The following is a 60948-nucleotide window of genomic DNA, read 5'->3' as shown; positions in this document are numbered from 1 at the left end:
AAAACCTCACCCTCAGCAGCTCAGCACGGGGTGCTGGCAGCCACGGGCAGCAGGAGCACGGTGAGACTGCACCGGCAGCCAGGGGCATCACCTGGGCAGCCCAAAGCACACAGGTCACACAGGAACTGCTACAGCACATAACCCACACAGAAAGGAACAGGAAGAACACTAAGGCCACGAACAAGATACTGCACAGAAGAATAAAACAATGCTTCACTCCCCAAAAGTACAAATTATGAGCATACTAGAGGAAAAGATGAAATTTCCAGCAGAGAATCCATTTATTTTAATGTACAGTAAATAGGAACATGTGTATTAAATTTTGCTTTTAAAAACATTTTTAAATAACTTATGAGAAATGGATTGCAAACATAAAGTGCTAAACTTGAAAAACAGAAGTGTTCCTCTTTCCTGCTGTTTGTTAGATGGCAGTTTTAGTCTCTGACTGCTTTGAAAAGATGTAGTATATATCCAGGCAGAAATGACTTCTGGATTTACTACCTTGTGCAAAAACACAAACTGCAAAGAACATAATCCACGTCCCAAAACACAGCTCTAGATCACTATCAACTCTACTAAATTGCTACTAAACTTATGATTCAATAAATACAAATGAAATCACAGTTCACTCCCTTTCTTGGTGTAAGCTAATAGTTTGCAAATATGGTCCACTCAGTGTAAACTGTATTGACTTGAGGAAACAGTGAATTCTACCATTTATATGTCTCAAATATTTACACACAGTAGCTTGGCACTGTTGCTGTTGCAGGACATTGAGCTACCAACACACAGGAGAGGGGCAGGGCTGGGCACCAGAGCCCAGGGGGACTGGGCTGCCCAGTCACCACCTGGGGCCAAGAGGAATTCTTGCTTCTTGTACTTAAACTAATGAAAGCAAATTGGATGGGATATTGGGAAGAAATTCTGCCTGGGAGGGAGGTGAGATCCTGGCACAAGCTCCCAGAGCAGCTGTGGCTGCCCCTGGATCCCTGGCAGTGCCCAAGGCCAGGCTGGACAGGGCTGGGAGCACCCTGGGACAGTGGGAGGTGTCCCTGCCATGGCAGGGGTGGCACTGGATGGGCTTTAAGGTCCCTTCCAACCCAAACCATTCCATGATTCTGTGAAATGCTGTCTGGGGACTCCAGAGCAGCGGCATGGCCAACACTATCCTCTCATGATGAAGACAGCCTTAAGGACCTTTCTGGCAAAACGGCATTAATTAATTAAGTCACAGGAGTTTGTGAGCCCAACTGCCAGAAGGGAGCCCTGGCTCTGCTCTGGGACAGGAGCTCAGGCCTGGGCTCTCTCCCCCTGGGCAGCCAAGGAACAAGGGTCCCAAGCAGTGCCAGCTCCGCCCGTGGTTTCTCTGATGTGGGAAGAAGACAGCAAGCAGCTAATTTAGCACAGACCGAGGAGCCTCAGACAAGGATGGCTGCCTCTAAAAGCCCATCCGTGCTTGATGCACCAACCCAGCTCTAAAAGGTCCCTGTAAGTCTCTGTCCTACTGAGAAGCCCAAGTACGTGTGGCTCTCCTCATGAAATTATAATGTGGACTAAATAATTATAATAATGACAGAACTCACTGAGTTTAATTTTTGAGAACGATAAACACATAAATTTGCTCTGCACTCAGCCTAATGCCTTTGTATGAACCCACTCTTGTGATTCAGGTTTGGTTTTTAGAGCCAAGCAAGTGCAAGGCTCCAAAAACTTCCTCTCTGCAGGGAGCATGTCATTAAAACATCCACCTAGGAGTGCCTCTGCTTACTTGCAGCTCATCCTCAAAGATTCACACTAACAGGAAACAGATTTCATGGAGCTGTGAGGAGTAGCAGCTCTGTGACCTCTCCTTTCAGTCTCCAAGGATTCAAGACACGTCTGCCACATTGTCTGCAGAACAGTACGAGACTCTTCTCACGTTGTCGACACATTTCAAGGATGATCAACTGCAAAGTTGTGTTCCAAAGAGGATTTGCCTTAGTTTAGATAATTTTCTCCTACACAAATAAATACAGAGTGAAACTATTATGTCACTGCTCCTTTTAACAGGAAGCACGAAAGCTAAACAAAACTGAATTTTCTCATTTTGAGCTACCACTTTTCTGTCTTTATCAATGGCTGGATACCTCCAAAATCACTGGGGTGACCACATTTCAACGGAAGGAAAATCTCAGACACGCTCAGATTCTCCAGTGTGTGTAGATCCGACAGGCTGGAGCCCCATTATGGAAACAACATGCCATAAATCAGGAATCAGCTGTCAGCAGTGTAGTGCATCACCTACATTAAGGGATTTCCAAGATGTAAAAAGAATGTAACTACTTGAATCAAAAAAGACGAATAACATAAACTTAACAAAAGGTAACACAATGCAAGGACAGCGTGGACACTTAAAAAATTCACTTCAAATTGTCAAATGTAAATCCCAAGGTCAGGTAGCAGCTTCCACAGACTTTGAACCATGCAAGAGAAACCCATTGCCATCGCAGTTCCATGCATTTGACCCCAGTTAAGTAGAACAAAAGTGCCAAGAACCGGATGAACTCAGAGCCTCCACCCTCCAAACAGTCCCTTGTGGTGTTGGGGTCCCGTCCAGGGCAGTCTGGAAGTGCCTCACCACAGCAGCAGGTACCAGAGATCACCACGGGGCCCTGAGGGACAGGACTGTTCATTGGGGAGCAGCTGGGGTGTCTCGGGGCCCTGGGCAATGCCTGTCTCTGTGTGCCAGCAGCAGCGGCCCTAGGACGTGAGCTTCGAGTAGCTGGGGGGAGAAAACCTCCGTCTCAGGTACTTGAGGACGTAGAGGGGCAGGCAGCTCACCAGGGTGATGACAGTGACCTTCCACAGGAACGACAAGGTGGCAATGAAGTAAACATCTGTGTGGAGAAAGGAGCACAGAGTCAAAACCACAGGGAGATCCTTCTGGGAAGGGGTGCGGAAAGGCAGCTCAATACCCCGCTGCTTCCTTCTGCCTGTGGGACGGGGTTGGACCCAGATCATCTTTAAGCTCCCTTCCAACCCAGGCCATTCTAAGAATTTCACAATTCTTAAAGCTGCCCCACCTCCAAGATCAAAGCTCATATGATACCTGGCTCCTCACTCCTCTGCCCTGCTCTTCCCCAGAAGATGCAGAGATGTGCTGAGCAGTGGGGTGTAAGGAATGTGGCTCTCACAGGTAACTGCCCTCCCAAACCCCACCTGGAGCAGGGACATCCTCCTGGCACTGCCAAGCACTGTGTCCTCCTGCTCTGGGAGCTGCCCCTGCTGCCTGGCTGAGCCCAGCAAACACAGCTCCTGACCCAAAACATCTCAGAGCCTTTACAAAAAGAGCTAAAGCATCGTTCAAAATGGAACTGGAATAACCACATGCAAGAGACAGATCCAGCCAGGGGTAGTTATCCCTGTTGTCTCAGTTAGGAAAGATCTTTATGGAAGAAGCAGTGACATCTTGTGGCTCCTGAATGAACACTGAACAAGCCCATGGGTCTGATATTGGCAACTCGACAGTTACTGGGGGAATCTGGAACTCCCCACCCTTCTTCCTCTAGCCAGGGAACAGAATTAGCTCTGCTTCAGGCAACTAAAACACCAACAACCAAACCCGTAAGAGAATGGTCCCAGTGAACAGATACAGTAAGGTAAGTTTTAGGAGGCAGCTCCTTCTCCCATTTTAAAAGACCAAATCTTTGAATCCAACAACAGAGACTTCAACCTTTCATGTCAAATTCCCACATGGAAATAAAGGTCACTGCTACATGAGAGAGCTGACATGTGCTGGAGCTCAAAGAATGGATGAGATTCATTGGGTATCAGCACACCCTCCTGACCACCTTTACCTTCTCTAGCATTTTGCTGTGGGAAGAAACCATAAAATATCTTCCAAATGCCTTCAAATCCCACAGAGCTTACTGTGGCACCACTGTCACTGTGCCTGCTGTTGGCTCCACCAAGAGCCTTCTGCTCAGCTCAGTCCTGTTACCATCCAGGCCATGAACTGAGTGGAGGAGAGCGTGAAACCTCACCAATGAACTCGTGCAAGAAGACCAGGGAAGCGATGTAGCAGGAGAGGCTGAGCAGCTCAGCCACGATCATCAGCCAGTGCCACGTCTGGATGGTCAGTGCCACCATCAGCAGCTCGGTGAGGATCAGGGACGTGAAGGAAATGGCAACAATGTGCACAAATTCGGATTCAAAGAGGAGGAGAGCTCCATACATGATGATGCTACCTGCAAGGGAATGGAACTATTTCAGTCAAACACCAGGCTCAGCTCTCAAACCCACAGTTAGGTCCTGGAAAGGCTGAAACAATCCTATCTTGAGGCTGTTTTTCATGAAACCTGATGAATGTAATGACAACCAATCAGTTACTATTTAGGAGACAGAACTGATGAGAAGGCAGGGAAAAGTTACAGCAGAGGTACCCAAAGTTTTCTAACAGTCTATCATGTTCATAGACACATGGAGATAGGAAATTAATACATGCTGTTTTGGCAACTGGAGATCTCTAACATCATGAAACCTATCCTCCCACAAAAGCACTTGGTCACTACTCATAAGCTAAAAGATATCAAATTCTTCTATATCCTACCACACTGCTTCATGCCAAGAGGCAGCCAAGTGTTGAAAAGCTCAGTGGATACAAGTGAGGCTCAATTTGCACTGCCTGAGCTGAGATCTCTCCCCTTTACACCTCCCCTAAGAGGATCCCATTAAAGCCCTGCTAACGAGGCATTGTTTGTGCTCCGATGCTGCCTGGCCAGGGCTGTGCAGGCCACCTGCACAAATAACTCATGTGAGCAGCATGAGTAATCCACACCAACATCCATCACTCGGCTGCCTCCGGAAGGGAAAACCTGCGAGGGAACCCAGCTCCAGCCACAGAGTTCAAACCCAGCTGTGAACTTTCCAAACTTTTGGGCTGCTCAAGTTTTGGTCGGGCTCATCTCTGCTAGCAACTGGCCCCGTTGTTTGGCCGCTGTTTGCTGGTTCTTGAGCACAGCACTGGTGAAGTCACTTTAACCAAAGCCTGTAACCAGAGAGGGCTCTCAGCTCAAGGAGCAATCTTTCCCCCCATGCATCACCCCCTGGCTGCAGCCTTCCACCACTTGGGAGTGTTCTCTCCATGCCTTGACTTTGCCATTGTGTCACTCAGCATCCCAGGCCCTTGATCCCTGTTGTAGGATGCCTGTGATAGATTTCAGAAAATAAAGCTAATGGAGATTTTACACTCCTAGATTCACTCCCTGCTGAGGATGGCAACATTAATTACATCTGTAAGAATTACCTGCTTATTTTGACCCCTTATTCTCACTCTTGTTGATAAAGAGAAAACAGGGAATTTTGCCACTTCAGCTTTTAGCTCCACATTATTGACCTATTTTCTACAACTCCCTGATTAATACCTACAGAGACCATTTGAATTTGAGAGTCCTTGATTTTAGAAAAAGACAAAATGAAAGAAAATATCTTCTTAGATACATAACCAAATTACTACATCCACTGTTGAAATGCATTTTAATTAAGGCATTTACTTAATTGCTTTAGCAGCCTAATTAGAGTGTATGAGATATGATCAGGAACGTGAGTTTGGCTGTGACCCTGAATCACAGATACCTGTGAAGCAACCAGAACTCTTGGCACTTCCATTTTTGGATAAAATACAGAAGGCTACAGAGGCTGCATTTTCCGTGTTGACAAAAAACTACAAAATCCATAGACTGGAGAACTTCTCCCAAAAGAAGGGGAGGGAGAGTAATGAGCTCTGCTTTACAGAGGGGTAACTACAGCACTGCAAGGAGCTTGCACAGAGTGACAGTGGATGGCTCGGATGGGAAGAGGCACAATGGTTTGAATTCTACATCACAGCGTTGACCAATTACTGCCAATATTTGGGTTTAGATAATTTTTTCCTTTGGTAACACTACCGATATTTTCCAAGACGAAAAAATATATATTCATCTCTGCAAGGATGCTTTGGGAAATTCATTTCATGGCTTACTTGACTTCTGCAATACCAAAACTCAGATAGCCACACACACTACAACATCTAAAGGCACAAGCAGAAGTTGATTTCTTACCTTGATAAATGCTTATCAAGACCCAGATTAAAAATGTTTTGTATGACAACGGTCGTCCCTGGGTGGGGGAAAAAAAGACAAAGCTCCATTGGGGTTTTCTTTTATGAAAATTCACTTATTGATCAACTTAGAAATCAATAAAAGAACTGGTAGGTGCTTTGGAAAAAATAAAAGAAAATAAAACAAATCAAGCAACGCTGAGGTAGTGTCCCTTTATTCTCATTTTTCTGGATGCATGGAGGGGCTGTGGTAGCTCAGGGCTCCCCAGCACAACCTGGCCCTCAGTGCACCCACAATTAATCCAGTGCAAAGATGCCTCAGGAGTTGAATCACCATGAAATAGAAGATGTGTGTACGCACATCAATGTGAATACATTAATACTGTATTTCTAGACACACACAAATCACCCTCATATTGAAGGCAGATAGATTTTAAAAACCCATCTCCAGCCAACACAGCTATACCAGCACAAAACCCCCTATGTTTAGACCAGGCCTAAGGATGGTTGAAGAATTAGTGGTTTATGACATAAGAGACAACATCCAAGTGAAACCAGATGGAGACTTATTGAGGCTCTGGAAAAACAGGCAGTGCTTCTCAGAGTATCTGTTTAACAGCAATCCTTGAGGGAAAGGAGCTGGGGAAGACTCAGTCCACCCTCTCCTCCAACTAAGAAAGATGTTCCCAGGCTGCATACCCCAGTTATTCAAAATATTTTCCAGGGAGGAAGAAAAAATAATTAAAAAGGAACCTAAGACAAGATCTACCTTCCTCATATTTCTATGGTAAACATAAAATAAAGTTTTCTTTGTTTAAGGAGAGGGGCCTGACATAGATGCTAAAGCTACAAAAATGGCACAGCAAGCAAACCTTTAGATCATGCTGCAGTCAAATTTCTACTGCAGAAACTCTGGGATAAGCCCCTGCCTCCATCAAATGAGCATATCCCTTCCCCTCTTCCCTTTTCTGGCCTCAGGACAGTGCCAAATCCCCAACAATTTCTCTTTTCCCTTTATTATGGAACAAATTGGTAATATTAAATCCCCAGAATTTCCCACAGAATGGAACTTCTACTTGCCCAGCCGTTTTTAATAAATTGCATTTCATGCAGCATTCAATAAACAACTGCCAGAAATTCTGGTTCTATCTGTGGATTCAAATTTGACTTTAACACAATTTTGCCTGAAAAAGTTCTGGATCTCCTGGCAATATATTTGACTTTACACATTTACAGTTTCAAATCAAGATGAGGATCTTGCCTTAAAGCAAAACACACAAACAAGAATCTCACACACCTTAAGAAGATCTTTGTAGAGCTCTGGGTACAACATTGCAACTTCAGATTTCACATCCTTGTCCAGGACAAGAGAAAACACAGGAAACATGGTGTAAATTGTGGAGTACCTGGGAAGAAGGCAGGAAATCAGTAAATTATCTCAGGTAGACATGAGCAAACAAATGCTAGGCTCCAGAAAGGAAATACCATATTCTTTAAGTACCCAATAATGTACACATTATAAAAACTAGCAAATGGAGCACACCAGAGTTTTGCAGGTAAGGAAAAGCCATCAGGATTGGCTTTTTGAGTGAGTTTTGATCAGGAACACTCAGACAAAAGTGACTGGTTCAAATATTGCCGTGGGTTCTTATGGAGCCAAGGATTGACCTGTGCCCATCCAAAGTCTGCTCTAGAGCTCAGGTGTGATTCTGTTTGCATCAGAAGGCAATGGAGATGAATTTGCTGGTTTTTAAATTATGTACTTGAAAATATAAGAAGCCATGCTGGGATTACAGTTGCAATGCTCTGTTTTAGAGAGTTTTTGGGCAGGAACTAAGGTTGGGTTGTCTCTCTTCCTGGCACTGCCTCTCACTGCTGTGCAGACACCAGCCCAGAACAGCTGTCCCTCTGCTTTTACTGGGACCAAGGGAACATTCCTGGAGGATGGGCTGCTTCACAAACATGACAAACCATCCTGCTGGAAAGGTTTCTGCAAGTGTCTGCACTGAAGGGGGCAAGGCTCACACCCAGCTCCTGAAGCAGAGTGGAGATGTGCATGGCTTGCATGTTCATCAGGCCAAAAGTGTTCACTGTGCAGAGGTTCTCCACATTACCAGTAAAAATGAGCTCTTACCCAATGATGAGGAAGCCTTGGTAGAGAGGAACTGAAGCAAAGTAAAACACTGATGAGAAAACAGCCTGGAAAAGAAATGAGTTTTTTAGGCACTGAGATACTGCAGTAAAAGTAACAGCCTAAAAATACACTGTTCAAACTGGAACATCCTTGCAGTAGGTTCTCCCAACTCCTGAAATAATGACAGACTAATGGAACATCAACCCCTTCTATTCCTTTGGAGCAGTTGCTGGTATTTGTCCAACACCAGGAATTTTCTCATGTGCTTTCATATCAAAGTAGCAATTTCAAGTCCTAACCCATGAAAATTTTCAGGAGAAGAAATAGCAGCATTGCAAATGAGACACAGGACCTTTCCTTCATGATTTGGCTTCTTCACCTCTTTTGGAAAGCCCCTTCTGGCAGCCCCTTTACCTGCATGGTGCTGATGCAGAGGCTCCTGTGGATCACAAACTGGCTGAGGGCTGCAGACCTCTTGTAGCTGTTCCTTCCATGGACCATGAGCAAACGGCCCAGGTGCTTGAACTGAGTGATGGAGAAATCAGCTGCCAGTGATGCCTGCTTCCCTTCCTGGGAACAAGGGCAAGGAAAGGCACAGTGAGATCACTCAGCACTGGAAACAAGGAATATTGTGTTATTATTATTGAGTTATCACTGACAGAATTTCCAGGAATATTTGCACTATGCTAGGTGAGGGAGAGCATTGCCTCAGTACTTCTCCTTCCACTGTGGGTTTTAAGCAAGGAGCAAAAATATGAGGAGAATTCCCATTTGAACCTTGGCCTCCAATTCTAAGCAGCTCTGGATTCTGATTCACAACACACATGTTAACGTGACACTCCTATCAAGTCAGTGCTGAACAAATTCTCAGTCTCAAAAGTTCACACAATTTTGGCTCGCTGCAAGGAGAGTCTGTCTGCTGCTGCCAATCCAGTCCTGCAGCTCCACACAGCCCCAGGTGCAGGAATCAGAGCTCCAACCCAGAGTTTGTTTTGCAAACAATGTGAGCAGTTTTTAATTGTGCATGTGGGGTATATCTTATCAGTGTAATTATAACTCCAGCACCTGGAGCATCAAAAACCCCCAAAACTAACCATGAGAGAACAAATTCAGGGATTCTGTCAAGAACCAAATAATGAACTTAAACTCCCTTTACCAGTAGTCTCCTTTACAGACAAATTATTTCTCATTATAGGGCTACTGTCTGATGATGATTCTTGTGGGAGCTTGTTCCCTTTCTTGCACAAATATCTGAGGATTCATTTAAGAGTTGCCTGAAAACTGGCCACAGAAATTCTCATTAAAGATGAGGTAATCTCACCTTTCCTTCAACTCCAACACCACAGTCAGCCTCCTGAATCATGCTAACATCATTCCCTCCATCACCTGCAGGGCAGAGCACAAACAAAACTGGGAGTTAAGCAACAGGGGCAACCTGCAACCCCACCAAAGTCATCTGCACCACACTGGAATATTATAACACTTAACCCAGTCAACAAAAGCAAGATTTTAAACAGAAGTCATGAATTCAAGCTCTTAAGTTTTGTTTTAATGGACTCCCAGATGAGTGATTGATGTATCTCAGTCCCAGATGGTACCATTACATCTCCAATGCTGAAAGCGGGTGGCACCATTACATCTACAATGCTGAAACACAGCTCAGATTAACAGTGGCACTTCACCTGATCAGGTTCAAGCTCTGCTTTGCAAAGATGCCACCTGAAAGGCTGATGAGGAGTTTGGTATTGAATTTCCACATGCAAAATTTCGATCATTTTCTCTATGACCCCACAGAACCACCACTCGCTAAATCAACCATCTCCAGGGGTGTGAGATGAGTGAGAGTTCACTCAGAGAGGAGATTCCCGTGTGCCCGGCCCTGCTGCGACTCACCCACGGCACAGGTGAGCTTGCCCGTCCTCTCCTGCAGCAGCCGCACGATCTGCGCCTTCTGCGTGGGGGCGCAGCGGCAGCACACCACGGCGGGGCACTGGCACGCCAGCTCCATGAACTCGCACTCGTAGTACTTCAGGCACACCTGGGTACGCACAGCACACACTGGCTTGCACCTGCTCTGTGGGCACCGGCCTTTCCCCGGCCCACCCTACTGATGCCTTGAGAGGCTACCTAGAACAGAGCCTAGGCAGCAGGGATTTAATAAACTAAACTATAAATAAACTAAATAAACTATTTCAATAAATACTTTAATAATGTAGGGATTTATTAAAAGGCCTTCAAAGGACACACCTTGGGTAGCACAAGAGCCTGGCCATGGCTCTGCCCAAGATGGACCCTGAGTCACAACTTTTCACACTTTGATAAGTTTTGATCCATTTCCATATTGTGATTAATTGTCTAATTCCAGCTCCAGGTTCTGCAGTCCCATCCTCCCAGATCACTCTCCTCAATTCCCTGCTGTTTACACTTTTTGGGCCTGAAGCTGCATTGGCTCTGGGGCTGGAAAAGGATTGTTTTGTGTGACTGAGCTGTGAGGCTAGCCTATAAACTGCACATAGACGGGCTAGCACTTTATATGCAGTTCAGAGTTACACACTATGCAGTGCAGAATCTGGAAAATATGAAAGCTGACACTTGGGGCATCAGTACCTCCAGCGAGTCCCCCGAGATGACCAGGGCACAGTCGTGCTTGCGGCGGAAGGCGTTCAGCTCCAGGTGGGCTTCTCCTCGGTTTGTCACCTGGGGGAGGATGGAACTGAGCAAGGTGTGCTCCACTGGGGTGAGAAAACAGCAAAGAGCCCCATAGGGAACAAAAGTGACAAAGCCAGGACAGGCAGCACACTGAGTCAGGGCAGCAGTCACAGAAATGAAAAGTCAGGGTAGAAAGTTGGGGCAAAAGAATAAAAATACCCTGCTGGAAAACAGTTGGGATCTCACAGCCCTGCCGTCCCAGAGCCTGGGCCCCTTGAGGCATTGCCTGTGGGTGTTACTCACTAGTCTGAATATATGGATGTCCTGTGTCCGTGTCACCAGATGAGCGTTCTTGGCCGTACACGTGGCTGTCTCCAGCTTATCCCCTGTCAGCATCCACACCTAAAATCCAAACATTTCATGTGTTAAGTGAAGCTCAACAACCACGTCTGCAGGACCTCTGCAAGTACCACCTGCCCCTTCAGGCTTATAAAAGGACTGTTAAAACACACGTACAAATTATTCTTCTAAAAACCCTTATTTTAAAACACGCAAGAAAATTCTCACACGTGAAAGAAAGCAAAGCTCTTACAGAGGCTGACACACAGAGGAAGTTACAAACTCTGGGTAACATTTTTCCCACCTGCAATATTTCAAGATTCTGCTGATAAACCCATGAAATGCAAGTAAAAAAATGTATTTGTGTGTTAATGTGTCCCTCCCTGGCCATTTCTCAACCGGGCCCTGCTGCAGAAAGATCCCTCCTGGCCCAGCCTGAAATGTGGATGATGCAACTGGGGTTAGCTCAGTGCTGATGTGTACGTCTGGAACACACTAACTTGCTTGAGGTTTTTTTTTAGATTTTTTTTTTTAAATCTACACTGCTCCTTTTATTTTGTGCTGGTGAGGGGAGGGAGTTAGAAAGCAATGTCAGCAGCAATGGCTGGGAATTCCTTCTCCAGTGTAAATATATCACAGTGAGTTTGGTTTTTTCCACTGGTGTTTTTATTCTTTCAAGACACTGCCCAAGAATATTTAATGAAAAATACAAAAACCTTAAGAAAATCCCAAAACATCAACAAAAAAACCTACACAAAGACTCATTCATTTGTTAAATAATCTGAGGTTGGAAAGAGATTTGATCCTAACAAGACAGTCATGAACTGCAAGACCCCCTCCACTCTGGGTTTACTCCTCACATGCAATGCCCTGAAGAACACTGCAGTGCAAGGGGTGCTCAGCACATCCCACACCTCCAGCTCCAGCCAAGGTGAGGAGAAGGGGAAGCAGGAAAACTCTCTGGAGTGCTGGGCCAGGACTCCAACATCACTGAGGAGCTCTGATTCCCCAGGTCTCACCTCTCTGCTGAAGTGTCTGTTGTTTACAGGGGTGGCCCCAAACAAAAAGCACTTTTGGAAGTTCATCCCAAGTATTGAATTCCCTGTCCTACCTCAGCCCCCAACACACAGCCCTGCTTTGCATTCACAGCACAGCTTTGGATTTTTGCTCACTTTGCAATTTAAAGCAGAGAAACCACAACCAGGACCTTTCACCTACTTTGCTTACCCAAATCTGAATACTTAATCCACTTTTTTCCCCCTTTTGCAAGCCTGACAAATTTTTCAGAGAACCTACACAGGCACCACAGCAGCTCCCTCACAGCTGGGCTGTAGGTGTGGAGTCACAGATGCCCAGAAAGCTGGAAAAAAAAATTCCAGTCCCTGATTCTCTTGGCTCAGACTCCCCTCTAGTGGCTACTGAAATGTGGATATCCACAGCTCCAAACCCAGCACAGGGGTTCATGCAGCACAAAGCAAACACAGCCCAAACCTGCCTTGTTTCATGCAACTCCCTGAAAGAAGAACTGCCCCTAAATCTCCTGTTGGACCCTCCTTGTGCCCACCCAATTCCTTTCTGTGCAGGAAGAGATGAAAAGCACCAGAGGTGCCACACTCATGTGTTAAGATTTACCACCTGCAGCACGTTCTGTTCCCACAGCGATGTTCAAAACCCTCACAGGGCCCCCCAACATGTAATGCACTGCCCGTGGGACAGTGCCATGCACTCCAGAGGGTCTCAGTGCCCCTGCTGGAGCAGCCCTGGGCCAGGCAGACCTTAATGCCAGCGTTCCTCAGCGTCTCCAGCGTGGGCCTGACGTCCGTCTGCAGCTGGTCCTCCACCCCAGTGAGACACAGCAGCTCCATCTCCATCTCCAGGCTCTCGATGACCGTGGCCACCTTCAGGGAGCGGTCGTGGACGCTCAGCTTGGCCTGGACGTAGCGTGCCTGGGGACACAGTTGCCTGGGTTATATTCTGGTTATTCAGGATTCAGGAACTGCTTGGGAGGGTCTTCCCGGGATAAACACTTCATACCTATCACTTGAAAAGCAACTTTGATAAAAAGAATACCAAGATATTTCAGAACAGCAATTCTAGCAGAGAGTTGGGAGGTGAGAGGCAGCATTATCACAAGAGTTTTGTGAGAATCACTCCAGTGACTGTTTAAAATAAAAACTTACTTCAAAGTCTTGGTACTGCTCTTCTGTCAGAGACTTCTTGGCCACGACAAGAACCCTGAGGCCTTCCCGAGCCATGTTACCACACTGCAAAGAAGGATCACATTGTAAACCATAAACTGCACTGAAATGATTTATGCACAGCAGAGTGGAGATGGCAGTGTAAGATAGCAGGTTAAGAAAATAACCATCCCATTTGAGCAACCCCAGTGAGTCTGCAATATCTGATAAAGTGCATGATAAACTCGAGAGGAAAGAAGGGAGCTACAGTGGTTTGTGACCTAGCCCAGTGGTCAGGAAGAAAAATGTCCTCACTACTACACCAAGGGGGCAAAATCAACCCCACTGATTAGATTTTCTCTATGTCTAAGTAAAAAGGGACAAGTCTGTGATTTGTAGACTTCACATCTTTGGCAACCAACTCTTTAAAATAAGCCCAAGTTATTATTATTTCTCTGAACGCTGGAGAATCAGTAAGTGAAGCTACCTTTTGAGGATGCTCCTGGATCCCTGGAAGTGTCCCAGCCAGGCTGGACAGGGCTTGCAGCAGCCTGGGATAGTGGAAGGTGTCCCTGCCCATGGCAAGGGGTGCAATGGGATGAGATTCAAGGTCTCTCCCAACCCAACCCAACCCATTCTGGGATTCCATGAACTCTGTGCCACCATTACTGCTAACCTGACAAACACACCCCAGCACAAAGCTGCCAAATGTAGTTTTGAAATCAGATCCTTCAGGTTAAAACAGATCCAAACACAGAATCAAGCCCAGGACAAATCTGGTGGGTGTCAGTCAGTTTTGAGCCAAACCCATTTTATTCCCAGGACTTATTCCACATTAACTACGCTGAACTCGCCACTGACACCCTTGTTCCTGTGGGTGTATCTGGCTGAGGACTCATCCCAGGAACTGCCAGGATCAGAACCTTCTGTCTTGCAGCCATTTCAGCAGGGAGTTGGACATTTGAGCCCTGCTGCAGTGGCCTGGAGCAGAGCAGAGCAGCCCCCCGTACCTCCTCCTCCAGCCAGTCGTTGTACTGCACGATGCCAGCCATCACCACGTCTGCCCCCTTCATGTAGAACGTGATCTCTCCTGTGGATTCATCCTGCAGACACAACACAGCACTCACACAGCTGGGGGGCAAAGTGAGCCAGGAATTCTCAGCACAGCAGGCACAGAGCTGTCTGCTCGGGGCAGTGAAGGGCCACCAGCTCAGATCCTGCTCTGGGGCCAGGAGATGCCCACCCAGCTCCTCCCAGCAGGAATTCCTGCTTTAGACAAGGGGGATCAGCTTTTAACCAGCATCTCCACAAAGACAGACCCTCCCCAAACAGCCCTGAGTGCCTGTGCCTCCAGAATAACCTCAAGCCCTCACCTTGAAACCTGACTCCCTGCTTACCTGAACAACAGGACAGATGCACAAAGCTTAGCAGAGTGAAAATCACTCTGATTTACCTGCTCTGTTACACCACATGGAATATGCATAATTAAAGCTCGTGCTTGCCACAGAAAGCTTAGACTGCTGCCTGCCTTATCTGATACAAGGAGTTTATAGGCTGCAAGCAAAGCATATTTACATTACTACAAATTAAAAGGTCCCTTCTAAGCAGGCAGATACGTAAGGAGGCCACAGCTCTGAGTATTACAAGCTAATGGAAACACTGGCAATTTCCTCAAAGGAGACAAAATTATGAGCAAGGAACAAACTGCTCTGTAAACCTTGACAGCCACCAGGGATAGGAGGAAAACAAACTTAAAATGCAAAACCAAAAAGCCCAGGAAGGTCTGAAATAAATAGCTGTGAATGAAGGGACCAAAGAACTTCAGGAATAAGAAAAACAAAGTGGACACTTCATTCTCTCACCTAATATTTGGGTCAGTCTGTTCCACCGTTACAGAAATTAATTTGGTGGAGGTTCTCACACATGGATAGGTTAAAAGCCCCAGGTTCTGTGGCCCTGGCAAAACAGAGTTTAAATCCATAGCAAAAAAAGAAAAATTGGCAAAACGTAGCACCTGATGTGGACACTAAAACTGCAAAGAAATAAAGTGTCTTTGCTGAGGAAATGAAGAAGCAGCCAAGGATAATGAAGCTCCTTTGCTGAATATCTTTGCCAAGCTCACAGAGATATTCACAAGGAAGATGCTCATAACTGAGTCCAAGTGTGGTTTTCAATGTCCTGGAACATCCAGCCCTCACAGAGTGATACACATCCCACATCCCCAGAGGAAAATGGGTGTCACTCTTCCAAAACAACCAGAATCTGTTTAAATAAAACACACCACTTCTGGCAGTAGCCAAAGGTAAAGGTTTATCTATGAAATTATTTGATTAAAGAGTGTCTAACAACATCTCTGTAGGAAGCTGAATAAAGACTGCGCTTCCCGTGCTGCAGAGCTGGCTTAAGATAGTTTAGATTTTTTGTCCAATATAAATACTGTATCAGCTATCTCCTAGCATTAGTCATTTCCTCTGCCCAAGTTCAGGAGGAGGTTAGTGCGTTCTCAGATCATGGCAAGATCACTCTATAAATCTGCACACAGATTTGCCAGTTACATTGTTTTGGGGAAGCATCTTTTTCCACCATGGTCTGCCTCTGGCCACGGTTCAAAGGCTTCTTTTCAATTCCAGATATGACAATTGCACTATCTCTGCTCTACAACAAAGATCATTCCACATGGGTAAGGGGAAAAAAACAAAGCAAACGAAGAATGGAAAATATTGTGGTCAAACAAACAGGCCTTCTTCAAAGAGGAAGATAAGTCAGTGCACACTATGATGACGAGGCTGCTTGGGTAGAACAGGATTTCTTAGAACTGAAATAATCAGGTACAGAAATGACAGTTGAGTGCAAGGAAACACTCAGATATTGTAAAAATATCCCAAAGCAGGCAGCATCTGCCACTTGTTTTCACTATTAACTATTGCTTTATTGACTAGAAGCTGTGTTGAAGGAGATCATTTCCTAGGGGCACAGCAGACAGGATGTGCAGGGAGATGCTGCCTGCAGGGCCAGCACTGCTGGGCTGGACACAGGAACTGCTCACACTGTCCCCAGGCTGGGCAGGAGGCCTGGCAAAATACTCACATTCTCTCAAGAGCCTGAAAATTGCAGTTTGTAAGGACAGGCAATCCCTGTGCAGGTGAGCAGGAATGTTTCCCTTTGGGTCCTGCTCACTGCAGTGCTGGGGGCAGCTTCATCTCCCTCCCTGGGGGTTTTTTCTTCTGGATGCTTCATTCTGTTTTTTAAATAGGCAGTACGGTTTAGGAGATGCACTGAAAAGGTGAACACCCTTCAAGCTGTGGATCAAACCAAATGGAGTGCCTACACAATCACAAATAAATGTCTAATTAAAGCAAATTTTACTTAAAAACTATCTATTTATAAATGCTTTTTTTTAAATGGAAATTAAAACTCTGCTTGAAGATACGATTTTGGAATATACAGAAATGTGGCAAAGTAATACCCAGGCAGTCAAGGTCTGCTACTCAACCCTAATTCTGCACAAGGCACACACAGAGCTGATTTTAGTGGCTTGGAGCCGCCGAACGGCTACAAAACAAAGACAATTCACAGAGAGGGACCAATGCTCCTTTAAAGGTATTTACAGTCAGGATCTAGGCCTGATGTTGCTCCCACTGACCACAAGTGGGAGTTTTGCTGCTTCTGCCGAAAATACAAATGGCAAAATCAAACAGAGAAATACAAACTAGAAGCCTTTTTATTCCTAGAGGGAGGAGAAGATAAATAATAGGTAATTTAAAAGGAATAAACTTCAAACCAAAGAAGGGGAAAGAAAAAGGAACACTCTTACATTCATAATAAGAAAATTTCAGGGCATTCACTTCTGTTGAGCATAAAACCACAATTTAATGAAGCTCACCCTGGTTTTGATGGTTTGTCCACCTCTTATACCTTTGATAAAATAGCATTTCACCAAAAGTTCACACTTGCAATAAAAGCAGTGGGAAGGGAAGTTCTTTAGTCCTCCCTCTTCTAGTAATAATATTTTTATTCTAGGCCATGAAAAGATTGCCCAGAGTGTTCCCATAATTTTCATTATAGAACTAGTTGATTTGAAGAATTTACTCTTGCTGCACTGCATACACACTGCACTTGCTGCAGGTATCCCCTGCAGCCCAAGGTGCTTGTGGGAACACTCAGCATCTGTTCAGTGCACCCTGTGGCTCTCTGAACTCCCAGATGTAGCACAGTGATTACTTTGTACCAGCTCAGCCTCTCATCTCCCTTGCCCTGCCATCCCTGCTCCTGGCCACGTGTTCCTACTCCAGAGCCTTCCAAGTGTTTCCCCTCGTGCTGCCCAGGGAGGGAGAGGATTGCCTTGCTGATAGCCCAGCCCTGGCTGGCTGTCCCACTGGGCTCTGGTGACACCCCAGAGCAGGAGGCCAGCCCAGGCTCCCCCAGGTGTGGCTGGCCCCAGGCTCCCCCAGGTGTGGCTGGCCCCAGGTGCCCGGCACCGGCAGCCCTTACCCGCACGATGATGCCCATGCGCTTGCTCTCGTAGGTGAAGGGGAAGATCTGCAGGATGGTGAAGTTGAGGATGTGCCCCCCTGGGCTCCTCAGCTGCACTGAGGACTGGTCTCTGCCCACCAGGGTCAGGCCCACGCTCTCTGTCCACTGCACCAGGGCCACCTAAGAGGAGAAGGGCATGGTGAGGGCTCCTGCCACAGCTCCCGAGGGGAGGGCTAGCAGGTGGCTGCAGAGAACTCACCAGTCATTAATTCACCAGTCATTAGCAGTGCTATCAAACACATCCACTGACAAACACAGGTGCTCCTCCATGGCTTTCCCAGTGGCTTTTTCCCGATTTAATCCCCAGTTTTCCCTTCCTGCCAGGCTTTGGGCAGCCCAGCCCATGTCTGATGCTGCTGTGGCACTGCCCACGTGTCCATGGTCACCTCCTGCCTTTGACTGCCACATGCCGCTGGACACCAGGAATCTCCCCATGGAAAGGGTGCTCAGGCCTCCCTGGCAGGGGCTGCCCAGGGAGGTTTGGAGTGCCCATCCCTGGAGGTGTCGCCAATTCCTGGAGGTGGCACTCAGAGCTCTGAGCTGGGCACAAGGTGGGCACTGGGCAGAGTTTGGACACAATGGGCTGGGAGAGCTTTTCCAATCTAAATGATTCCATTATTTCATTCCAAAGGACAGCCCTCAGCACGGGGCAGGCACTGCAATCCTCACCCAGCCCTAGGGTGCCCAAACCTCCATGGGGACATCAGGGAAACCCCTTTACAAACACTTACTTTTGGAAAGAGCCATTTCCCAGCTTGCTGTCTATTAAATTAAGAATTCAAAACAACACATTCAGCCTGGATTTACAATTTCAAAGCCAGAGACACTAATGCAGCACATTAAAAATTCATATTAAAAAAACCCGAACAAAATGAGCTCTGTGGTATTCTCTGTATGTTCAGCAGTAACAGCTCATCAACAAATTTCAGCAATTTTGCAGTGATCAGCAAGACAGCTGAAGGCTGGCTCTGACACTTCTTAGCAGAGAACCCTTCTCCCTAAACATTAAAAAAACCAAAAAACGCCCCCCAAAAAAACCCAGATTGTTCAAGGTTTAAGTGAAGTGAGGTGGGCATCATTTTGATTGCAGCCTCTATTTCAGGACCTAAAAAACTGAGTTCTCTGCAAGCTTTCACTCAATTGCACCCAAACCAAAGCCTTTATTTTGCTTCCCCCAGAGTGCCCAGCTCAGCTGACACATCCATCTCAGCCCGAGCTTGCTGAGATTTAGCTCCAGAAGCTGTCTGGGCAGTAACAGATGGAGCAGCAGCTGACACGAGCCCATCTATCACTGGCCCCCAGAAAGGATCAAGGGATACTTTCCCTAAACAGACATGAAATACTGGAAGTGTTTTACAGTGACATTTTCAAAGGCACAAGAGTGCTGGGCACATGGTTGCTGTCGACTTGAAGGTTAATTATCCCTTCTGCCTTTCAGGTTCTGCCTCTACTGCCACAAGCGACCACAAATACCTCAGTTAAAAATGGAATTGATTTTGGAAAATCCCATACCAGAGATACAAATTAAATCAGAACCTGTAAATACTTGCACTGCGTTGAGATTTTATTAATGAATTGATACATTTGGGACTAACTGAAGAAGCTTTTGTGAACTCGGCTCCTTTTCATCCAAAAGCTTAAAAGAGAACCCTAAACCAAACTTTTCCTTTCATAAAGTAGTCTTAAATTGTCAGATTAAAAAAAAAAAAAGTAATTGAGTTGGCTTTGCCTTGAAAGACCTTTAAGTCATTTTGAATCAATATTTGGCTTAACATTAACAAGTTTGTGCAGGCTTACTCCCAAAGATTATGACAAATCAAAGGCTCTTTCAAGCTTATCTTTCTCAAAAGTTTCTTCAAGCCATCCTCAGTGCATTAAAGTGTGCAGTTAGATAATCGTCCTAGAGCAGCCTCCCAGAGCAGAGATGGAGCTTGGCTTTCTAATGCTCTGGTTAATAAATAATTATTGGGAATTATTCCCAGCATGATGCTGCATGACGTTCAGTGTGTGAACAGCCCTGGCTGTTCTGCCTGTGCTGGTGAGCTCCAAATGCCTGGGCTACAAACCTCTGCTCCAGCCTGGTAAAGATCTCCTCTGCACAGACACCTCCTCCCTCCTTCCCTGCCATCCCATACAGCTCTGAAAGCAAAGCCTCATGCAGAGGGACAAATGGATGGGCAGCACATCGGAGGTGTCACGGGGGACATCAGCACCCATGGCACCAGGGGACACCAGCACCCATGGCACCAGGGGACACCAGCACCCATGGCACCAGAAGCACTGCCAGCTCTCCTGCCATGTCTGGGCACTGGGCTGGGCTGGGGAGCACATCCCAGCTCCAGGTCAGACAGAACAGGTTTGCTCTGCCCCCTGTAAAACTCAAGGTGCTCTCAGCCACAGCAGAAAGATGAGAAATATTCAAGATGCAAAAGTGTATTTACAGCTTAGAGGAAGGAGAATTACAAGCAGGCTTGAGATCCCTTGAACACCTTAAAGGGAGCCCATGCTCACTGATGAGGGAAAACAATGAAGTCCCTGCCAGCATTTGCAGCTCCAGCCAGGACAGGCCTGATACAGATGTGAACATTTCAAAGCACAGCAGCCCCAGCAGCCCAGCACAGTACCCTCCAACTCTGCTCTCCCCGACAATTAAATTACCCAAGCCACCACTGAAGTGAGTATCGACTAATAAATTTCATTCTAAAGAGACAAATTGATCCTTGTGTGCCATGAGCTGCTCTGCAGGGCCCCCTCTGGGTTGCCTAGGCAGGCAGCCAGCAGGCAGAGACCAATCGATCCCACACCCTTTCATGTCCTGGCAGCTGCCGCCCTTGTCGGGGTTAAAGACTGTTTGCCCAGGAATCCCAGCCCTCTTATCTCTGATCAGATTATATCTATTTCATTTCCCCTGTTAGTTACTGTATGGCTACAACTGACAACTGGCTCGCAGAGCCCCAAGGCGGTAACTGATACCTGAATAAAGATACTTCAAGACTTCTAAATGGCAGCATGCACAGGAAACAAATTTAGGAAATCCTGCTTTCTGTTACAGGAAATGAATCCTATGCCAACTGGTAGAAATTACCCTTGCTGTTAAAGTAAAGAGAATACAAGTTTTTGTACTCATTTCATAAACTGACCTTCCCTGCCATGGCAATATTTTATTGATATAGGATTTCAAAGGCTGGCTTTAACAGGAGTCCAAAGCCATTCCCCTACAGGGAATGTTATTTAACAGCATTACTCCCTTCTCAAGGGCTCCACTTGTGTAGCTCCTGCATTTTGTACCATCTAGGATGACATACAGAGCACGGCTAAATAATATTTGTATATCCAAGACCTACAGACAAGATTTCCTCGGTGCAGCAAAGCATATCTGATTTCTGAACCTGCTGTAATTCTCTACTTAAGAAAAGAAAAAAGAATTTAAACAATAATCTTGGAAGGATTAGTTATCATGCTATAGTAAAACAAATAAACAATATCCCCCGGGTATTTCAGACAAATTGCTGTATAAATATTTTAAAGACAGAACAGTATAAAGAGGAAAAGTAAAAGAAAAATCACTGACTTCACCATATACCACAGTATATATGTAAATAAACAGAAATCTGTGCAAAAATAGCCTGTAAATGCTTTAGGAGAAAAAAAAACTTAGATGCAGATCACAAAAATGACCATCTGGAAATCATTCAGAACTCGTTTCAGTGCAAAGGCAGTTGTTTTCTGTACACTGCCTTGTCAGGGGAGAGCAACCCTGCCCCAGCCACGTGGGACAGGACAGGACAGGACACCCTGCCCAGGGAGGAGGTGCTGCTGGCACCTCACTGCAGCCCAGCCATGCAGGGGCACTGCAGAAATGCAGCCTTTGCATGACACACAGAAGAAAATTAATATATATAAATATATATGAAACAAATGAATTGCCTACTGTGGGAGAAAAACACCATAGGGAAATTCTGAATGTATGTAAATGTGCAAACCAGCTCTGTGCCAGTCTTTCAGCAGCACAACAGCCCCAAAATCCTCACTCAGTTGGGCTTCCAACGAGTGCATTGAATTCCATTTCTCCAGCAATGAGGCAAGCCAGCTTCTTTTGTGATGGCAAAGGTGGGAAGGTTATTAGCAGAGGCAAAGCTGGTTTGTCTGAGGCAATACGTGGAAAAGCCCTGTGAATGTAGTCAAAAGGGTGATTTGATCTCACACTGTCAGTGGGGTTCTCAGGGGAAATCTCAAACTTCAGTGTCTCTCCAGCACAGAGCAAATGTAATTATACATATTGATAGAAAGCAAAATGTGTTACTTTTGTTGCACTAAAAGGTGTATCCAAGAAGCATAACCAATATATGAAACCACATTTTATTCCTCCTGTCTTTGTCACAGAAGGAAACAACACTATAATTATATTTCCCAGATTTTGCAGGGGGTAGCAAACAGCATTTAAACTGTAAGTGCTGAATTGAATGTGATTTCCCAAATGCTCAGTAAAGGCCTCCAGTGAGTGTCTGGAGAGCTCCAAAGCTTCTCCCCAGTGTGCCACCTGCACAGCCCTGGCTGCACTGGGAGCTGGCAGAGAATGGCAGGGCCCAGCTTTGCTCTCCAATAACCCTGTGCACTTCGCTCCCTCCCCAGAACTAACCTGGGCACTGGCTCTGCCCACCTGCACGTGGGATGTGCCATGCTTACAGCGATTCCCAGCTTTTCCCTGGTCTGGAAGGTCACACACCTCGCACAGCTGAGCTGAGGGTGCATTGCAACCCTCTTCCACAAGCTGTCCTCCCCCAAACGAGATAAGATTGCTCATAATTTACCAAACCTGCTCAAAGGGAGTCCCAGAGTCAAAATGAAATATATCTAGGACAAAAGGTGCAGAAATAGGGACAAAATTCTGTGATGCAAAGGCTTACAGAACAGCCAGATACCAGCCTGGAGCTTCAGGCAGAGAGGCAGAACAGCTGAGAGTGCACCGACAGCCTATTCCTAGCTTATCAGAGCAACAAACACATTACAATATTATCCCCTTCACTAACCCTGAGCCCTTCCCCAAGGAACCACGGGGTTTTTGCAGCCAGCGGGGTCACAGGGACATTCTGACTGACCTCGTCGGGGCTGGAGGCCTGGTACACCCTGCAGGAGTCCTCGTAGTGGCGCTCGGCCTCGGCCTGGTCGGTGACGCCGTTGCTCTCGTAGACGGGGGTGACGTTGTGGCACAGCGCGATGGCCTTGACGGCCTCGTGCACGCGGCTGCTCATGCTGCGCCGCACCTTGGTGGCCAGGGACAGCCCCTTCACGGCCGGGGGGTCCTGTGCCTGCTGGGGGACACACAACACGCTCTTATTGAGGGAAAAATGACATTTGGGATCAGTTTGTACGGACTGCGCAGGCCCGTGTCCCCACAGAGCAGGCACGCTCTTATTGAGGGGAAAGATGACATTTGGGATCAGTTTGTACAGGTCCGTGTCCCCACAGACCAAGCACACTCTTCCCACTCTGCAGCCTCACATTTCTCTTCACAGAGAAGAGCAAGGCACAATTCTTCCCAAAAATATTTCTGGGTTTTGCATTCTCTGAACCTCAGAGAAAGAAAACACAATTCTTATCATTTGCTGTGCCTGTGTTTGGGCCAAAGTGGAACGCAACATGGAGATTGTTTACCCAAAGTCATGGTGTTTCCTTGGCCTGTCAGGGCCAAGTGTGTGTGTGGGGACAGTCACGAGATTCTGGGCAGTGTGTGCAGAGTTGAGTGCTTGGCAGATTCAGTTTTGGATGTATAGCATAATACAGTATAATAAAATTAATTAATTAGCTTTCTGATATTGATGGAGTCCTCCTCATCATTCCTCCTTTGTCGGGGCCCTCACAGCATTGCCATACCACCCCTCACTCAGGCCATTCAGGAGTGTCCCAGGAGTGTACCCTGGGAACACCTCAGTGCTCCTCCTGGAGCATTGCTCCTGATGGGCCCCAAAAGATTGAAGTTTTGGGACAGCACACCAAGAAAAAGCCCTTTAGCTGCAAATCCACCAAAAGGGGACACACCAGCCTCAAAAGACTCAGCGAAACCACTTTTTTACTCCACAAAAGACCAGTGGTTTGGGAAATTTAGAGTCACTTGGGTTTCATGTGCAAGAGAATATAATTGGTGAAAGCACAAAACAGATGACTGGTATGGAGCTAGAAAATCTTAATTACATTCATTTATTTTTTAATACTATTTTTAGTATCAGAATGGGAGTCTTCAAATAATTGCACAATTACTAAATTATCCCAGTTGAAGAAGGGATGCACAGTGATCCAGTTTCCTGCTCTGTTAACCTTTAGTGTCAAGAGGACAAAAGTTTCACTTCCAGGTCAAAGGGCCACAACATGGTAAAAATAAGAGCAAAGAATAAGAACTACAGTTCAAAATGAATCATTGCCAGCAAATGCTTCTCATTATAAGGAATCTCACTTGGTAATTATGAAAGTTTTATGAGACATATATCCATTACCAGGCTAATTCCACATGTTATTTTCCACACTAGTGATTAGGACCCATAAGATCTTCAAATTTAGTATCACTGCCCATCAGCACTGCTGCCAAAATCCAACAGCAAACCCTCAGCTGAAGTGCACTCAGTCACTGCTCACACACTGGACTAGTCAGTCACCCAAAGGGTCCTGACAAATACTGGGCACTTTGGCAAATAATTCATCAGTAGCCAAGTTTTCTCTAGACATTCAGTATAAAATGAAGGCAAATAAAGCTGAAGTTTGAGGGTTTTTTGTTTTTTTTTTTTTTTAAATACAGTTCTGTCATTTAAGGGTCTCAACACAAGAGAAGAACTAAATGCTAGAAGAAGAAAGAAAAGAGATAGCTGGATGTTGAAATAAAAGTTATTTTAGACTCAGACCTCAGCAGCAGGACCCACTTGCACATGATGTGGAACAACCCACAGAACATAACGAGCAATCATGACATCATTTATCAATTAAGCATCCAGTGACCTTCAGGCTTTCCCAAAAGCAGCTCATAAGCAGATCCCTACCACATGAATTCCCCACTGGTGCAGTGATGCGGAATTTTGGGCACAGGGAGCCAGGGGATGCAGCTGGTTGTACCTGTGTGTAAATGCTGAATATGTGGCTCTGCACCTCATCCATGGAGTCCAGGCCGTAGGCCACCGTTCCCAGGTGGAGCCTCTTGAAAACCATCTCGTTCTGGGTGAGAGTCCCTGGGAAAACAGCACCATGGGGTGGGATCAACACCCCCTGCCCAGCACACCTCCTGTCCCTGCTGTGCCCCCAGCACACAAACCTGAATGTGGGCCAGCAGCTGAACCCATCACTGCAGCACTCCCAGCACAGCCAGGGCTGGCAAAAAACCCAAAATCAAAGACCTGAGGGTTCATTCTCCTGGGAACTGGGGGTGTATAAATAACAGTGAGATTCACCCCACAGTCAATGCCAACAGGAGCTGCAGGCACAGTTCTGGTCCCACTGGAACCAAAAAAATTGGAAACTACTTCAGTGGGACCAGGATTTTATGTCAGACCAAGCTTTTCATTACAGCTCAGGCCTTCAATTCAAGCTCAGCTTCAAAGGTGTAAGGGCAGCAGCAGACAGCTTCTGCCTATATATATACGAGTTATCTTAACCTGCCTTTGAAAACCAGCTCTAAAAAGTTGATTTTAATTTTATTTTTACCCTCAGCTTTGTTGTAATAGTGTGCTTTAAGTATTCCTTCAAGTAGTATAATATTGTCCTACCTTAATTATAACATATTCAGAACAAAAAAAAGCTCAACTTTTTTTTCAAAACCTGATTAAATTATATTGTCAAAGTAACAGGAAATGCATATTTCTTCCAGTCCAAAGAAATCTCACATTATCCTCTTTTCCTGGCCAAAAACATAACAGAATCCAAACAACATGCCATGACTCAAAGCTGTATTTTCTGCGCCAGTACCTGTTTTGTCTGTAAGCAAATAGGAAATCCTCCCCAGCTGCTCAGGGATGGTGCTGGACCGAACCACAGTGCCAGGGATTTTGGAATCTCTGCGGATCACCCAGCTGTACACAATCTTCCCCATGTCCAGATTCACACGTAAACTGCACAGGAGGAAAGAGAAAAAGGAAAATAAAAATTATCACCAGGTAAACTTCAAAAAAAATCCTTGTGAATTGCCACAGTGCAATGAAAGGACAACGAGTTCCACAGTGAACCTGAGTGCCAAAGGAGAGTTTCAGGAGTTTGTTCAAAGCTAGTGCTCTGGTGCCAATGTAATTACATACACTGTCATTCAAAGACAGATGGCAAAATTGAATGAGAAGAGCAGATATGATCAGAGGGGAAGGTGGACAGAGTAAGGACAGTGATGGATACCAGAGAGCAGATTAAAAATGGAACTGAAATGAATCCCAGTCCTGCACTAAAGTTACTAATCTACTTTCTAACACAGTACAATTTAATATCAAAGTTTCGTTGCCCTCTAAATGCATTCCCCTACATTCTGTATAAAACACCCTCCTTTTCCATTTTTTACTTTGTTCTAATCACAGTAACCAAGTATTTCAAACACTGAGAGAAGGGAATTTAAATGCCTAATCCACAGTCTGAGCCAGTGAATGGGTTAATAAATTGAACAAATTCAGCAGAAACTACAAAGCAATTCTTATGTTTGAGCTTCATTTCTACTTCTGGCCTGGCTGAGCTGTGCAATGAGGAACAGTAAGAGCTCAGGTGCCCGAGCAGGCAGTGCTGTGCTGGGAGCATTCCCAGCTGTCCCCTCACCTGATGGGAATGATGTTTGAGAACAGCAGCAGGAACCTGATGATCTGCAGGTACCAACGACCTGCAAAGTGCTGGAGGGCCACCATGACCAGGGACACCACCACCAGAGCCCCAAACAGGATCTTGGTGAGGCAGTTCACCTCCAAATCAAAGAGGCCAATCTAGAAGAGCAGGAGACAGATTTCAGGCACACCGATGAAGGTGTCAGCTCAGTGCAATATTCACACAGAAGTGAGCTGCCTCTCCATGCAAAGAGCCATTCCCACTAGTCAGCTTCTCTTCTTTCAAAACACTACAAACATATTTAAATTTATAATCAATACTCTTGCCAGCTTATTACATGAGATTTCCATCCCTCAGAAGCTCAGCAGAGGATGCAGAGGTGTGAGAGGGCTCATGCTGCCAAAAGCTGCATAAACACCACTGCACTGTGTCTTAGCTGTGCTACAATGGAAGAAATGCGGCAAAATAAAGCTTTTCTATTCTAACAGGGACTGTCTCATTATAAACATATAAAACATTGTTTGACAACCTTAAAAAAAAGTCATGACATATGCATAATAGGATGAAAAGATCCTATAGAAATCCAGGAGAAATAGCTTCTGTTCTGGTAACTATCTTAAATCACAGGCTGGAAAATATGAGTTATTCCTATTAGATTGTCCCTAGAGCGTGTATATAGAGTATTTAAAGGATCTCCTTGTAAAAAAATAATCTGTTTCTGCCCTTTGTTATTTATTACAAACCTGTTTCTTCAGCATACCTTACTTCTGGGGTTGGAGGTGTTCATCACACTGCGCAGCTCCCTGCCCGTGTAGAGGACAACTCCCACCACAGTACCTGCACACACAGAGGTTTTCTCCATAAAAACACTCCTCAGGTGGAGAGCACTTTCAGCAGGCTAATTTCAGAAGCAAGCAGAAATTCAAAAAGCTGGAATCTGCAACACCACACCTATGCAAACACAGACTGGAACAGGAGACATCCTCGCAGGCAGTAATTCAGTCTCGGGGTTGGACTTGATGCAGCATCACAGACTCCATCAGCTCATGGGAAGAGCAGCCAGCTCTGCTCTACCTTCCCTGACCCCCTTTTGATCCACTTGTCTCTCCAGACTATAAATTAAAGTTGGTGGTGATGGAGGATTTCTTGGATTTCCTCCCACCAGTTGGAATTCCACTTTCGTGCTGCCTTCCACCAAACCTTCATTGTGTATCCAAATTAAACCAGCTCTGGGCTAGGGGTATTTACTGGCAAAGGTTGAAACAATCAGAACAAATCTAATTAATTCCAGAGCTCAACAACAGAATTACCTTATTTTAAAATCTACAATTTACTTAAAGTGTTATCTAAATACTGTTCCTACCAAAAGTGAATCATACCAACTCCTACCTTCCTGGAACAGATGGAGCTGCTGGGAGCCCATCAGTGAATTTGAATGCTCTGTCCCACAGTTGCTAAAGAGCTGAGAGCAACCAAGTCCTCAATTTTCTTCTTGCAGAAACATAATTCACCATTAAATACAGGGTTCCTATGGGTTTTCTCTTAAAGACTTTGCAAAGAGCCATGAAGAAAAAGCTGTCTACCATCAACAGTTTAAAGCTGCTATTGCCCAGAGTTAGGAGTCTGTAAAAATGGAGAAAACCAACTCTAAAAAAAGCACTACTGCCAATACATTGCTACTTTATACTCCACTGTTCCCCTGCTCTCACTAATGATCAGTTTTAACAAGCTGCAGGTGACTTATTTTTAAATAAGGCTGATTCAAGAGAGGTGGTTTCTAAAAATATGCTGAGAAACATTCCTTTAAAAAACCACCCCCAAAAACAACAACAAATCCTTGGAGCCAGATGGCAGGTGGTGGTAAGATCATCACAATTCAGATCAGCAGATGGCACAGCTACTCCAAATCCACTGCAAACAGTCAGAGTCAGACCCAGCCCTCCTGCAGCAGATGGAGAAAGACACATTGCTCTGCTTCATCTTACAGGGGCTGCCCCATGAGATGGCACCACAACCCGACAGCAGAAGAAAAATAATATCCACATTTTCTCCTAACAGAAATAACCTACAACATGCTATTTGTTATTACCACACGAGAACCAAAATCCAGTATTGTATTGATAAGTCAGTCAAAATGAGAGGAAGCACCTGCCAGGACTAGAAGAAGCTTGCAAACACATTGATCTGTGAAAAAGGAGTGTTTCTAGTTGGTTTATGGCAATTCAAACAGACTCAATTGCATAAACCCTTTGAAATTCTATTTGCAAATGCACTGTCAAGTCTCTCCATTTGACAAGTTTAACTCAGGAGCTGGACTCCAGAACTGCACTCTCCTCCAGCTCCTGCCCAGCAAACACACTGGGCAGGAGAGGAACAAGGCTTTTACTTTGACAAGCCTCTGCAGGGGGGCATTGATTAATCTCAGGCCTCGGGAGTTTATCGTACATATGAGTCAAAATCTGTCAAAGACTTGATTTTCTTTCCTTTCTTAAGAGTATATAGGACAAACTCAATGGCAGCACTTACCTGGAAATCTTTCATCTCAGCTTCTGTTCCCAGAATCCATTTGACACCATTTCTGTTACAGATTAGGATGTCAATGTGCAGAGCAATTAAGTGCTATTCTGCTCCTAGATGCTAAAGAAGGGCCCCAAAGGCCACTTCACTTCTTTCTCATCTAGGAATGTCCAAGAGGCAATTAGATGTCAGCTCAGCTCCCCAGAGGTGTTAGGACAAGGGGGAAAATCATTCCAACTGCTAATTTCTCCAACTGACAGAATTATTATTCCATCACAGAAATACCTTTAAAAATTGTTAACATATTCCCTTAAAAACAATTTTTCATGGGTCTCCACCTTACCTGATGCAATCACTGTGCTGGCCCACAGGGTGTTTTCTATGCTTAAACTTTCATTTACTGGAGGGTCACTGTCCTCCTACAATGGGAAAAAGAGAAAAATAAACAAACTTGTCAGTAATGGAAAAGAGCAGAGGATGAGAGGTGTCCACAGAGGTGTTTGGGGAGGGATGCTGGGTGAGCTGGCTGAGGGATTTCTGATAGGATGGAGAATTTTCATAAACCCTGGTGACTCTGTGGTTGATTTCAGGCCCTGCCAGCAGACTCACCCTGGTGAAGGTCCCCACGAAGTTGTGGATGTCAATGTTGGGCTCCTCTGCGTAGACGTAGGAGCGGATTTGCAGCAGGTCCTATCAAACAGACACACCCATCAGCCCTATCAGCTCCTATGAGCCAGCCACAGCTTAATAAGGTACAGGAGTTTTAGCAGAATACTGCTCCAAGAGTTACTTGGCATGGTGTAGAATTGACTTGATATCTACTGCAGCCCAGGAGTCCCCCAGAAAACACACCTGGAGCAGCAGGGCATTTCCTGGGGTGACACCTGAGAGACTCCTGGGACTTATCTGTGCCCAGGAAAGAAACCCCAGCCTGAAAACAGGGCTGCAGCATGTCCAGGTTTTCAGGGAAAGCCTGTCCAAGCTCCCAAGCACAGAGTGGCAGGCAGGTGCTCACAGAGGCCGTGGGCAGGCGCTGGGTGCAGGTGACGGGCAGCCGCAGCTTCCAGTCGGTCTCCCCGTCCAGCTGGTCCGTGCGCAGGAAGCAGGAGCCTGGGGAGGGGAACAGCAGTCAGGATCCTGCCACCTCTGTCCTAGGCACACCTACAGGGGTTAACTTCCCCTCTAGGACACCCACATCCTTCTTTCTCTGGAAACACGGTCTGATTTGCACTTGTTAATAATGGAACGATGACGTTCCTGCACCACATTCCTTTTCCTCCACTAGGACAGAATTCTCTGTGCTATACTTTTTTTAAGACACTTGAAATGTTCCCATTAATCTGTTCTCTAACCCTTCTGATCAAACATTTCCTTATCCCACACTTAACAAAGCAAGCCTGAACAGTAAGTAAATATATCTAAAATGCAACCAGATTCATTTACCCTGGACTCAACCCCTACATTCTTTGATTAGAAAACAAAACCAGAGTATAACATCCTGAGAAGTGGTGGTCCATAAAACCACTTGAGTTCCCCCTCTCTAAAATTTTACTATTATCTATTTCTTTCACATTTCCAAAAGATAATTTTCTCCAAACAACCAGTGAAAGGTTAATGGCTATTTTGACAATTGGTTCCAGATGTTTACCATTCTTCTCCGACGTCCTCAGGAAGATCATGTCAGCAGGGACCCTCTGGTTCTGGGGGCAGAAGAAAGGCCATTATTGTGCAGGCAGCCCTGCACGCGTGTGCAGCGCCTTCCCCAGAGCAGCAGAGGCACAAAGAGGATTCCTTTGTCAGCCTGGAGCCTGGGATTCAGTTTGCTTTGAATCCTGAACTCGCTTCCCTGCAGAATTCCAAGTGCACGATAATAACTGGTGCCAGCTCCCACTGACCAGACCCAAGGGTTAAGTTTACAAAAGGGCTGGAGAGTAATTCTAGAAGTATGAAGAAATCTTAATCTAGTGCTGGTTTCCTTTCAAGGAGTCCCATGTTAGCAGAAAGGTTGTATCTGGAATCTGCAGCTACCAAGTTTCTCATTTTGTACTGAGTATTTCCATACTAATGGTTTTAGAGGTCACGGCTCTTCTTGCACAGAGTGGGTGGGGAAAACATAAAATCAGTGGATTTTAAAAAAACACATTAAAAGTTGTAGAAGGAGGGAAATATACTGTATATATCAGTACCTACAAACAGATCACCTGGTCTCCCAAAACTGAAATGCTTATACCCAAAGAAACACCTGGGTGCTGCATTTGTTCCAGGTATTTAACCTGTGTCCAACAATCACAGAAAGGATAGGGAAGCTATTTATCTTGCTATAAGTAAAAAAATAGATTTTAGGCATACCTACACATTTGCCCTCATTAGTAAAGATCATGATGTTATTGGTGAGGTGGGATATAAAGTGATTAAATACTTAAACTTGTGTTCAACACCTGATATTCTAAGCCTATTGTAAAGTAAGTAGGAATTCAAAAGATCTCATTTTCCACGGTCTTGCAAAAAAAATACAACCAACTTTACACAGGGAAGATGAATATAAAGGCAAACCTTTTCCACAATGATGAGGTCACCCACTTGTATGTTAGAGCTCTTCACCTTGACAGTCCCTGCAAAGGAAAGGCGTTGGTGTTAGACCAGAGCAGGACAGGGTTTGGGTGCTGTGTGCTGCTCCTCCCCTCCCTTCCTTCCCCTGCACTATGGGGCTGAAAATGGGAAATGTTTCCACCACAGGGACTGGGCAATGCTGCCCTGGAAAGATTTCTGAGCCCACTGTCCCCACTAAGGGATGGCTCTCCCAAAAAGGGCTGGAGCCCCTCCTGACACCAGCCCTGGCTGCAGAAAGCCCCAGCCACTCCTTAGTCATAACTCTGAAACAACTCCTTATATTCCTTTTTGTAGTGCCTAACTCATGAATTCAAAAACACCTTCAGCGTCAGGCAGGTGCCAGAGCAAGAACAGAAAGCTACAGCAGGGAACCATCAAATCCAACTCCTTTTCCTCAGGTGCCTGGAAATGCAAAGCTCAACTCTCAAGCCAAGGCCTGGAAGTACAATGGTCCTTCCAAATTCCAGCCTCATTTCCTGCCCTGCTGCAGCTCCAGTCCCTGGCTCAGCTCTGCCACCTCTCCTCTGCCTCCTGCAGGACTGGCCAAACAAGCAGAGAACAGGTCCTACAGAAATCATGTAAATATTTATTCCTGTGCAGCTGTCAAACATTTCCCAGTTGCTTTAAAACAGGGGATTAATTTAACAATTGGCTAGTAATTTCAAATCATTAGCCAGCTCTAGATTTGGCTTCTCAGACTAACTAGTGATTTATAATCAGTTAATTTGAACCCTGCCTCCATGTGTCTGTTATATTTCAACAAAAGCCTCTTTAATCTGCTGTGATTTGAGTGGAAGTGGGGGAGGCACGTGGAGCTCACCCTGGCACGGACAACACTCCTACTGTACCTCAAAATTCACGGGCTAACTGGCCAGATAGCAGCTCAGGGGAAAGCAGGAGGGGGAAGGGAGGGGGAATAGAAATTAGCACAAAGCACAAAGGTCACTGGGATTTTACTACTGGCAGTCCCTTCATTAGCATCCTTCTCAGGATATGCTTCAGTGTTTCTGCTCCAAATTAACAATGAAAGCCATTCTGGGCTGGGGCAGCCTGCTGCTTTGGTGACACACTGTGTGCCTAACAACATGCTTCATCACTGCTGCTAATAAATGCAGACTTCCTTGCATGCTGTAATTATTCCTACAAATTATAAGCAGTCATGGCCCATTTCACAAATATCTCATAGGTCTTTCATGGATTCTGGAGTTTGCCTTGTGAGGGTTTTTGGTTTAAAAAAAAAAAAAGGTAAACAAAACGAATGCTGGGCTAAAGACATCTCTGCCGGGGCAGGAAGCAAACCGGGGATTAAGAGTCCATTACGCTGGGGCCTGAAAAGAAAAGCTGCACTCCAAGAGGATCAAAAAAAGCATCCCTGGCAGTCTTGTGTATGGGCTATACAAAGTTAGGTACTATGACACTAAAAGGATCTGACAGATAACATCTCTTCCTCCCCGTTTAATACGGTTATTCACAAAGCAACAAAAAGTGCTTTTGAATATTCTCCTGTGCAAAGGGAGGGGGGAAAAGCCCGAGTGCTCTCCCCACACAGGCACAGCCACTCCTGGCCCAAAGTGCAGAAAAGCTGTGGATTTGTTTAACCATATTTTCTGTATTCTCTCCAAGATCACAAGGATTTATCTGGTGACTATCAGCAGAAGCAGCACTACCTGCAGGGTTCAGGCAAACTTACTTTTTTAGGTTTTCCTTAACAAGGTAAAAAATCATTCTGCAAAAGAGAAATTAATGCCTGGACAAAGCTGTAACGTGATGATTTCCTATCATTACGTACATAAAAGCCTTTGGGATCATTATGCTGAAAACAGCATCATCTGCTGTAAAATTTTTCCAATTTGAGAAAACCCAAAGCAGCTGGAGCAGATTTGTCTTGCTCAGGAACCCTCCCAACCTCAGCTGTTGGAGGGTAAAACAAAGAGGGGACCTTTCTAAGCAGCACACGTTTTTCTAACTCCTGGATAAATGAGATGCCCTTTTTAGGTAGCTAATTCTGCTTCTGCAGCCTCCCTGGCCCCCGTGGGTGACATCTCTGCAGTGTGCACACACGTCCTGCTAAGAAGGGCCAGGACCAGATGTTTCCTTTGACTCAGGACTCCCATAAAGAACTTGCTTGAATTAGTTTTATTTTGATCTTGGGAATTCTGTAATTCCCTTTTCTTTCTGTGGGGAAACTGCCACCTAAACATCAGATGTTTTCTCATGCATGTTTAAAACCAGCTAATAAGCACAACTGGTCCATTTCCCACAACTGCTCTGTTTAAGTAATTTGTAATTATAAACTCCTGGTTTTGTAAGTGCAACTAGAAATGTTTCCTCTAAATACACACAGGTTTATTCAGCATTTATATCACTTTCAGTTTGTACTTCCTTAAGTTAATCAGAATTGAAGTTGGTGTTTATCACTTCTTAAAAGGAACTAATCTTAATCTCTCATTCAAAAAAAATCTATTGTTAAAATTTGTCTGGTATTTGTTTCATTCTCTGCTACGCCCTGATTTATCTTTCTTAAAGACAAGAAAGTAAACATAATCAAATGCAAACAGTTTGCTCCAATTTAAGCTATGGTTTTTGAAATTGTCACCAAATTTGCAGCATGATGGATGTACCAGGAAGCAGATAATTTCAAGTAATAAATATATTTGCCAGAAAAGATTCCCCTTTTTACCCTGTGAGCATTTACATCAAAATTTCACAACAGATCTGCAAAGCTGCACTGAAGTACAGATCCAAACAGAGGTTTACTAAAACAAGTTAAATGCATCTAAAACATAAAAAAGAAGAGGGGTGGGTTTGTTTGATGTGCTGCACCAAACTTTCGGCTTTTGTAGCCTTATGCTGTGGAGCAGGACTCGCAGAGTTTGGGAAAATATTGGTTTTTTTATGGCTGGTAAATGCCAATGATCTGTATCCTAAGTAGCACCCCTCAGTAGGAGGTCCCTTCCCACTTTTCTGTGGAGTTTCTCTCCATTATGCAGTGTTACCCAGGGAGGGGGGCTGCAGGAGAAGAAAAACAAGCCAGGAATTTGCAAGCACAGTTCGAGCTTTCCATCAAGCACATCAGAACACAGACCCCTGAACACATGGAGGCTTGTGGCTTATGAATAGGGGATTGAAATTTGATTATTTTTTATAACAATCCAAACAACTCTCCTTTAAATGCAGAGCTGTCCACTAAAAAAAAAAAGAAAAAAAATCTTTCCAGAAGTCTGCTGGTTTTGTCATTTTGGAACATAAATGGATCATCTGGGTAAAAAGATAAAAAAGGTTTAGGGTGGAGGTTTTTGTCATTAGTCTCAGCACAGGGCTGTGCCAAGCCCTGCAGCATGACCTGTGCTGTTCTACAGCAGCAACAAAAGAAAAGCCTGTAAAAACCCCAAGTCCTACTGTCAGCTACACTGAAAATTAATTGTTCACATCAGCTGTTCCAAATTTATTTTGGTATTTGCTGCTTCTGCCTCTGAGCTGGTGACACTCTCCCTTGAAAACCCAGCTCCTTGTATAAAGGGGTGAGATAAATCAACCCCCAAATTTCCATCCCCAGCCTCACCAGGCCCTTCCCTGCTCCCAGGTAATTCCCAGAGGAGCTGAGGTTTTAATCAGTGGAGAAGATGATCAGCTCTCCCAAAAAATTAAGTTCTGAGATTGAGTGAGAGACAGAAAATTACCCTTCTCCCCCAAACCACGTGACAATCATAAATAATTTTCTATTATTTTTTCTGCTCTAAACTATACTACAGTCTCATTCCTGTTTCTGCACAAAACTCATGTTAAATACAGTGGCTTGAGATTTTCAGCTAGTGCTCAGCTGCCAATCCTCCTTGGTTTCTTTCACAAAAATTAGAGAAGTTAAAGGACTGGGGGGAGGGAAATCATTCATGGGAAACGTAATAGCAATATGAAAAGAACTAAAGGAGAGGTCAGGCCCCTTATAGATCATTGAATAGAATCCAGAAGGCAACTCTTTTATATCTTTAAATAGATGTAGTACACCCCTCTTGGATGAGGCTTTTGTTGGTTGCCAAGCATTTTAAGTGTTGTACTAAGAACATGTTATTAAAAGGGGATTTAATATTCAGAAACTCAAACTCCTCAGTTTGGAGTTGCCTCATAACTCCTGGCATGTGAAATATATCCAGCCTTAAGCAATTATATTTGAAAAGCAGCCTTATTCCTACAAATGCAGCATTTTTTTACTACATCACTGCATCTTAATTCAGAGGTATAAACTTTTATAACTAAGAAACTGGAAATGGAAAAGAACCAAAACTTGCTCAAATTCAGTTCATTCCCTTTTTGAAACAGAAGCCTGGCCTCAGCATCTTTGTCATGGTATTAGGAGTAACTCCATAGTGAGGCAGCACTGGATTGCTCAAATGGGAATTTAAATGTCTTTGTTAGGTACAGCACAGCTGGAAACAATGGCCAGAGCAGGGTCAGGCTCAGCTGAGCCCAGCCTGGGCTGTCTCCCAAACGGGGGCTCCAAAGGAGCTCAGGGGGATGGACATGGAAAATGCAGGAGCTGACCCTGCCATCCTCAGGAACCACAGCACTTGCTGCTGACAAACACACACCTCATCATTTTTAGGGTCTTTTTAGGCTCTGTAGGGTGGTGATGCCCTGGCACGGGTGCCCAGAGCAGCTGTGGCTGTTCTGGATCCAGGGCCAGGCTGGACACCGGGGCTGGGAGCAGCCTGGGACAGTGGGAGGCGTCCCTGCCACGGATGGGGAGGCTCTGGGTGATCTTTAGGGTCCCTTCCCACCCAGCCCCTCCCATGAACCCCTCAGCAAACCCAGTCTCCACCAGACCTGCTGAGGAGCCCCCCAGGAGCACCCCCCATGCCAGGGCTCCGTGGCCACACAGCCACGTGCCTGGGACCCCGAGCCCCCTCCCAGGCTGAACTCTGGCTGTCTGCAGGGCTGCAGTCCCAGCCTGGGGCTGACCTCTGGCTGTGAGCTTGCTGTAGATCTGCGAGTTCACCTCCTTGTCCCTCATGTAGCAGCGCAGCTCCTCGGCCGCCTCGCGGATCACGGTGACAGCCAGCACAAACCCCTGCCAGCAGCGCGGGGAGACACGGGAGCAAAGGGTCAGGGGAAATCACAGCTGCCTCCAGCAACAGCCAGATTCATCAGTGCCAATGTAACAATCTGCATTTCCTTTCTCTGGCTGATGCTCCTGAATCAGTGCACTGAGATGTGCTGCTGTGCAATCCCCAGTGCCAAACCCACACCAGCTGCTTGAAAACACACTTGCTGCTTAAGAAACTTCCAGTTTTATCATGGTGCTCTCTCCAAGCACATCTTTATAAAGGTAATCCCCCTAGCAAGTCTTTGTAAAGTTTATCCCCAAGAAAACCTTTGTGTTTACCTGAGTAATGTAAGAACCAGATCTCATTTCACTCCACAGCTGAGTAACTAAGAGTGAGAAATCCAGGGTAAGGCAGACCCCTCAAATCCCAGTGCTCACTACCTCAGAGCCACTGAAGTCAGCACAACTCATGTGGGAGAGTTCTTTTTACAGAAATGTGCACAGAAATCTGTATAAGCCCCTTTTTATATATTCAGATAAACAGAGGATGCATGTGCCTTCATGTGCATGTACATAGACACTCCACCTACACAAATAACACTCTAAAGATATTTATGTGCTCTGCTCATGGTATAATTACATGTTTGCCTGATTAGGGCTTCAGTCCTACTCTTCTGTACATCTGAGCAGTCATTTCATTTCCTCTTGCCATGAGGAAATGCCTGCATCACATCCTTCACTGTATAAAAAATAATTAATTAATGCAAGCCAATTCCTTATGGGCTTGGTATCACAAAGTCATGTTTCTACATGAGGCTATTAGCTCAGACTAAACAGTTAAAACACTCCTCAAGTACCACAGAAAATGAACTTTTTACAGCTTGTGTTGAAAGCTGCAACCAGCTACTGATTACCTCTGTCAATAAGGAACTTTAGGAAGGCAGCAAGGTGATGTTAGAAACTGCAGGTTTCTAGTACTTACACATATCCAAATGTGTGATCTAATTAATTAATATAGCAATGAAATGCATTCATTCATTTACCTGGAAATTCCTGCCTGCTTTCCAAAATAAAACTAAAAAAGCATCAGCTATTTCCAGCTTAGGTTTCAGCTGTTTGAAGAGCCGTCAAACAATCATCCCAAAATATTCCCACATGTTCCAGTTGACTGTGTCATCTCATGTGTCATTCATGGAGATCCAGGCTTTAGAACAAATAGAATTTTAACAGCAGTGTCCCAAAGCTGCCTCCTCTTTCTGGCTTTTACCAGGGATCTCACTGAAAGCTAAACCCTGCAACATGCACAGCACAGGCCTCAGGAAGCAAGTTAAAAATATGATTGAAGGTGCAAACTTACACCTCACAGAAAAGGCAGCACAAGAAATTTTGTCAAACACCAAAACCTTTTTGGAGAAATAAACCTTGAAGGACCTACCAGAGGAACCCAGTATGTGTAAAGTGCACCAAGCCTCATCTCAACCACGAACTGAGAGCAGGCCAAGAGCAAGAAATAAAGGTTGAAGAAGTATTTGAACTGGTTAAACAGCACCTAGGAAAAAAAAGCAGACAAAAAGAGAAGGGAGGATGTTATGCATGTTGAAGTAACCACCAGAAACATTTCTGCATGCTTTCCTAGTGACTAAATGCTGACTTGGGGCAGTTAAAAAGCCGTCCTGGACACTCAGGACACTTCTGTGTCTGGTTTGCTGCTGCCCTAAGGCAGCCTTGGCATCAACTCCACCAAACACAACCCCATCATTTTCTCCAGCTCCCGATTCTGCACTTATCTCCTGTAAAACCACTGAAAAAATGGGGAAAGCAGTGGGGTGGGACGATGAAAAGCAACTTTAGCCATGCTTACCCCAGGGAGGAAGGTAAAGAAGTTGTACTTCTGGTTGTTGATGACATTGCGGGGGTACCTCTGCTCCCTCTTCTCTGGGTGCCCGAGCCAGACGCTGCGAGGCCTGGGGTCCCTCCTGCCACAGCACCTCAGGCACTCACAGCACCTGCACAGGGACCAGGCACTCGTTAATGAGCTCATTTCTGACACACCTGGGGTCACACACACCTCCCCTGCATGCAGCCCCTGCCTCAGCTGCTCCCCAGGCGGTGCCACACAACCACAATTTATAGAAATATAACCACTATATCACCACTTGCCTCTGAAAGTCTCCATTTCTGTCACCTCTACAAACTATTTTTGCTTGTAAAAAAACAACCTAGAAGATTCTTTCCCCCCCCCCCCCCATTTATGTATTAAATCCACACTGAAAGGCAGCTGGTTGCCAAGACCAGACAAACAGCAAAACTGGTGTTAAACACTGAAATTCAGAAACTCTACTACAGAAATGTATTTTATGAGCTGGATACCTTTCAATTGCAGTTTGTTTTTGTGTTTGCAGGTGAAGACCTAAGACAAATAGCCACTTGCATCCCAAATATATTGGAATAGAAGCTACTATAAATGGTGTTATTTGGATTCCAACAGAATATAGATATGCTCTACAGAAAAAAGGGAGAAAAATGTGTTTTTCCTTCCTTCACAAAGGTGAAAAGGCTCCAAAATGAAGCTTTACCCAAGGGAGCAAATCTGGTGTCCACACAACCTATTTCATCACAATGTGCTTTCCAGTTAGGAAAAATCAGTCAGTCCTTGCAATCAGACATCTGAAACCATTTACCTTTGTTTATTTTTGAGGCTGGGCCTCTTACAGGCATTGTACTCAACAGCAAAATAGCCCCACACCTATATCATAATATTTACAATAGGGTGACCCCTTGCAGCATTTCCCCCACAAACACACTTGTTGCTGTAAGAATGGGAATTTACAAATGCTCTGCTACTCCAGGCCTTGAGAAACAACCTAAAAATAATGCAGCTCCAAGAAGATGCAAGAAAGGGCATGGGAGAATCTGCTGAGTAAAAATAACAGGTTTGTGAAATCCCTGCCTGGCTGGAGCCAGTTTTTGCAAGCTCCTGAATTACAGGGAAAGCAAACTGAAAACCTAATTAAACAAACAAAAGGAAAACTTCCTGCCCAGCAAGTTTTGAAGGCAAATATCAGGAGCGTGGATGCCAGAGTAAAGAATATCCAGAATTTCTGCTGGGAGTCTCCTCCACAGCCTTACAGCACGAGCTTCCTGTAAAATATTTAATTTAAAAACTCCCAGTGAACAGAATACTACAACCAGCACTGGGAGCCCCAGGTTGCAACACTGGGACTGGGGAGGTTCCTCAGCTCTCAGGAATCCCATTCCATCACAGCCCTGGAGCTCCTGTGTCAGGGAGGAAGATCCTGACAGCAAATCCTGACTCTTACCCCAAAAACGTTCCAGGATTTTTGTTCTGCAGGCACCAACTCAACCCCAGTGCTGGTGTTTAACCCTCAGCACTCTGTGACCGTGATTTCCCTCCTGTGCTGTGCTGGGGGGGGCTCAGAGCAACCCACCACCCAAACCCTGCTCCAGCAGGAATGCTAGCTCACAATAACTGCTCCAGTGCCAGCCCAGGAACTGCTGAAATCACTTAAAAGTGAAGTTTTGGTCAGAACAGAGCAATTTCTCAAGCACAGAACCATGTGCTCATTCTTCCAGGCAGATGTTTATCACTCCCCCCAAGGTGGCCAATTGCCTTAATTTTTAATTATTTTTAAACTTTTCAGTGATGTCTTAAACTTCACTGGGGAAGAATCAATAAGGTTATTAGTTCTCCTTTTCCCTTTTTCCTCTGGAAACTGAACAACCTTAATGTAAAAAAGAAAAATTGTTCATATGGGCACCAGAAACAAAGTACTCTGAGCACATACAAACGTGTTTTCAGATTAGCTTTGGTGCCCATTAAATAACAAATCCTTTTGACTGGAGCTGTCAGCTTTTCCCAGTTACTTTATTTATTCCTCCCTGCAAGAGTTCTGCAGGCACTGTGTAGTTCTGTGATCTGCTGTTTCTCTGGCTACCACCCCTGTTTTTAAGTCCCAAGCTTACAGATGCAGATGATGAGGGAAGAGGCTTCATTACTATAAAATTCTCTGCTCAGAGCAAAGGTAGTGGCACAGGAGGAAATTTCTGGCAGAGAATTATTTGCATTAGCAGGAATAATAAAATGTTTTCCATCATGAAATCTAAAGACTGCATCCTGGAAAGGGAAAGATTATCTAGAAAAACAGCTGGGAGTTTACATTGCTGCTGAGAAACGCTGATAAAATGAACGTGCACTTTCCAAGAGGAGGAATCACAATGTTACAGAAATGTAAACAGTTTCTGTAATAGTTTGGGAACACCTTCCTAAACACTTCTCCTTCTCCATTTTCCAGCTGAAGGACTGAAGAACAACCCTGCAATAACCCCCAAAGTACAGAAAACTATCAAGTGAGGATAAATAATGAACTTTCAAAATCATCACCTTGCAGAAAGACCATGAAAAATACATGAGGACAGCTTATATAGCACTGTGCAATTCACATTTTAAATCATAACTTGGCAAAAATAACAATGGGAAACAAACTCACAAATCCTCAAACAGAGTCACAACCACTGCAAAGAATCTCTCAGGATGCAAACTGTACCTGAAGCTCAGTCCTGTAAGGGATGCTGCCTTAGTCTGCAGAGGGATCCCAATGAACAGGAGGAACTGAAGAACAGGTCTGCTCTGCACTTCACCTGGGATTATGTTTGCTCACAAAAACACATTCCCAGTGGTGATGTAAGAGGCAAAGTGACTGCCAGTTGCCAGGTGAACAGGCACTAGCAAGAAGCAGGTTTTATTTATAAATGTTTGACAGAGAAGTATTTGAAGATCAAATAAAAAATACTCCCATGTAAAACAAACCCAATAGGAAAAAAGTGCCACTTTTGTAGATGTGCAAACCTACAACCAAACCTGTTCTGAGGTGGCATTTGTCAAATTGGTGCTGATGTTCACTGGCATATTCAGTCACTTCTAAACTGAGCCCATTTCTCAGATTTCCTTTCTGTGACCCTCACGGGCCGTGCCTGGCACCTTCAACACAAACCAACCCCCACGTGACAGCATTCCAAAAGGAGGAGATAAATTTTCCATGGCTAAAGAAAACCAGAGCCACGCATGACCACCTTGCCCTTTTATGCACCTGCCCACGAGACACTGCAGGTGGAACATTCTGGAACATTCCCTCTGCAGGCCATGCAGCTGGTGTGGCTCTGGAAGGGCAGGGGAGCTGCAATTCCTGCAATTCCCAGCTGTGGGAAGGCAGCCAGCCCCAGGCTGCACGTGCCAAGGCACACCCACACAGGCTCTCCCAGGGCAGGAGCTGCCGTCCCTCTCTGTTGGCTCTGAGATGGAATTTGCCATTTTAAACAGAGCCAGCGTACACAGGCAGCACAATGGCTTTACAGCCTCAGCAAGTGTTCCTGCAAAGCTCCTCCTTCCCTCTCCTTCCCCTGCAGCTCTGGAGCCAGGCCTTTCCCGCACAGCAGCACGAGCACAGCAGTCTGCTGCTTTAAAAGGAGCCCTGCAGGACTGAGGACTGACACCATGAGCTATTTAGGGGGGAATTTGTGTCATGTGCTGAGCAGAGCACCTGGGGAGCTCCAGGAACCTGCAGCTCCTCCCTGGCAGGACTGGGCCCTGGGCAGCTCGGGCTTGCTCCTACCCCACCAGGGCTGCTGCAGCTCTGCCATCCCTCCCTCCTTCCCTCCTCACAGTGCTCACAGGGCCCCAGAGTGCTGCAAAGCCCCGGGATGAGCAGGGCTGAATTCAAGGCACAACACAGGAATTCAGAGCTCAGCCTTGGTGGCAGCCCCTCTGAAGCTGTGCTCAGGAACAGATCCCCACTCTCCCACTCACTTCTTTAAGCTCGTGCCTTCTCTCCAGCACAGACCTGAGCTGTCTGAGCCATCACTCATCTCTGCAAGGCTCCTGAGCCAGCTCCTCCCTGGCTTCCTTTCAAAGCATGCCAGAAACTGAGGGAAATGAAAGCCTTGCTGGATGGCACCTGCCCTACAGGTGAATTAGCCATTTCTTGCTTTTATTTTAACAGAAACCAAGATTTCTATAGAGACATTTGTGACCAGAAATCTGCTCCCCACTCCAGAAGACCACACCAACAAAAATCTGTCTGAAAAGTCACTCCCGCTGCTGGGGGACCCCCAGAGTAGGAACCAGCTGGGGCTATGGCAAAGTGAAGCCCATCAACACTTGCCCATCCTGGTTTTCATATGCATCAAGGAACATAAATTGGATGCTTTAGCGTGGGTTTTTCCTCCGAAGGAACAGAAGAAAAGAGGCCTTGATTATGGCCTAGGATTTCCAGGCTGTGACACCAGGGACCCCTCTACTTGCTGGATGATTTGTTCTATGGTTTCTAACACTGGTTTGGATTGGCTTGACTTCAATGCTATCCATCGCTTGATCGAACACCAAGAGATCACATCACTAAAACAAGGGTTCCTCATGTATGACAAATCCCACCCCCAAACAATTACTGCACCGAACAGAAACCCCAAATCCAATTTATTTCAACTGCTATTGAGTAAAAGCCCTAGGCAAGCTTCCTTCCCGTGCCGCTGGAATTTTTGCCAGCACTGGAAAGCCTCTCAGTGGCTGCTAATCAGGCAGGATCCCCAGGCAATGACCCATGGCTCGGGTTAGCTGAGGGCAGGCTCTGCTAGCAGCGCTAACCACACTGAACACCCAGGAGGCTCCTGCTGGAGATTACAGAACTCCAGGAACAGAATCCATTCGAGCAGCTTGGAGAAATTTCCCAGGCCCTCACCTCTCCCTGCTCCCTTCAATCACGTCACCAAAGGCAAGGCCGTGGCGGCTGCACCTTGTGTCACTTGCTCAGCGGTACATGTGACACAGGCACCGGGATTGCTGCTGCATCACACACACCTCCCTGCCCTGGGTACTGCTACAGCACCAGCAACAACCCGACAGCAAGGAAAACACCTAATGCTGAATGAACTGTGTAAGCAATGTCAGTTACAGGGCTCTGAACACAAGCCAACAACCAAAAACATAAACAAGGCAAACGTGTATATTTCCCCTTCCTCTAATAGTGAAGATTTCTTTCAATATTTTGGTTTATTTTGCTAACATCACTCGCCACATTTAAAAACCCCAAATTCTCCAGGGACGAATGAAATGCTGTGCTAATTGACAGCCAGGTGACTCGGATACCACGTACACCCTGCTGTGTGCCAACCAACCTGTCTGCACAGTGGTGCGGTTTCGTAATGGAAGACTATTGGAAAACCATTTTCCTTATTTAACTTCCTGCATGGGCACACCGGTATAAACACTTCCCTACGTCTCCTTTAGGGACGCATCGCACGCCCGGGCTACGGCGACACCGCCACCAAGGATATTGTATTGTCGAGCCGATACAGTAAATGGGAGCCGGGCCTTTGTTACGCGCACCGCCGATGGATGCTCCTGCGCTCCTCCCAGCCGAAGCCGGGGATTCTCCAGCCCGGGCTGATTCCACAGCGGGGACGGACGATGACAAGCATAAACCGGGCCGAGCCGAGCCGGGCGGGTGCGGCGGTGCCACGGCCGCGGTGGCACGGCCCGGCCCGGCCCCTCCGGGCGCTGCTGCCCCGCCGTGCCCGCTCTGCCGGCGCTGCGGGCCGGGCCGGGCCGCTCCGGCCGGGGCTGTCCCCGCTCCCGCAGCCCGCCCGCATCCTGCCGTGCGCCGGGCGTGCCGCGGCAATGGCGTCAGGAGCAACCTGTCAGCGCCTCCCGCCTGCCTCCCCCTCATCCTCATCTTCCTCCTCCTCCTTCTCTCCTCCTCCTCCTCCCGCCCGGGATCGGGCCGCGGCCGCCGCCCCCGTCCCCGCATCCCGAGCGCGGCCCCGCCGCCGCCGCCCCGGGATCGCGCTGCCGCTCACCCGCCGCGGTGCTTGCTGTCCATGCGCTTCTTCTGCCGGACCGGCTGCAGCGGGATGTTGTCGGTCATGGCCGCGGCTGCGGGGCGGAGCGGGGATGCTCCGGCTGCCGGCAGCGCCCAGCCCGGCCGCCGCCGTCTGGCGGCACCGCCGAGGGGCCGGCCCGGCGCCGCCGGCTCCCAGCACGCAGGTGCCGCGCCCGCCCCGCCGCCGGCTCCGCCCCGCCGCTCCCCGCACCCCGCACCGAGCGGCCAGGGATGCTCCGCCGGCCCGGCCCCGAGCGCCGGCACCCGGCGGCTCCAAGGGGCCAGGTGGGGTTGGGTGAGGTCGGGTCCGCTCCGCCCCGGACCGGGCAGCCCCGCCCTGATGTGCCACACCCTGATCTGCCACGCCCTGATCTGTCCCACCCAGCCCCGCCCTGATGTGCCACACCCTGATCTGCCACGCCCTGATCTGCCCCACCCAGCCACGCCCTGATGTGCCACACCCTGATCTGCCACGCCCTGATCTGCCCCACCCAGCCACGCCCTGATGTGCCACACCCTGGTCTGCCCCGCCCAGCCCCGTCCCCGGCCGTCACCTGCTCTGCCCTTCACCCCTTGTGCCCTTTCCCCGGCGCTCCGCGCTCGTTTCCCGTTCTCTCGCAGCCTCAGCAGCTCCCGGCCGGCCCGAGACCAACACCTCACCCGGGTGTGCTCTGCCACAACCCCGCTGGGCTCTGTGCTCTGCCTGCCGCAGCTGCGGGCTCAGCTCCCCTCCTGTAGCGCACCCCACCCGCGGCACAGGGATGGATCTCTGCTCCTGCTGCTGCTGCTCCCTCCCTCCCTGCTCGGTTACCTTCACCCCCTCCTCTCAACGCCCCATTCTGGATCCAAATTCAGATGTCCTCTGCAAATACAGGCTCAAATTGCTCCGGCACTTGTGGTTCTGATTTCAGGCATCTCGTTACACTATGGATTACAGCAGCACAAAAACTGCAACTGTCATTCGATGTTCTCCCTTACAGTTGAAGCAGAGTCATCCTGGCATTTTGCAATGAGGACATTTCAGCGAGACAATGAAGAGTTACGCCAGTTTCAGGTACCAGTACTGTTCAGACAGATATTTCCAATGCCATCCTAACTTGGGCTGTCTTGTTACAAAAACTGTTTGTAGAATTGATTTTTAGGCTGTTTGATTTTACATGGAGCTCCTTCAGGTCATTCCTGCCTCACTCCAACATCCAAGAACGTGGGAGAAGGAACCACTGACTGCTGCAAGGTGACTCAGTCCCAGAAATGCTACAGGAGGCGCAAAGGGAGGTCCTGCAGCCTCACACAGAATCTGAGGAGCCAGAAAAACCCTCCAAGCTTCCCTTATGGACACTCTGGTTTTCTGCCTTGTATTGAGACACTTTTGGTTTTTAGCTATAAAATCACTCTGGAGGGTCTAGACCATGCTGTAGCCCAATGGGCTAAACCCACTCCTTGACATATTTGTGGCACAACATTTGCTTTGCTGGAAGGATCCACTTGTGATCTCAGCAGCATTCACAGCAGGTATGAGCTCTCCTGGTTTCCAAGCCTTTGATTTTCATTCTCCTGTTGAGAAGGAATGCCCAAGGGAAAACCTCCAGCCTCAGTCTGAGAAGTTAGAATTGTTAAATCAACTGAAATAAACTGATTTTGGTTTTTTCTGATGCCACTGGCTTGCTTTGATGCTCTATTTTTGCAAGCACAGAACTTCAGGCTCACAAAGCAGCTCTGCAAGCTCCAGAATTAATATTGCACCACTGCTAACTAAAAGGAGCTGAGATATTTTCCATAATTTTAAATCATTATCTATGTTGGTTTGGGTTTTTTTTTTTTCTCCCAGATGATTAAATTAACAGCAGAGCAAGCAGTTTTATTTCCTTCCTTGTGATCCCAGCAAGGGATTTATCTTAGAACCAGAGCTGGGCCCCTTGACCCCTCTGAGGTTGTGCTGTAGGCAGAGTCCCTCAGACTCTGTCACAGTTCTCACCACTGCACCCCATCAATCCCATTTAGCCCAGGAATGGTTTATTGGCAAGTCCAAGGCTGAGCCCCATTTGAACACAGAGATTGGGTGAAAGCACCAGGCTGTGGATTGGGGTGATTTAAGGCCTTTTCCTGAGCAGGCAGCACAAGCACACCTGCCTTGCCAGCAGGATTGTGTTTGATGAGTCTCCCATGGCTCAGGCTCACACTGACAAATGGAAGCTGATCCTGGCAAAGCCCAGCCTATGGACACACCTGGCTGCAGGTGCATCTTAATCAAACCAGAAATTCCTGGGTCCCTCAGTCTCTGCCACAGTTCCCCACTGCTTTTGGAAGCCTTGCTGCCTCATCTCCTGCCTTTCTTCCCCACAGCTCCACGGTGCAGATCACTGTCCCCTCCTTGTCCCCGGCTCTGTCCCCTGCTCTCTGCCCATGACACCAATTTCTCACCCACACCTGAGGCCTTCAGGGCCCCTGATCCTCAAAGGCAGCCAGGTCTCTGAGCTCCACTGATCAAAGAACATGTAAATAAATTGTGTTTTGGGGAGCAAGTCCTGGTGCCAGTTTCCCACTCGAACAATGGATGGGTGGTTCTAACAATGCATTTACAAATTGCACTCATTACCTGTTTAGTACAATATGCTATAAATTTTGTTCCGTTACAGTTCCCTACTAAATAAATAATGGGGTATTTTATGCATAGGACTATTGTATTTTTCCTGATGAACACAGAGGAAAGTCATAATAATTATATCCTGTTTGACTTCTTATAAGCTGAAAGATTAATTCAATTTTGGAACTACTTTTGGGGTTGTTTACTTTATTTTTTCCCTAACCATGAATATCAAAATATAGAGAATTCTGACATCTAAGGAGTTGGCTCAGACTAAGGGTGTATGACTGGTTGAACAAAATGTTTGTAATTCCAGAGGCAGCCCGAGTTGTGCCATTATTCTTTGTACCTGTCCTTATCTGATCCCATAAGTGCAAGTTTCACAAACACCAGGGTGCACCCCCTTTGTCTGGAAGCACAGCCCGTTGCAGATGGCATTTGCAGCTTTGTTCCAGGGCTGTGTTTGCAGCTGCCCCGTTGGTGAGGAAGGCAGGAGAAGGGCTTTGGTTGCCAAGGGCAAAGGGGCAGCACTGGGCTCTGCACTGGGATAATTCCCTGCGCTCTGACTCACTCCCACAGTGACAGGCAAAGAGTTTGGTGCTGTGACACACCACTGATCCTCAAGCAGCGCTGAAACAGGGCTGGGTTCTGGCATTCAGTCTCCCAAAATCAGAGCATGGCTGGGGCATTCAATCCCTGAAAATCAGAGCATGGCTGGGGCATTCAATCCCCCAAAATCAGAGCCTGGGCTGTGGCATTCAGTGCCCCAAAATCAGAGCCTGGGCTGTGGCATTCAGTGCCCCAAAATCAGAGCCTGGGCCGTGGCATTCAGTGCCCCAAAATCAGAGCCTGGGCCGTGGCATTCAATCCCCCCAAAATCAGAGCCTGGGCTGTGGCATTCAATCCCCCCAAAATCAGAGCCTGGGCCGTGGCATTCAATCCCCCCAAAATCAGAGCCTGGGCCGTGGCATTCAATCCCCCCAAAATCAGAGCCTGGGCTGTGGCATTCAATCTCCCAGAATCAGAGCAAACCTGCCAAAGCTGCCCATTCCCAGCTCTGCACACACACGGAGCCACTGCTGGAAGGAGCACTGAGCCAGGTGCTGCCCAGAGTTTTAGCTTTCATATTTTCCAGATTCTGTACTGCACTGGTATATAACTCTGACCTTCATACAAAGTGTTAGCCAGTTCTCCTCACAGCTCAGTCACACGGAACCAACCTTTTCCGTCCCCAGAACCAATGCAGCTTCAGGCCCAAAAAGTGCAAACAGCAGGGAATGAAGGAGAGCAATCTGAGAGGATGGGACTGCAGAACCTGGAGCTGTGATTGGACAATTAACTCCAATATGAAAATGGACCAAAACTTATCAAAGTGTCAAAACTCGTGACTCACCATCCACCTTGGGTGTAGGCTTGGCCAGGCTCTCGCACTGCCCAAGGTGTATCCATTAAGGCCCTTTAACAAATCCCTGCTTTATTCCCTAACTCTGCCCAGCCTCTGTTCCAGGGAGCCTCTCGAGGCACACAGGGAAGCACAAGCCGAGCTGGGACAGCCCTGCAGGAGCCATCAGCAGGGTGGGATGGCTGTACAAGTGCCCTCAGCCTCCACGGGATGCATTCATCTTGGAAATTTATCTCTGAGAGGGCTGGGCTCAGACAAGAGCCCTGCCACTAATTGGGGGCTGAAACACTCCCAGATTAGTGAGCACTGTTAACACCTGCAGCCCCGAGCTGCACCCTTGGCTTTGATATTATTTTGGCTTTTGACAAGTGGGCGATAGCGGATATCCTTTAAGCCGATATTTAATGAAGCCCTCCATAAATCCATCAACACTTGCTAAGGGAAACTACAATAAAGCTCCCACTGCCATGGGCTCTGCTGTGCAGGGAACATTTGGCATTCTCATAATGAAGTTTCAGAGCAGATACTGCTCTGAGGAAGTGCAGTCTTTGTGTAGGATCTTTTTCTTCCTTGCATAATTATATGTTGTGGATCAAGAAGAAAACAACCCTTTAGCACCTAATTTTTAAAACTGTAATAGTCAAACTGTCGTTCAGCTAGGACAGCTGTCAGCTTAAGAAATGAAGAAAGAAAAAGGCTTTCTAGACAAATACACTCCCACTTGTATTTTATGTTTGTATTTTGTTAGTTCTTGACATGATCTGGCTATTAGCTGTAGCTGTTCTGTGAATTCTTGCCATACTGTTTTTGTGCTACACCTTCTGTGAGTGTGATAAAAAATGTAAGGCCATAAACTGAAAATATTTGTTACACATTTCATATGTGCAACTTTTATAAAACATAAAAACCCCAAAATCCCTACATAATGCAGTTATTTTGTCATTTAAGACTGGAAGAATTTAGGGGGAGACAGAAGAATAAGTAATGAAGGAATCTGATTTTTTTCAAATCTGCACTTTGGGACTTGAGAGGGGCGAGTACTTTTAATACACCCAGAAATTTAGGTACCCTGAGGCAGCAAATCACCTGAATGTGTGCTGAACTTTCAGGACCTAAGTAATCAAACTGGTTTTGTGGGAAAGAGAACCAAAACGGCGTGTCAAAAAATAAAAAAAATAAAAAAGTTATGTTAGGTATTCTGAACATGTAGACTGCATGGAGACAAACTTTTCTAAAACAAACTTTGCCAAGTGGATGGACAGGACTGTGCATGGCTGTGAAGCCAACCCAGGTAACCTGATTTACAAATATGCTCTGTCATCATGCACAGGGCTGCAGAGCCAGGGAGTACCTGGGAGAAGCAGTGAACAGAGGATTTCAGGACTGATTCTGTATCACTACTCTGAGAACACAAGTTATTTACCATTCTTTTCCCCACACATTCCTCCTGCATCACCTTCTCTCCACAGCACACCGTGGTTTGTGTCCCTGGCCCTCAGATTCCCATGGGTTCATAATCTGAGTGTTTGATTCAGCTCAGTTTGCTCAGTTTTGTCCCTCCTGGAAAGGGTGTGCAGGCCTTGGCAGGGGCTGCCCAGGGAGGGTTGCAGTGCCCATCCCTGGAGGTGTCCCAGGAACTCCTGGAGGTGGCACTGAGTGCTCTGGCCTGGGGACAAATAAATAAACAAACATTTATATTTAATAGCATATTAAATATATGCTATTATATGCTATATATTTAATAGATATTGTGAATTTTACTGGATTTGGAGGTTTAGTTTGCTTTCGAGAGTCATTTACACAAATGTTTAGTTGTGTCTGGATTTTGCCCAAGTCAAGTATGGAAAACAAGGCCCATGATGAGATCCACCTGTTCTCATTCTGACTTGAGAGTCCCCTTTCTGCACAAAGTAATTGAGTCAGAGAAGTGAATCTTTGGCCTGTGAGATGTGATAATCAGGTATGTCAATAAAGAAGTTTAAAAGGAGAGTGATGCTGCCAGAGAGTGGCTGGGAGTCCAGCACAAGATCACTTATAACAGGCATTAACAAACAAGTTTCCCAATAAAGCAGCAATCAAAATGCTGCAAAGGACACAGCCCTTTATGTGCAGTGAACTCAACGTGCACAAAGCAGAAGCCATGATAACAAAACAGATAGCATGGTAATGGGCTCCAGGAGTGTGTAATTGCTGGCTCTTTCTGTGCCTCGGAGCTGTTTCCTGTCCTGCTGTGGCTGTGCAGTGCCAGGAGCTTTTCTAGGTCAGTGGTGAATGTGAGCTGAAGTCAAACACGTGAGGCCAGCAGGGAGGCAGGGCAGGGGCAGGCAGAGAGGAGCTCTCAGCACACAAAAGCACCAAGAGAGCCTCAGCTCTGAGCAGGAGCTCTGGGGATCACACAGACAGCAGGGCAGCTTTCTGTCTCTGCAGATAGAAATGATCACCTTCCCTGACTCCAGGCTGCAAACCCTGTCCCGAGCACCATGGCCTTCAACAGAAAATCAATGAAAATTAATGTTATATTCATCTCTTTCCTGTTGTTTCAGCCCCTCTCTGCCATCCCATCAGTTCAAGCACCTCAGCCAGGTCCTTCCCCCACTTCCAGCTGTGGAAAGGCAAATCAGCCTCGCTGAGCTCAGCCCAGAGCTGCTCACCTACAATTGTCAAATTCCCTCCTCAAAGTTCCCATAGACTTTTTGGGAAGAACAGAAAGGGCAGGTTAAAAGAAATCTTTCCTTGGAGGAATACTTGAGGTAATACAATAAGGTAAAGCAAATGTACTTGCTTACTGTTCAGGTTCTTGTTTTAAGCAATGCAACGTTCAAGTTCAAATTTGACATTTTAAACAAGCCAGATTTTACCTTAGCTCATGCAAGCTCATCTGCTACTTACACACCAGCAACAGCCTGCAAACCCTGAGCGAGGGGCTAAGCCAGCAATAACAAACACCAACAAGTCAGTGCTCCAGGCAAGAGGAGAGGCTGATGAGCAGACAGTGCCCACACCGAGCTCACTGTGCTCACACCACTGCAGCTGCAGCTCTGTAATCTCGCTCCTGAGTCACATCAGCAAGGCCACAGCACAATCAGCTGTCTCTTGTAACTGCTGAGATGCCACTGTAGCTGCTCCTGTGAGCTGAGCACACTTGCCACTGTGGGCAGCTCCAGCACACTGACTCGCCCAAGGCGTGGGTTCAGCTCTCACACATGGCAGAGCAGGTAATCCCCAGCCCGCTTTGCAAACACTCTCCCTGCAGCAGGAACGTCCCTGTGGCCCAGCTCCTGCCGTGGGGAGGCTCAGATAGGTCCTACCTGTCACCCAGGAGCTGTGGGAAGATCCAGGACTTGCTGGCTTAGCCAGGGATTCACCCTGCTCCAGCCTGGAGCTGCCTTGTCACCAGGCTGTCACAGCGTGGGGCATAGCCAGCACCTGGCACATGGCCTGGAGAGCAGAGCCCTGAGTGCCCCAGGCCAGGAGAGGTTTTTTTTTAGTGCCCTTGGCCAGGTCACAGCATTCAGGCTCTGCCCCAAGGCAGGCACAGCCCAGCCTGACCCATTCCCCCATCACAGCCTCGTGCTGCCCAGCTGTGCCAGCATCTTCCTCGCTGTTTAGTTCTAGAGCAGCACTCAGGCTTTATAAAACTGCTTCCCTCCTAACCTCCCCTCACTGTCCAACCTGCTGGATAACCCACCTGAAGGCAGCAGAGCCCACAGCTTGGCCAGAAATAAAACCCACCACTGGAGGGGACAGAGCTTCCTCATACTCATCCTGCCCTCCCTACACCTTCCTTCAGAGCTCAGCAGAGATGAGAAAGCATTTGTTTTTGCCTTTCACTCCCACTGACTGAGCAAGGAGCACCATAATCAGGCAGCTCTGATGTTGGAAAGGTGCAGCTTTAGGGTTCCCTTTTCCTCCCCTGTTACCCCCCAAAGGCAAAAGACATTTGCTGGATTATTTTGCCAGAATCAGGATCTCAGCACTTTTCCATTTTATCAGGGCTACTCTCAGAACTGCTTTTCTTTGCTCTTTAGGGGAAGTTATTTATCCCTTTTCCATGCAGCCAGCATCTTCAGGCGCTGCCAATTTGACAACTTAATATTCTTTTTCCCTTTGTAGGATGATCACAGTACAGAAATGATTGCACATATTCCTGTCATTCTATTCTAGTGGGGAAACCAACATCCCTGGCACATCCCAAGCCTTCCATCAAACCCCAGCTGTTCCTGAGGAATGGATCTCCAACTCCTCCACAACTCCCTAGCCCCTGTTGTTCTAAGCAATGAGCTAAAGCCCAACTCTGGCTCCTGGATTTCAGGTCCCTGCAGTGAAGCAGCATGCCGCCTCCTGAACTCACTCTTCAGCAGACAAAAAGCTTTTTGCCAGAAGAACGTTCAGCACCAAGTGTGAAAAAGCCATCCCAAAATTTATTCTCAAAAATGTCAACAGAAACGCATCAGTAGATACTCAAAACTACAGAGTTCTTCCAAGTCATACATTCACAATGTAGAAATGTGACAATTGGGATGCCTTTTGCGTGGTCTATGTAACAATATCCATTTTACAGTGTAAACAGGTACTGGTATGTTCTTACCCACGAGTCCAGCAGGAAAGGCACAACTCGGCATACAGAGATCATCAGCAAAATCAGGTGCAACAACATCACACAAACTTTTGGTAAATCTGCATTTTTGGGGCCTTCCACAAGAGACTGGACTTGAAGATTTCCTGCAGCCAACAGCCAGGTTTCTTTCCCTCCTTCAGTCCTTCCACACCAAACGCTCCCTTTGCAGCCTGGTTCAGATCCCACTGCACATCCAGTTCCAGCAGGCGTTCGAGGAACAGTGAAAGGTCAGTCCAGCAACTCCTCAGCTGCTTCCACTAATAATACAACAGGTTTTGGTTTCACATAGTGCATGGAAGCATCTGCTTGGATCTCAGTCATTACAGTGGTCATTATTAGAAAAAATAGACACTACAACTACAAAAGGAAAAAAATGAGGTAGATAACTTAGAATCCAGATGACTATCCCAGCAACCTTCATACAACACACGTGGGTCATTAATGACCATTTTGGTGGAATGCAAGCTCACAGACCACCAAAAAAACCTTAATGACCAGAGTAGGAATGCCATCCAAAAACCCACAAAACATTTAACCTAAGCATGAATACTTCATATTTAAATACAGGTTTACACAGACTGATCTCCTAAATTACCCAAACGAAAAATAAAAAATAAAAACAAAAAGTCTCTTGCTAAGGAAACCAGTTCCCATGGCAAATTGCAACAGTCACCTGAGATTCCTTGCAGAGCTTTCAGACCTGACTTCCCAAGGCAAGTCTTCCCTTTCAAGAGGAAACAAAAAAAAAAAAAGTATATACATACCCACCCATGCTTGTTTGGGGCTCTTGGTATTGAAATAAAACATCTAGGAAAAACTGCACATCTTTGGAAGCAGGAATTTTGGCACTATACTTGAAGGACTGTCCTAGTAGTAGTATTAAATAAGCAGCAGTCAACAACACAAAGAATTAATTACTTAGGAGCAGTGACTAAAGAAAAACAGCAACTTGCTTTTCATAGAACTTCTGAGGCAAAAAACCAAAGGAACTAAAAAAACAACTTTGTAGTTTTTATAGCAATTATTAAGAAAAAGTACATTCAGAAACCACACAGAGCCAAAAATCCAAACAGAAAAACTCTAAGAGGGTGGCAGACATTCTAGGATATTTACCCGCATCAATAGTTTCCATTTCTCATCAGTAAATAGAAGCTTTTCCATCAACAGTAGGTTGTTTCCACTCTCTTCAAAACCCCCATTATCACTCTAAACAAAGAGGTAAATATTCTAACCTTTGGAATTTCAAGTTGTAGAAACTTCTGTAAGGCTTGTACACATTAAAGTCACACGTAAGAACTACTTTGCAAGACCCGCATCTTTCCAAATAGAAGGAAATCCTATTCTTTATTAATTACTATTTGCAAAGCAATATCATGATTGTACTCTGGGCAACTCTTACAAAGACAACCATAAAATCATTTGCACGTCAATAGGAAAATAGGAGGCCGAAGTGGAATCTCTTAAAAATATACGTTTGTGTCTATATATATTTGTTCTTTCTGCAGGCGAGCTCCTGTCGAGTCCTTAGCTGACGGCGATTTTGTTCTCCTCCAGGAAGAGAGGGAACTGGTGTTTTGGCACACTGTCTGCAGCAGCAGCGCCCGCCTTCTCCGCCTCAGCAGCGCCAGCCTGGGCCGGCTCTGCCTTGGTGGCCGGGGCAGAGTTCAGGGGCGAGCCCCCGGGCAGGGGCACGGGCAGGGCGGGCAGGGCCCCGCTCTGGATCACCGAGATCTCGTTGGCCTTCACGGCCAGCCCGTTGCTGAGCACGGCCGCGTACTGGTTCCACACGGCGGGGTCGATGCTCACCGAGGGCGCCACCATCTCCTTGGGGAACATCTCCGACACCTTCTTGGGGTCGCTGCCCAGCAGGGCCATGGGGTTGTCGATGGACAGGCGCCTGCCCCGCCTGGCTGAGTTGTTCCACATGTGGGTTCCTACGTGGACCTTCCGGAGAGGGGGGAAAGCAAAGAGAATCGTTAATTCTGCAGCTCTTCCGTGGCAGACCCAAATCCTACTGCGCTTGCAGCCAGGTAGCCCAAAGAAGTCAGGCTTGCTCTGTTTGCATTCAGGTAAATATTTGAGCTGGGTGGTTCTTGTCAGAGTTCCCTTCCTGGCATGTGTCAGACACAGTCATTCACTGCCTGACATCACCGTGGCTCTCTGGAGCTGGCTGCTAGAGGGCTTGGAGGACTGTGTTTTACACTTGGAATAAGTGCTGTTGGCAAAGACACCCTCTCTGCCCTCAAAACAGAAACCACATTATCTGCTGCAAACAGACCGTACTGAAAAAATTCTGGGTAATGAAAAAAACCACCAAGTAATTTGGCAGAGAGATTAATTTAAGCTGAAATCTCCCACACCACATTCTGCTGGTGCTTCCAGCAAGGCACTGCTCACACACTGGAGTGTTTTCTCTCCCCATCAGTATTTATGCAAGAGGACTGAAGAGCTTGAAGAGGCTCTCACAGGGAGGGAGAAGCCTCTGTGCAAGTGAGGGAGCTGAATCCCTCACAGGGCAAATGGATTCATCTGGCAGAAGGACAGACTCACAGCACTTCTTCAGTGTGTGCTTAGCCACAATCCCCAAGCACTTTGTGCCATCTCAGGATTATCCCAGTTTATCCCTCCTCATCTCTCAAAATTTCAAGCAGTGCAGTGTAATGCATTTACTCAGCAGGCAGCATTTTGTAGCAGTCTATGAAATGCTTATGTCTTGACACATCCAAATCCAAATTAAAAAAGAAAGCAATCTGCTTAGTGAGGGCTCAGCCTCCCCTTCCATCCCAAAAGGAAAGTCAAGGACAGCAGCAAAGACACGAGGGTGATCTCAGTAACACTTATACAAAAAACTATGTGGCGAAACTCAAGGAGACAAGGGTCACAAGTAAGCACTCGAGGAACTAAGAGAAATCAGTGCTGCCTCAGAGGCAGGTCAAATATTAAAAACCCTAGTTTCTGATCCCTAGTGTTAGTCTCACAGACCAAGGAGATGACAACAGACAGGACCCACCTTCAGGTTGCCCTTGGTGGTGAAGGCTCTCCCACAGATGGTGCAGGCAAAGGGCTTCTCCCCGGTGTGGGTGCGCTCGTGGATCTGCAGGGCGCTGGCAGAGGAGAAGTTCTTGCCACAAGTAGTGCAGATGTGCTGTTTGGCAGGACGGCAGAACTTGGGGCGCGGCACCAGCAGAGGGGCGACCCCGGGGGACAGAGCCGGGGGGCCGATGAAGGGGCCGGCGCTGAGGGGGCGGTCGCTGGGCAGCTCCATTTTTATCAGGGCTGGTGGGGCTCTGACAAACGCAGCTGGAATACTGCTGCGACCTGGAAGGAAAGCAAAGGCGGTGCTTTTATCCCTGCCTAATTTTGCTTCCAAGCCTAAGCCTGGCTGAGAATCCAGGCCCTGCCTTTGAAGCCTAAAGAGCACATCTGCAGAGGCCACCACACTTCCTAGGATACCCCAAAACCAATCAGTTCATCCCTGGGTTTGTTGGTGAGCTTGAGATAGAAAATCTTTCAGGTCAAATTTAGATCAACCTTAACCTCAATGCTACAATGCTACAGAGCCTGAAAACCCCACAAACTATTTTAGACTTTCCACATCACACTCTCGGGATAAGCAGTTTTCCCTTAAACACATAAATGTGTATTTTTAAAGAGTTATAAGGAGATGTCAAGTGAGCCCATGAAAGACAGAGAGAGTATAGCCTACATTAATTTTAAGGAGATGGCACCAGTCAAACCTTAGAATTTTGGGCTTGACTTAGTCAGGAAAACTTTACAGAGCCTATGTCTATCCAAACAGAGGAGCAGGAAGAGGGGAAAGCTGGAAGTTTTGTTTCCTGTTGGTCCTTTTAGGATTGATTTCCTACTGCCCCACCCCAAATCCCAGCCAGCACTCTGCATCACTCACCATACTCTCCATTTGCAAAGTGTAGCCCAGGCTCCTCCTTGATGACCTTCCGCCCGATGTTGCCGTACGTTAAATCCAAAGCTCCAACAACCCCTTCCACTTCCACAGGAGCATTCTCAGCACCCTCTGCTTTACTCCCCGTGCCCGAATCCTCCTGGCTGGTGAAGGCAGGTGACTTGGACCTGATGCTCTCAGCCTGGCTGTTGGCCGGGGACGGTGCCTGCAGCGAGGCGGCCTCGGAGGCGGCGGGGCTGCGGCCGTTCTGGTAGTCGGCATCGCCCGCCACCGAGGACGAGTCGTTGGTCATGCCATCGCTCTCTGCCGAGCCGTTGTCGCTGGACTTCAGACTGCTCTGCCGCTGCAAGCTCAGCGAGGAGCCCACCATCTTCATCTGGTTCTCCAGCACTGCAACCCCAGAGAAGGAGGCGGCTGCAGCGGGCGACTCTGATTGTGCATCGTACGGAGTGGGAGGTTTGGAGGAGCTCCTGGGGCCATCCTGAGAGTCCATGTCGTCTTCCATGTCTATGCTTTCCACGATCTCCTCTGGGCGCCCGATGTCTCCGTTCTTCTCGGGCAGGGCAGGATCCCCCTCGGTGTCACAGGGGGGCTCTGGCATGGGGGTGTTGGGGATCTGCCCGCCCATGTGCATGCGGATGTGCTGCTGCAGCACCACGGCGTTTGTAAACTTCTTCTGGCAAATGGGACACGAGTGCTGCATCTTCAAGGGGGTGTTGGCCCTGTGCACACCATAGTGGGTTTTGAGGTTCCCTTTAGTGGAGAAGGCACGGCCACAGATCTTGCACTTGAACGGTCTCTCCCCGGTGTGGGTGCGGTAATGCATCTTCAGCGAGCTCTGGCAGCTCAGCACTCTGTGACAGATCAGGCACTCGTTGGGGTCAGAAGTGGACTTGTCGATATTTTCAACCAGCTGCTGGAGCTTGGATGTCTCTGAGCCTTGCTCGTTTGACCCACCTACGTGGAAGATGCTCACGCTGCAGGCAGCTTGTGGTGAGCTCAAGCTCTGCTCCGTTCCTGACTCGTGGCCGACCGCCCCCGACGAGGAGGAGCCACCCTCGCTTTCTGGAGAGGGCCTGGACTGCAGCTCACTGGAGAATGTACCAGGCAGAGCCTCCTTGATGCCTGCCAGGCTGGAGATGGTCTGAGGTGTGCCGCTGGCCGCAGAGGTAGGCAGAGTTGTTAGGAGAGGTTTGCTGTCCACAATCAGGTTGGACTCATCCAGTGGCACAGACATCCCGTACGGAATTCCAGTGCTGGTAGGGACATTGTCCAGGTGCTCAGGAACTGGGTAAGGATTCATCTTTATGTGGGGGTATTTGTCTTTGTGACGCTGAAAATGCACTTTGAGGTTTCCTTTGGTGGTGAAGCGGTTCCCACAGATGTTACACTTATAGGGCCTTTCCCCGGTGTGGGAGCGGAGGTGGATCTGCAGGGCACTGTCGTTGCCAAAGACCTTCCCACAGAATTTACACTTGTGTTTGAAGAACGGCTCCTCCGTGCTGGGTTTGCTTTCAGACACGCTGATGTTGGGCGGTTTCCCCTTGCCCTTCTTTGAGGAATCCATCACGGACGAGACGGCCGAAAGCGGGTTCTGGAAGATGACCGAGCCGGAGGACTGAGGTAGCAAAGGATTTGGGAACTGAGAGATGGAGCCGGGCAGGCCTCGGCTCCCCTCTGGCTTCAGGGGGAAGGAGGAGGAGAGCCCAGCAGCCAGCGAGCTGGCGGCCGCAATGCCAGTGTTAGAGTGAGGTAGTTTTCCTTGCTTCAAGGATTCCAGGGATAGGCTCTGGCTCCCAGCCTTCTGTCCGATTAGAGCCACGGCAGCCGAGAGCTGCTGGGACATGTGGGCCCCCAGAGCCTTGAGCGGGTCAGCAGCAGCTGCGATGGAGGGGTGCAGGGCGTGGGGAGCCATCATGGCGATCTGGATGCGGATCTGCTCCGTCAGCTGGATCTGCTGGAGCTGCTGCTGCTGCAGGCACACCAGCTGCTCCAGGATCATGGGGATGGCGTTGAACCCGGCCGCCGAGGAGGAGATGGCGTCCGACGTCCGCTGGTTCACGGCCACCTTAGTGCCACGGATGGTCTGCAGGGTCACGTTAGTGTTCGGTACTTTGGGTTTTGGTAGATAGCTCAGGCCGGGGGCCGCAGGCGTCAGGGGGGGCTCTATTTTAAGGTACATTCCTCCCACCGGCTCGGCATCCATTTTTCCTTCTCTCTTTTCCACGGAGGCAGCGCAGCCCTTGGCCTGAATGTCCTTGCGCGCCCTGCCGTCCATGCGGTCGCTCGGGAAGGGCCCCAGAGGAGCCTCGGGGAAGCTCTCAGGGGGCACTGCTCCCTCGCTGTCGTTCATGATCAGAACTGGCGGGTTTTTAGTGCAATTTTTCTTATGCTCAAGGAATTCAGAGAGAACAAAGAATTCTGCACAGCATTTCTCGCAGATTTTGGTTTCCTCCGTGCGGCACCTTTTGGAACTCATTTCACCATCTCTATCACCTGGGACGTCTTGTGGACTCCCTTAAAATAAAAGAAAGTCACATTATTAATTGCCAGATTTAGACCAAGCATTCACTGTTAAGATCACTGCCTCCACCCCAATTGCAAATTAAAATACAAGACACTGGGATCAAGTTTGCAGATCAGCCTGAAGTTCTGCTCTTTGTTTTGATGCCAATTCCTTCACAACCCAAAATAAATATTAATCTCAGTTCAGTTTACAAGAAAAAACATATTTTAAAAAAACTCTCACAAGGCTCAATGAAAAAAAGATTCATTCCAAATCCCGTAAAAATCCCCTGGAACAGTTCTGCAAGGCAGCACCTGCAACACAGCTTAAAATGAACACCAGGACAGAGGAGTCATTGAAGCACCGAGCAAAACACTACACATGATTTCTGCTGTTTACACTTCAGGTTCTAATTCTTTGTTAACCATCTCAAAAAATTCATAAAAGATCATTAACACAGGAATTTTGAGCAATTCTTACTGTACCGATCTAAATGAGTTTTGCTCTGCCATTGTGAAAGTAATTACAAACCAAGAGGGCTGACAGCAGGCAAGCAAGGCCAATAATAGCTCTGAAATCCTCTGAAAGCAAACACACTCCACTAATAATCTCAACATGGACACAGTAGCAAAGAATGATTAAATCCGGAACTTGGCACTCGAGTATGCGCCTCCATTGATACCAATGATTATTAAAACAATAATACAAGTAACAAGTCCTGCTCACAAAACTACGCCGAGGCATTTCCGACCTCGCAGGAGGCCTCCTTCAGCTGCACCCACCACTCACCCACTCTGGGAAGGGGCAGGGAAAGCCAAGAGTCCCCTCCTGCCCTTCCACCAGCAGCACACCACAGCTCAGACTGAGCAGAATTTGTACATGGACCAAAAAAAAGAAAAAAAAAATCGGGGAAATATCTGAACTGCAAGAGGTTAACAGAAACGATAACCAAAACAGGATGTTTTTGCTCAGCCTTGCCATCCCTCAAATAACAAACTCCCGGCCTGCTGCAGGTGGGGCAGAGCTCAGGGCAGGAGGGAAAACTCCCAGCGAGGGGGAGCAGAAAGGGCTGGGGCGGGATGCCAGCGCCCAGGGCTCCCCATGGAGCTGCTCCCATTTGGGGGTGCCAGTGGTGCAGGGGGTTCAGGAAAGGGTGTCACCACAGACCCCCCC

At 47.0% G+C, this 60948-nt stretch overlaps 2 protein-coding genes across 3 annotated transcripts in view; both read right to left on the bottom strand.

The window, feature by feature from the left end:
* Nucleotides 1-262: 262 nt before the first annotated feature.
* On the bottom strand, nucleotides 263-44858 carry ATP9A (ATPase phospholipid transporting 9A (putative)). Of its 2 annotated transcripts, none has more exons than XM_058814587.1 (28): nucleotides 44721-44858; nucleotides 38713-38857; nucleotides 38287-38400; nucleotides 36767-36875; nucleotides 31754-31812; nucleotides 30849-30900; nucleotides 30216-30310; nucleotides 29810-29890; nucleotides 29544-29619; nucleotides 27444-27520; nucleotides 26681-26841; nucleotides 25856-25998; nucleotides 25010-25122; nucleotides 23008-23220; nucleotides 17867-18028; nucleotides 14386-14478; nucleotides 13379-13462; nucleotides 12974-13144; nucleotides 11163-11261; nucleotides 10818-10907; nucleotides 10104-10248; nucleotides 9532-9596; nucleotides 8625-8780; nucleotides 8211-8275; nucleotides 7374-7482; nucleotides 6078-6135; nucleotides 4023-4226; nucleotides 263-2876 (listed from the first exon to the last, which is right to left on the bottom strand). In XM_058814587.1, exons 1-28 carry the CDS (start codon nucleotides 44786-44788, stop codon nucleotides 2740-2742), a joined length of 3144 nt encoding a protein of 1047 aa, XP_058670570.1. In that variant the 5' UTR covers nucleotides 44789-44858; the 3' UTR covers nucleotides 263-2739. The 2 variants fall into 2 exon arrangements, with proteins under 2 accessions (XP_058670570.1, XP_058670571.1); XM_058814588.1 differs by having other exon boundaries at nucleotides 23008-23217.
* An 8292-nt stretch (nucleotides 44859-53150) lies between these two features.
* The window catches only part of SALL4 (spalt like transcription factor 4), a 13902-nt gene continuing 6104 nt past the window's right edge, over nucleotides 53151-60948 (bottom strand). Inside the window, exons 2-4 of the mRNA XM_058814758.1 lie at nucleotides 57255-59786; nucleotides 56358-56665; nucleotides 53151-55291 (exon numbers count right to left, since the gene is read on the bottom strand). Of these exons, the coding sequence (XP_058670741.1) occupies nucleotides 54872-55291; nucleotides 56358-56665; nucleotides 57255-59786 (3260 nt within the window). The 3' untranslated portion in view covers nucleotides 53151-54871. The remainder of the gene's footprint in view (nucleotides 55292-56357; nucleotides 56666-57254; nucleotides 59787-60948) is intronic.

Source organism: Ammospiza caudacuta, chromosome 15, assembly GCF_027887145.1.
Source record: "Ammospiza caudacuta isolate bAmmCau1 chromosome 15, bAmmCau1.pri, whole genome shotgun sequence".
Taxonomy (NCBI): Eukaryota; Metazoa; Chordata; class Aves; order Passeriformes; family Passerellidae; genus Ammospiza; species Ammospiza caudacuta.
Note: the sequence above shows the minus strand (reverse complement) of the source record. Positions and strands in the feature narration are given on the sequence as shown.

Excerpts from the sequence above, each read along its gene's own strand:
- ATP9A (XM_058814587.1), bottom strand. The coding sequence starts at position 44,788 with ATGACCGACAACATCCCGCTGCAGCCGGTCCGGCAGAAGAAGCGCATG. Across the intron at positions 25,123-25,855 it reads TTTGCTTACAGACAAAACAG|GGACTCTCACCCAGAACGAG; the intron begins GTACTGGCGCAG and ends CTGTTTTCCCAG. Across the intron at positions 13,145-13,378 it reads AGCAGTACCAAGACTTTGAA|GCACGCTACGTCCAGGCCAA; the intron begins GTAAGTTTTTAT and ends CTGTGTCCCCAG.